This window comes from Triturus cristatus, chromosome 11 (genome assembly GCF_964204655.1).
Source record: "Triturus cristatus chromosome 11, aTriCri1.1, whole genome shotgun sequence".
Classification (NCBI taxonomy): Eukaryota; Metazoa; Chordata; class Amphibia; order Caudata; family Salamandridae; genus Triturus; species Triturus cristatus.
In genome coordinates, this window is record NC_140594.1 from 501,764,653 (window position 1) to 501,836,741 (window position 72,089).

At 44.4% G+C, this 72,089-nt stretch overlaps 1 protein-coding gene across 1 annotated transcript; it reads right to left on the reverse strand.

The window, feature by feature from the left end:
• Positions 1–18,267: 18,267 nt before the first annotated feature.
• Positions 18,268–41,106, reverse strand: NKX2-6 (NK2 homeobox 6). Its single transcript, XM_085633311.1, has 2 exons — positions 40,212–41,106; positions 18,268–22,024 (listed from the first exon to the last, which is right to left on the reverse strand). Exons 1-2 carry the CDS (start codon positions 40,498–40,500, stop codon positions 21,444–21,446), a joined length of 870 nt encoding a protein of 289 aa, XP_085489437.1. The 5' UTR covers positions 40,501–41,106; the 3' UTR covers positions 18,268–21,443.
• Positions 41,107–72,089: the final 30,983 nt, after the last annotated feature.

Consider the following 72,089-nt stretch of genomic DNA (forward strand, 5'->3'; position numbering starts at 1 on the left):
CTCCCATTGTTAACACAGGTAAGTAATGTTTTGAGCAGGTGTTAGATTCTGGCGATAATCGCGCTTAGCGCAACTTTTTGTATCGCACAGCCTGCGTTGATAATAGGCGACAGCTGTGTTAGCGACTGCTTTCAGTCGCTAACAGTTTGGGTACGCCCACTTTGCATGTCATTAGCGATAAATATCGCTGACATGCAAAGCGGACCCCAAACTGGTCGCTATCGCCTGAAAGATGTCGCTAACTGCTGTTAGCGACAGCTTGCTAATAGGGAGATACAAAATTCGCCGCTTTAGCATCAAAAAGTGCCGCTAAAGCGACGATGAAGCCCTTGCTAACATGCCCCGTAATCTTTCCACCAAAAGTGAAATAACAACTCCAACATTCATTGCTTTGAGTTGCTTCTTTGCACAATATTTTTATGCACATATTTCAGGCTGGAAGTAAGCGTCACATAATATGACAATGAGAACATTTAATTCAGCCAAAACACACTGCAGACGTTGTCCTTGTAATGTGACATCTCCTCTGCTAAGAAAAGATACAACAGACCAGCAAGCTAGGCAGATAAAAACGAATTTGTGATATTTTGCCGAAAAAACACATGCATATTTATTTGTTGTGCACATTTTTAAAGCCTACAGTGTTCACAACTATAAAATGATGCCTAATACATTTCTAATTTGTTAATTAGCTTCCCTGCTACGAAACCTCTGAATGATGTCTGTTAAGGTTATGAAATTAATAGGACCTGTACATGTTATCAGAAGTGCAAATAAAAGCATTGGCAAAGCAACTGAAAGTTATTCTTTGATGATCGGTGAGTTTATAAATAATACTGTATTGACTAGGAGTCATGATTAAGGTCACAATGTCATGGAACACCCATTTAGAGAATGTTTCTGATATAGCACTTCTAGCGATTGCTGTTTTCGTTTGATTTTGTTTGCTTCAATTAAACAATAGGTTGGGAAGCACGTCCTTCAGACCTTTGATTAAAGTTTTTTCCAAAAGGCTTTATACATTTTTTTATCAGGATCACCAGCCTTTGCCTTAGAAGACCCAATATTAAAAGAATTCATGTTATGCTGGAAAGTGATTCTGTAGCTCTGGCTATGGGACTATTTTTATATTTGTAATGCACTAAATAATCTGTTTTAATTCATGGTAATTAATGATTTTATTGGTTTTCGTGTTAAGATTTTAAAATATGAGTTGTATTTTATGTAAAACTAGTGTCTATCTTTTGTAATGATGTTTAAAAACAATTGTGCATTTAAAAAAATGGATTGGTTGACCATCTTTTAAAAGTCCTGGCTGCATAACATATTTTCACTTTAAACTATTATAAGAGGTGCTTTGGTATTAGCTGATGCACACCATGAATCACAGCCTCTAATATAGAAAATCAAGGATGTGTAGTAATAACTACAATTCATAATGCAAAAACACACCATGCACTCATGGGTGTGTACACTAGAGCACCAGCCCTACACACTTTAATTTAACTATGATAGTTTGTGGTATCCCCCCACCACACACAAAATGCAATCGTAACTTTTCCAGTGGAAAGGCATTCTTTTTTATTTGCCAATAGCTTTGGCCACCATTGATGGAGCTGCACCAATTTGGCATTCATTTAGCATAGTCAGCTAAGGTCTTACATGACAAACCTCTGTACAGGGAAAAGAAAAGTTAAGGGTGGGGTAAAAGAGTGTGTATTTTCCCATTTTTGTTCCTGTAAGAGGTTTGTCTCACACCTACAGCCAAAATCACTGAAAGAATTGACGTTAAGCCTAGTCAAAATTCTAGTTACTTTGTGTAATTTTGCAAACCAAAATGTACATGTAAATACTGAGATTACGCCATTATGTAACATGGCTTTACGAGAATTCTCTTTACATAAAAATCCTAACGCAAGAAGCACAAAAACAACATGATTGGAACAAACTAGAGCAGCGTTTTTCAAACACCAGGAGTATTTTCTTAATGCATGCGGTCAACATGCATTTCAGATTGATTTTTAACTGAAAGGACCTTTCAGGTAAGTTTTTTTTGCACAAAACTACAGTTCCAAAGCAGTGTTCCGAATGCAAACATCAGTTCTTAAAAAGTGGAAATGTGAAAATGAACTTGAACCTGCATTTTTTGTCATAATTTTTACCACAGTAGACTGTCTGGATAATTTCTTCAGAGTCAACTGCTTTTAAAAAGAAAATTGAAACAGGGGTAACTTCCTCTTCCGGTCCTGAATTCTCCTCCCTTTCCTTAGTACAGCACTTGTTCGTTTTGAGTTTGGATTTTGGAGGGAAAGCATTACTCGTTTTGTCTGCAACCTCTGATTCATCCACACCTTTAGAATGTTTGCCTTTTTGGGAAAATTCAACTAAGTTCAATGCAGTACTTTGCAAAATGTTTGTTGTTTGAGGTAGGGCAGGCATCACTATTTGTGTTAATTTTTTTGCTTTATGTTTGTTTATTGTTAGATGGACTGGAGTCTGGAGTAGGCGTCCTTTTGGCATTACATTTTTTTAGGGATATAATTTTCACATTCTTTGGATGGTGGAGGCCTGGTATCATAATAAACATTTTCAACATTTCCCTGTTGTTTTTTTTAAATGTTGTACAGATTACTTTACTCATTTTACTGGGTTGCTGTTTTTACTGTTTAGAGTCTGGTCTCTCCTGTAATAAGCCTTGGATGTATATTTACTATATTTTGTCACATTCTCACCACTGCTGAGCTATAGGTATTTAAAAAAAAAATTATAGTATTATAGATGGCTTTCTATTCGTGCAAAATGAAGGTTGTTTTTTTGTCTTCATGTGCCTTTCGGCGGCTAGGATCGGCTTGGCTCTCTCTCTGGCCATGTAGCCAGACATTTATTTCCCAATGTTCTGGGGTGCCGTCTTTGGGAGGGAAGTCTGCAATTTAGATGACAGCGACTCCAGAGTCCTCTGCTAAGTTCCTCTGATTGTGGTAAATTCTTATCCACAGAGAAAAACTGAAGAAGCTGCACCCAAAAGAAGGTGGTTTCTGTCAAGAAAGTAACCAATGAGGAGAAAACAGCATCTTTTTCCTGTGCCACCCCTGGCATCAATCTCTCCTCATGTATCTAGAAATGTGACATTTCTGCTGTACCTTCCTCTGGGCAGGAAGGGGCTGAAAGGAGGATTTCCCCTGGATCAATGGCACCACACAAAAAACAAAGCCAATGTCATGGAGAATAGCAGTGATTCTGAAATTGATTTGTTTCAGCAGCAAACAAAACCTTTACGGGTTAGACAAAAACAAGAGCCACCAGCAGCAATGCCTGATCTTCAAGAAGTAGGAGCAGAGCAGAAATTTACCCTGTGCTGAGCAATATGGTGTTGTGAATGCTCTTCCTTTGGCACATCAGTGTCACACCTCTTGCAAGGAAAAGAAAGAGCACTCCCCCTTCTTCTCCAAGATCTTCTTCTAATGATAATGAAATGGTTTGGATCCCAACCGAGACCTGCTATGAGAGACTAGAGAAAAGAACGTTTCTTGTTAGCCTTGGAAGCAAGGAAAGCAATGGTGAGACGGTGGTAGTTAGTAGAAACAGTGTCACAAAGGAAGAACAGCTCATGTCCATTTGACACTGTTCTGAGTCATGTAGCTTTCATCAAGAAGACCTCAAACTCATGCAGCAACCACCACCCTTTGTTTCATTCTTATGCTGGGCTGCCAGTGAAAATTCTAAAGATTGCACTACTTGTATGTATTGTGAAACACTTCTATGGGAAAGAGAGGCACATATGTATATGGACACCACACTAGGCACAGGTAACTTAAATTTATAAATACCATATGAAGATGTATTTTGTGATTTTTGGGAGGGTCTTTACAGATAAACTAAACTTGATATGTAATGTTTGGGTGATCATTTTGAATAAATTATTACCTTCTTTTTGATACTGAGGTTGCTACTGTACTTGATTGTCTTTCGTTAGCATAAATCAAGTCCACCATCTCTAGGTTCTTCTCAGACCACCTAGTTTTCAAAGCCGGTGCAGGTGAGAGCTGTGGCACAGGGGTGAGTGGAGGGAGTTGACAGACAACAATGAGTAAAAATAAACCTTTTTAAAAAGTAAAACACTTACCTTGCGCATTGCCAAGTCGGTGATACAATGAGCGCAAAGTAATTGGTTTTCTTTTTTTCTTTTGTTTTCCTTCATCGTCATCTGTAGACTCCCACCCCACCCCTCCACCCCAGCTCTTACCTACACCAGCGGCAGCTGAGCTTCCCTATACTGGACTAATGCCCCATTTCTTTTTATTTTCATATTCAACAGGTCAATCTCTTTTTGGATAAATCTTCAAGCACCATTTACAACAGACTAAAGAAAGACCAATGCCTGTCTACTTATATGGGAAATTGAGTGGCTGTAGTCTGGACATGTTACATGATGGGCAAAGCTAAATGTTTTTATTGTTTGAATAATCACCCAGGTACATGTAGATAATTGTGTCGTTGTCTAGGATTGCTCCGAAATTGGTTCTTAGTTAAAGGCACACCACTGCGCCCACCTATGCTCCCCTTCTGACGCCTCATGCACCATACTTACCTTAACTCTCCACTATTGTGATTTTCTTTTTGAATTCCACAGGCTTTCTGTTTTGCAGGAAAGTGCCATTGTGATTCTGCTACGTGATGTAGCCCTGCACCCAGGGCAGACAGTGTCAGAAGAATGCAGTTGCACCATCCATTTGTATAATGTACAATTTTGGTTTTCTTGACACTATTTTGTTTAACTGTGTAGTTCCTCCATATTTTGCATTATTCAAACCTAGATAATTTAATTAGCTAATTTAGGAATCTATGGGCTGAAATTATGTTTGAATTTGATACATGAACTGTCATCATCCTACTATGACAGATAAGATGTGCTCAGGGACTTAATGAATGTTATTTTTATCTGTTTCTCACCTTTTCCTAATTCTCCCTAACCATCCATTCAATATATCCCTAACACTTTTCCCCAAGTTGTAAGTTCTGTTGTGATGTTATTTTTCACCATCAACAGATCTCACACTTGGCGGCCTGATGTGATTAAATCTATACCAAGTTTTACAGGATGAGGTTAACAAAAATTGCAAAATGCCGCTGCTCATTGACAGTGAGCCACTGTCTGTACTTTAAAGGGTTGTCGTGTCAGCCATGTGAGATTTAAACACTACCTCTCTAACACACAGGGACCCTAGGGCAACCTCTATACTCCCTCTTAGACCTGGCATCCTTGGCGTGGTTTCCCCTGACTTTTTGCCTCTACCTCATGTATTTTTGATGCTGTGCTGGATTTTGCTTTTCTGGCTTAGATGCTTTGGGCACTTTGCCACTGCTTATCAGTGTCAAGGTGCAAGTGCTCACTCTGTAAATTGTTATTATTAATGGTTCTCCCTGATTGGCATATTTAATTTACTAGTAGGTCCCTAGTAAGGTGCACTAAGTGTGCCAGTGCCGGTAAATCAAATGCTACTAGTGGGCCTGCAGCACTGATTGTGCCATCCACATGAGTAACCCTGAAAAGGTGTCTCAGGCCTGCCACTGCAGTGCTTGCGTGCGGATTGTTAACTGCCATGTCGGCCGGGCAAGTGCACCCACTTGCTAGACCCTAACCTAACCTTCCCTTTTCTTACATGTTAGTCATCCCTGATGTAGGCACAAGGTACCCCTGTGGGAAGAGTGCAGTCTATGAGAATGGTAGGACATGCCCTAGTGTGGGTTGCATGTCCTGATAGTGAAATACTGCCAATGTCGTTTTTCACTATTGCAAGGCTACCTGTACCCATAGGATAGAATAGGGAGCGTGTTTATAAAATCTTATAAACTTAACTACCCCTGGGAACAAGGTAGGAAAATAAAGTTTAGTATGCCTGAACTCAGAACGCTAAAATGCATCTTTTAGTGAGGATGATTTTTACATTCTGTGTTTGAAAATACCACTTTTAGAAAGTAGGTATTTTCCTGCTTAGCCATCCAATCTGCCTGTGCTAGGATGTGTACTGACTGTCTAGCTTTGGAGTGACAGTGGCTTAGGATGTGCAGTGGCTCCAGGGAGTCTGGATGAGTCAGGGCTGGGCTGAATAGACCTGGGCTGCCTTTAGCCTTGTGGAAGGCCTGGTCTGCCTTCCACAATGCCGTCTCCACCTCCTGCCAGGAAGCTGCACCAGAGAGGACACAACTGGTTTTGACCGAGCACAGGGCTTTTCTGCCACCGGAGAACAACGGATTTTGCTGTATAAATATTGGGGCCCAGAACTTTAGATCATCCCTGAAATTCAAGAGGACCCTTTGCCAAGGAGAAGAGTGGGAGAGGCTGAGGAGGAGTACTGCTCCTTTGCTGTGTGCTGTGTGGGGTTGAACTGCAGTTGCTGTTTTTGCCAAGGAAAGGAGATGGACTTTGGTGTGTGCTGTGTCCCCTGCTTGAAGGAGATCTCAAAGGGCCTGTTTCTGCTGTCCTCCTGTTCTGAAGTCTCAGGGACACAAAAGGTCTTCACCCCCAGCTCCCCTGAACTTTGCTGCTGTGATTTCTGACCTGCCAAGAGGTGCCTGTGCCAGTTTTGGACCTCTGGATGTTGTTGTTGCTGTTTGGGAGCTGGAAGCAAGAAGAAACTTGAAGAACTGCAAACATCAACGCGTCGCTCTTCTTGCTGCTGTTTTTCGACACATTTCCACGGCAAGAGAAGAATTTCCACGCTTTGCCATGCCGCTGTAAAAACCAAACAGCACCTGTCGCTGCTGCAAGAACGATGCATCGAGGGATCGCGGTTGAAGAAAACCGATACAGCGCCGCTCGACGCCACCGCATCGATCACTGACGCATCCCGGATTTCCGCACATCGCACCTGTGTGGCAAGTTTTCCTGACGCATCATCTGCAGACCTGAACCATCACAAAGAATCAACACCTCACTCCCCATACAGACCGGAATAAACACAACCAATCCTCTGCGTGCAGCCGGACTGTCTCATTGCCTCCCCAAGTTCACAGGAGTTGACGCAGCTCTTGATTTCCGACTCTGCGGCTGTTTGGCCTTGTGTATTTTGACACAACTACAGGCACCTTGTCTAAAAGTCACGCATCCATAGTTTTCTATGGTACATGTTCTTGAAACTTTTTGAAAGTTATGTTTTTAACTATGTATGTTGAATTTTTGTTGTTTTGGTCTTGTTAAGTTTAGATAAAGATATTATATTTTTCTAACCTGGTGTGGTGTCCATTTGTGGTATTTTCACTGTATTACTGTGAGTGTTGGTACAAATACTTTACACATTGCCTTTGGGATAAGCATGTCTGCTCATGCCAAGCTACCAAGGGGGTCAGCAGGGGTTATCTAAAGTGTGTATCCCCCTTAACCTGACTAGAAGCAAGGGTCCCTATTTGGACAAAGGTAACTACCTCTGCCAATTAGAGACTTCCATTTCTATCACTGCCCCTGAACTAAATGGGGTGACCTATTTCCCCAACGCTATATTGGCAATTCCTACGGTTGGCCCACCAGTGGGGTGGGGCTGATTGTGTATGGAGCATATGGCACCTCCTTTCTTGTGCGCTGAATGGAAACAGTCATATCACCAGGATTGGTAAGGACCCATGGTTTTCTTCACACTCAACTCCCCTTCCCTTAGGGTAAGAAGAGAAATTGGACTCCCTTCCCTAGAAGCTATTTTGGGGGACTCCTTTTAGTTTTCCCTATTCCTCCGTCCTTCTGTTGGACGGGACCTATCTCCCCTTCTTGTGCCCCTTCACCCTCCACCCCAGGTACATTCCTAGATACTCTGGTTCTGAACCAAAAGTCAATCTCTTTCCCAAGCTCTCTGGGTACAGCTAGCTTGGAATGAATTAGGTGCCGGTGCATCTCTGTAAAGCAATTACTCAGTTTGTACTCCTTCATCATTTAATTATAAAGCCCATAATATTAATTTATTTTGCTGCCCATCATCCACCTATCCAGTGCCATACTTTATGAGCCCACAAAATCCACCCTTGACTGATTTGACTGCTTCTGGCTATCCCCCAAATTCAGGTGATACTTCTCGGAGGTCATTACAAACTTAGTGATAAGGTATTCTATCATAGGGTACATCTCTTCTGGTCAATTATCTCTAAGGCCAATAGAATATCACTCACCAGCAATTGGCATGTACTTCCACAAACTAGCAACTCTGTCCTCCTCTAGGACTCTATGCATAAGCCGGGCCACCTCATATTCTGCAAACCACTTATCAATGTCATACTGACACACAGATAGGCACCACGTTTTTGGAAAAGTTGACTCTTTAACTTCTTCTAGATGTTTTAGTATTACTGTCACCATCATCACTGAACTCGGAGGTTCTCTTTGCCTTCAGGTCCAGTTCTTTCTGGCTTATTTAATGAGCCAGCAGGGCCATTTTCTCATCCAAGACCAAGGTTAATTTCTTCTCCTCCAGTTGTATTTTCTTTGTTTTCCAGGATAAAGGTAATCAGATGTAGCTTTAGGTTTCTCTCTGCTGGTCTGTCCTCTACCTCTGACTTGGTCAGACTGTGGAAGGGCACATAGCTCCCTTCTCTGGACAAGCCAAGTGTACTGGAATATGTGAGTACCTCATTCTCTGGCACTGAGGCCTCTACCAGTCTATTCTCCTCCCTTTCTCCATCTCTCTCGTATCCTCATCCTCACCATTGTCTTGCTCCTGTGTGGTGGGCTTTAAAAGGTGGATATTTTCACATGCTCTGGTGGTTATCTGGTAGCCCCCTTACTGGGACTGCTTTGCCATATTCAGCAAGATTTAACCCTCTCTCTTTTCACAACTTCTGCCATGCTGAAGCTCTCGTTTTTGCTCACATCCACATTGACATTAACAGGTGCAAAAACTTGGAGTATATGAATGATATTTAGTAAAAATCAAAAATGGTCAATTAAAAATCAAAAGTCAATTGAAAAAATGAAAGTTGATTTTGATGTCAGATTACAAAAGGGATTTTTGATTTTACCTATCACTGAGGGGTGCTGCAAAACACAAGTCCTGCATCCCCTCACTGAACACTAATGTAAGAAATGTGGGTATTGGTTTAGAGAGTTGAATACCCACCTCAGGTAATACCACAACCCTTGTATGGTTGAGTCACTAAAGTCATTAACTTTGAGACACTGTGTAAAGTATTTATGTAGTACCAAAACAGTAATAAAGTCAAAACATAACACAAGTAAAACCCGAAAACAATGTAGAAAAATAGAGTAAATTGTAATAAATAAAGTGACACCAAAATGACAATTATCCAATAAGGAAAACTGGAGTTTTAATTTTTTTTTTATTTTAAATGTAAAAATAGTGCCCAAAACTGTCATGTGCCAACCATGGTCATCTGGTTGCTGTTAGTCAGTATCTCGGTGCTCATTAAGGCCAACTGCGATAGAGCATCGTTCAGGTACAGAAACCAGGTTCGACCCGGTCACAAGTCTTACCTTCAGACTTAGTTTCTGAAATGGGGGTAAGGCAGCAGGCAGTGGCTGAAGAAGGATTCATAATGTCAGCTGGCCACTGGACATAGTCCCAGTGAAGCTGTTGACATTTGGCAGGAAAGTTCTGAGTAGGAGGAATTTGAATTTCACGCCCAGAGAAGGTCCTTGTAAGCCGAAAAATGTTGATGAAAATGTTACCCTCGGACTTAGTCACTTTGTTAGATCTCAGATTCTTCAAGTGGGCAAGGCTGTGGGCTCTAGCTGAAGAGGACTCCACAAGTCCGGATACCTTCTCCACGAGGTCCAGCTGAATTGGATTTGCTGCTATGGAAAAGCTCTGAATGAGAGTAATGTAAATCTTTGTCCTTGCGGCCATCCTTATTCTTGGGATTGGCTTGGCAGTGTGGTCACTGTTGTCTGGAGATCTTTGGAGCCAAAAAGTTTGTACACCCCAGGTTTTAGGAAATGTTAGGAGAAGTACACTTTGACACCAGCCCAGGGTCCAGGACAGCACTTGGGAGTCAAGACTCACTCCATAAGAGGCTAGCAGCAGGGTCCAGGGCAGGACCAGTTAGAACTGGTCAACTGGGCAGATCAGGAAAGGCCTCTTGTAGCTAACTGTGTCCCTGTAGCTTGAAAAAGATGTCCACCTTATGAAACCAACAATCAACGTATTGGTCCTACGTACAAGAGGGAGAGCAGGTCCAGTCTTCTATGCACTTCCCAAGTCACAGACAGTAGGTTCAGGCCTCTTCTTTTCCTCCACATGTCCAGAAAGTGATCTGAGAAGGGTAAAGGGGATGCCAAAATTATGCCTAGCACCTGCCTGTGGGTGGGGGTAATGCCTGGCTCATTCTTAACCAAGGTTTAAAAGTTTCCAGGATAACCATACTACATTTTGCAGCATTTCCCGTGTGTACTACTGAAAACAAAACAAAGTGCCCCTCTCTACCTGAAACCAAGAAAGTAGAACCTTTTCCTCCTTCTAGGATTGGTGCCTACCTGGTTAGGGAGACAAAGTAAATGGGCAGGTCTGGAGTAATCCAATCTTTGCTCATGACAGTGGAGGCCCCATTGAAGTTAGTTAAGCTCCTGAGCTCAGCCCATAGGTCAACCTGTCAAGAAGGCATAACACTTACCTACACCCAAGGCCTTTTCGCCATGCCATAGGATCAAGTTCACATCCCATCAATGGGCAATTCCCCTGAAAAAATGTAACTTTCTAAAAGTGTCTTTTCCAAAATATTCATTGAAAATCCCTCTTTCACTAGAGAATTGGGCTTGTAATAAATATTTCAAAATGTCCAAGAATTACATTTGTAGTTATTTCCTAGCGTCCTAGCCAGAGATAACATTATTGAATTTAATATTGCACCCTATTGATTTTCTATAGAACAATCAGCACTGTTTTAGGGCCTTTTCACTATAAAAACATGTTTAATGTTAAACGTTTACATGTCCTACTAATAAATACCATGCACCCTGACAGTGAGGCCTACTATGGAGTGACATAATATGTAAAAGGGAGATTTAGGCCTATTAAAAGGGGTTCTTTTAACAGGTTGAGTTTGCAATTAAAAACTGCACATTCAGGAAACAGAGGGTAGGCCTCTAGTCATGTTTATAGTGTCACTATAGTGGATGGCACATTGGGTGCTGTAGTACACTTAATTTACAGGCCATGGGTAAACGTTTCTACCATAAACTAGGGTCATATGGCTAAGTTAAACATGCCAATTAGTGGTATGCCAATTCCATCATGCTGAAAGGGGGAGCACAGGCACTTTACATCTGGTTAGCAGGGGTAAGGTGCACAGATTTCTACGGCCACTAAAAACAGTCAAGGCAAAAACCTGGTTTTATACAAGGCAAAAGAGGAAATTACCTGTTTTCTTTTGCTTCCAGCACTTAATGGCAGTGTATGTGTTTTGTGAGTTCTCTCCCCCTTAAGTAACCCCAACCCCCTCATTCCCTTTTCCTGTGCTCTCTGTGCTCAAATATCTAGAAACGAATGTTGGGAACACAGTTTTCCTATTGTACCCAGAAATGTAAAATAAGGGAGGTAAGTACTCATAAACTTCTAAAAACCTTTGAAAATAAATGTATTATGTGGAGGTGTGAAGCCATCCTGCATTTTCACCCTGAAGCGCTGAACCATTATCACTTATTTGGAGAATAACACATGGAAAAGAACGACACAACAGTGAAATAAGCAACAAGCATTGAAAATGCAATAGGCCTCGCCTTTTATTAAGTTAAAGCCATTTGCTTTGCTAGATAATACCATTAGCAAAGCAAATGGCTTTAACTTAATAAAAGGCGAGGCCTATTGCATTTTCAATGCTTTTTTTTGTTGTTGTTTTTTGGGGGGTGGGAGGAATGTTTTGCGGGCAGGGTGGGGTTCAAAAATGCTCCTGGGTACTTAGGGCACGAGGCTCCGCCCCATCAAGGCCCCGCCCCTCCTCACACTGTGATTGTTCTTCAAGTTGGCAGGTATGACGAAATTATTAATATTTTTTAAGCCTCTATGGGTGATACCTGCAAAAAAAAAAAAAAAAAACAGGCACAGGGTCAAGACTGATTTGCATATGGCCATGTCTAAACTGGGGTGGTGTAGTGGGCAAAAGAACGATGGATTTAACCCAGATCTCTTGACTGGGGGAGAATGTATGCATTGTCAGCATTCCGTCCATCATTTGTTTGTTGTAACGCTTTTCACCCTAAGTGGGATGGGTATTCCCAGACATGGGACCCGTGCTCACTACGCCACTGGAGTCAAGCTATCCTGGCTGATGACGGCTGATAGCCAGAAACCGGTCCTAGGATGCTTGATTCCGGTCCAGGGAAGACATGGCTTGGCAGTTCGGGCTGGACTGTTCCCTTGAGGCACAGGGTCAAGACTGATTTGCATATGGCCATGTCTAAACTGGGGTGGTGTAGTGGGCAAAAGAACGATGGATTTAACCCAGATCTCTTGACTGGGGGAGAATGTATGCATTGTCAGCATTCCGTCCATCATTTGTTTGTTGTAACGCTTTTCGCCCTAAGTGGGATGGGTATTCCCAGACGTGGGACCCGTGCTCACTACGCCACTGGAGTCAAGCTATCCTGGCTGATGACGGCTGATAGCCAGAAACCGGTCCTAGGATGCTTGATTCCGGTCCAGGGAAGACATGGCTAGGCAGTTTGGGCTGGACTGTTCCCATGAGGCACAGGGTCAAGACTGATTTGCATATGGCCATGTCTAAACTGGGGTGGTGTAGTGGGCAAAAGAACGATGGATTTAACCCAGATCTCTTGACTGGGGGAGAATGTATGCATTGTCAGCATTCCGTCCATCATTTGTTTGTTGTAACGCTTTTCGCCCTAAGTGGGATGGGTATTCCCAGACGTGGGACCCGTGCTCACTACGCCACTGGAGTCAAGCTATCCTGGCTGATGACGGTTGATAGCCAGAAACCGGTCCTAGGATGCTTGATTCCGGTCCAGGGAAGACATGGCTTGGCAGTTCGGGCTGGACTGTTCCCATGAGGCACAGGGTCAAGACTGATTTGCATATGGCCATGTCTAAAATGGGGTGGCGTAGTGGGCAAAAGAACCATGGATTTAACCCAGATCTCTTGACTGGGGGAGAATGTATGCATTGTCAGCATTCCGTCCATCACTTGTTTGTTGTAACGCTTTTCGCCCTAAGTGGGATGGGTATTCCCAGACGTGGGACCCTTGCTGACTACGCCAATGGAGTCAAGCTATCCTGGCTGATGACGGCTGATAGCCAGAAACCGGTCCTAGGATGCTTGATTCCGGTCCAGGGAAGACATGGCTTGGCAGTTCGGGCTGGACTGTTCCCATGAGGCACAGGGTCAAGACTGATTTGCATATGGCCATGTCTAAACTGGGGTGGCGTAGTGGGCATAAGAACGATGGATTTAACCTAGATCTCTTGACTGGGGGAGAATGTATGCATTGTCAGCATTCCGTCCATCATTTGTTTGTTGTAACGTCTATGGGTGATACCGGCAGCTCTGTGGATAGCACTCTTGGTTCGTCAGAATGAGCAAAAACCCCTGGGATATTAGAAAACCTAGCAATTAAAGCTCTTTAAGAGCACGTGGAAGATGGGCAAGTGATGATGGCTAGCACTGGGGGTGGCTTGACATTTTCTTTGCCTTCCTAGGTGTGATTTTATGTGCAAATTCCGATGTGTTTTGTTTTTAAAACTGAACTATTTCGATACTGAAATAGTATATGATTAGTCACAAGCTAGTTCGTTTTGTTGCGAGCCGATCCATTTTTTTTTACCACTTGTAGACATGTTTAACAATTGTTGACGTGCAAAAGTTATAAGGGCTATAGGAGTGATTTGTTTTCCTTCTGTTGGGGAAACGTGAAGTTGCCTAAACGCCAGCGGTGCATTGCTCTGACATATAAAACATGTTCAGCAGTTAATATGCATTAGTCACAAGGGAGGGTGTGCCAAGGTGAGTATTTTTTTCATGCAACTAGCATGGTCATTTTGCGAAATGTTTCCTAATTTTATGCAATTTCGTGAAAGTGCGGTTTTAATATTAAAGGTGGTTATGAAGTATCTCAGTACACGTTGTTTTCACGTGGGGGCACACCAGCGGACAAGTGGTAGGCACAAAAAAATATCTCTCAAGGGAGACATTTTCTGCGCGAACCAACGTCACTGAAGTGAAAATGACTCAAAAAAAACGAAATATAGGAAATTCTTTAAAAAGCCCCCAATTGCCCTGTAATTTGAATTTCAGGCTTTTTTTTTTACAATTTCCGACTATTAATTAAAGTTCAACCAGGCCTCAGATTTACTCTGAGTTGCAGTTGACATTATGGGCGCTCAGGTCGACCATGTTGCACGTGCCCGCGTGAGGTAATGATAACAATGGACGTTGCACTTTTCCTTCAACCCCCTCCCGCCAGTCCCGGGGCCAGGGCCGGGGTGCGCGAGATGGAGCTGATCTCGCAGCGTTCCCAGGGCCGGAAGGCCTGAAGGATGGGTCTGCGGGGAGCCAGGATGTCTGGCTCTCTATTTACCTACAGTAGCGACCTGTCCGAGGACCCGGGGAAGTGGGCAGCCCCTGCCACTCGGAGACCCTCTTTGTTTTGGTTAGAGGCCAATTACTTCCCATTGGAGGACCTGTGAACATTAAGACCTGAATAGACGCTGATGGGGTAAGCAGGATTACAGAGATAAACGTCTAATTGGCTCCAGAATCTTATCTCCTTTCCCCCTGCAAATGCTCTTACAAGGATATGGGATTGTTACAAAAAGGCCCGGAGACAAAATTCTGCGTGGGTTGGAGGGTGAGACAGACACCCCCGCCCCCCCCACCACACACGCTCACTTCTTCACCGTGTGGCCATGGCTTTAAGTGGGCCAGGTCTCCCCGGGTCTGAGCACCGGCAGTTTTTTAAAGGGGGCCTCGAAACGGGTCTCTATCGGCTCTGTTTTGTGCCCTGTCACAGGCGGCCCGTTTTTTATTCCGAACTGCAGTGACTGCACTGCTCACTAGTGTAGAGTTACAACGTGACGTCATGCCAGGTGAGCGTTGTAGGGGAAGGGAAATCCTTTAAAGAGACATTTTCTCTCTGGATTTCCCTTTTCGTTTTTTAAACTCGGGAGCTGCAACATTATGGTGGTGACACCAGGGCTTTAGGGGGAAGCTATTTCAATAACATTAAAGTCATATTTGCTGCTTATTTATCTTATGCAATTAACAACTATCGACAAAGCCAACAGTCCTCACTTGTAGATATGATGGTACTTGTATGATATATCTAGGTGTGATGACAGAAACAGCAAAATACAAGTCGGGCTGCACACTATGCTAAGCACAGATTTTTAGTTTGCGTGTTTTTAAGCCACGCTCTTAACTACATTGGCCACGCCCCTTTGAGAGACCTCCCAGTTTTTTCATCTTACTTAAAGCCCTACATGTGGCCCTTCTACACCATCCTAAATTTGGCATCTTGTTCATGCTAGTTTAACAGCCACCAAGCTTGCCCTACCCTTTTCAGGTCCAAAATGCCATGTCATGCTTAGTTATTTACATATGGCGCCCAGAGAGGGCTCGGTGTATCTGCTGGCGGTCTATGCATTGCTGTATAAGTAGATTAAAGTAATACACATATCAGCTGCTTGCAGTACACCCTTGATAATCGATCAGCAGTTCAATGTTACCTGTTATTATTACACAACCCTGTGGTACTCCCTCCATCCGATTTATGAAAAGCTGCCGCAGTTCTAACAGGAATTCCACCTGCAGAGTGCGTACGCTTTTCTGTAACAAAACACGCAACCCACTGCGCTATCTCACTACCTATATAACTTCTCTTATATTCGTTGATCGTGCACTATACCGCACCACCTCTTCATTTCCATTGCTCTGCCAATAAAAGGTTTGGCATCACAGAGACTGGATTTCCATTTTTTCCTGGAACACATTTGATTTACTGGTGATTTCTTGGGTGCTTATTGCTGCTGTATGGCACTAGATAGGGTACCACGGGGGTGGACGGTGTCCCCCCACTTATTTGACCGGGAGCTCGATAACTGGAGAAAATGGAGCCACACATCCACTCTTTGGCCTCTATGGGGCAAGATCGGAGCTCATTCAGAACGCTGCTCACGCGCTGGCTTCTCTGATGCAATCGCATCTAAGGGGTGACTGAGGGGAGGCAATGAGTCTGATGGTGCAAGCCACATTTTGTGACGTCACTTACTGTTATGACGTCAGCGTCCCCCACTTCTTTTTTTTAGGACTTGTGCTCTGGATATAGCCCTTAAACAATCCCTTTTTCATAGATGAATTACATGGATGTTGGCCCTCTTGTGTTATGTGCAGTTTTTTGTCCCAAGATGCATACATATGTTGAGCGTGGGCCCCTACAAAAGGACGCATAATTAACCATCTGTCCATATGTTCCCTTTGACAGGTAAGGTGTGAGGGAAACGTCAATGATCCCCACTGCTGGGCCATACGTGACGTCATTTATGGTGCAATGCGAGATGAAATTGGCTTTGCCTTCATCGATGTCATATGCGATGCCGAATTTGATAGGCTGTAGCTACTGGCTGCTTCCTGTCCCCTTGCTATTAGATAAGCGCTTAGAAGCAGGCAAACGTGAGTGTGAGCAAACCTTCGTAATTGATATACGTCAATGGAAGTGTCTTTTCCACGATGGTCATTCTTGCTAAGGTTGCAACTGTAGTATTTCTTTCTCTTTTTAAAAAGAAAACATCCGTCCAGAAAATATTGATTTCGCGTTATGATTTCAGAAGTTCCAGCTTTATTTTTTTCCGAGATAGATGGGAGTCGGCAAATCCTACACTTTGGATTGTAGCACATTGTAAAACGGAGAACAGGGGCCAGAAGCGCCTTTACCTTTTAAACCTCCCACAAAGCGACGGAGACCATTCAGAAGGATAACGAACGCTGCTTGATTGCTTCCTAATTTTCCCATGGTGGGAGGGCTGCCTCAAACCCCTTGATCCGTCCGGTAGTGGGCAGGCCTTTCAAGCGTGGTTTCCAGGGATATGTATCACTTAGCCAGTTCTCAGCCCCTGCTGACCAGCTCACCTTCTTCCTAAATAAAAATATATTAACGTTTCATATAGCGCTTTGTACGTGTACTTTTGACGGTCTGGACGCTGTAAATAGTATGTGCTATTTATTACAGCCTAAAGAAATACGATTACATTTTCTCGCCCACACTTGAAGCGAAATTATTTGTCTCGTGAGACTTGACACCTTTAACCGTTGCCAACCCCTCGCCCCCCGAATAATAAAGGTAATAATAGTGTCTTCCTGCAGCGGTTAATTTAGTAAATAACATGCTATAACCGAATACTTTTTTATTTTCTTGTCAACCAAAGGCCAGCTGATTTTATTTTTAACCTGTGAGAGAAAATAATTTTGACGTGCTTTTCTCGTTTTACGTCTTTTTTCTGTTTAGTTCGAACGCCATTTTGTGGATCTGTTTTTGCTGATATCTCTTTTACAAACCCCTTTACACCTCTCAAGAGCTGTTTGAATAGTTGTGGGGTTAAAGCTGTGTGTGGAGGGGGGCGGTTCTACAACCGTGTGGGGGTTCTCAGCAAATATCACTCACTGGGGCAGCTGGGAGTTCAGAGTCCCTCATGGGTCCCTGGAGTGGCTCCCCGGCTCCCTCGGGTGCTCCCGTGGAAGGTTCACGGGAAGCCCCGGCGCTGGGTGTGCGCCAGTCTCGCGAGGGGCAGAGCGGTGTCTGCGCCTCCTCAGAGACCTGGCACCAGGGAGATGCAGCGCCAGATAACCGCGCACTGTAAACACACGGCCAGGGGGCGCTGCTTTCGTTAAATGCACCCGCTGTTTTTTGTAATCTTATTCTATATTGTTAACACTCGTTTATCCTGCTTGACAACGAATTACAATTACCAACTTAACAGCGACAGTTCGCCCAAAGTGTTGGTTATTCTAACATGGGCGGTTGCACGAAAAACGCAGCGTTTGTCGGTAACCCCCATTCAACACGGCGGTGGATCGCTCCAGTACAGTGGTCCCAATGGCATCTAGTTTTATGAATGGAAGACTCCACTCTGCTGCGCCTACGCCTTTTCTGACGAGAAGTGGCGCAGCACATTCATGCGGCGTCAGAGGAGGCGATGGTCTCTCTGCCTTACCTGAAGACCAGAGGGGCTCAGAAAATAAAAAGGGACACTTTTAATCAAACAGTACTGCAGAAACATGCAAAGAATGAATCGACAGGGCGAAAGAAACCGAATAAAGAAGACTCAATTCACATAATACTTTTAATATACAAAAAACTCCAAACGAAAAGAATGATGTTGTTTATTGCTCTCTGTTATGATGCGAATGCAGTGCATGTGTCTTCTATCAATCTCGCTAAATTGTCGATAACATGTACTACATCTTGAGACCACTGGATGTGCGTAAATGTGTGTTTCTATGTTTTTGTATGTGTAAGTGATATGTGGTGTTTGTATGGTGTATAAGTGGTGTCATTGTGCGTCACTGCTTTGCGAGTAAGGTGTATGTGTGTTTTGTGCATTGTTACATACATATGGCTTTGTATTTATTTTTGTGCAGCTTTGCGTGTTGGAGAATCTGTGTTATGTTATGCATTTCTGTGTGTAATAGGAGTAGTAGTCTTGCAAACACGTAGAACACAGACTTGTGGGATTCAGGGAACCACATCTACAGGGAAATCCGCAAAACACGCTGTCTGAAGTGTATACATTTATTTATGAATTCAATAACTCAGAGCTCAAATACAAATATCCAGGTCACGAGACTCGAAAATGCAGCCAGGATCACTACATATTGTGGGTGGAGAAACAAAATGCCAGTTTCACGCAGGTTATATGTAAATGAATAACGCAGGGTACATATCTTACATGAATTAGAGTATTACAACTGGATTATAAATCCATGATCTCAAACAGATACGCCTTCTGGGACTCTCTTATGCGCAAACATCTCTACCAAGGGCACGCGCTGCAGCCGTTTTGTAAAAATCGCAGGAATTTCGCCCACTTTCCTAACCTCGGGAGCCTGAGCATAATGCAGTTTTACCATAACTATGCTGACTCTTTAAAAAGGCCCGGTTGCATAGGAGCCGAGTTTTCACGCAATTCTAAAATTAAGAAGTATTATGTAGTGCTTTAATTTGTAAAACAATGAATGTCGGTGCCCAAAGTTTTGCCGAAAAAAAACACGACCGGCTAGACAAACATCGGGGATGTAGCATGGGTACTCTTAATCTTGAATCCACCTCATGCCTTTTTCAGGCACCCCTCCCCTCTTTCTTTTAATATTGCTGGTTATTTTTAATCTCTGGTTTCTCTCTTTGTTTCTGTTTTCTGTTTTTCTCTCCCTCATTCCATCCCTTTTTTATTTTTCTGTTCCTTACTCTAAGTGAAGATCCGATTACAAAAAATAAGTGCCAGTCCCTAAAAAATGAGTGTCAGTGGGCCGCACCTGCTACCACCGGCTCAATTTAAGCACGGCTGTAATGAGAGACAGCGACTCGCTCTACAACAGGTTGCACCGCCGAGTACAAAGAGAGGTTTTTTAAAAATGTATTATATTGGCACTGTTTCTCTAAATCGTCTTAAATCCTTTTTGATTCACATGCAAGGGATGTTACATTCCTCTTTTTTACTACTGCTTTCCTCTTATATGCCGATTGACTATATACACACACACACAGTTTTTCTATAAAAATGCGCCCTACAACAGAAACCAGGCGCTATAAATCCGATTCAGTGTGCTTTAAGGCACCCGTATTAATTAAAAATAAAAACAAAGATGGCATTATCCTTGCCTACTCTCCATTCTGCATCCCCCAATGATGAAATGCCTACAGCATGAATCGCTGTCTGCAGCAGTTTGTAACATATGCAGATTTCACATTTTCTGGTCTGTTCCTGAATGAATAAACACAAATAGACATTCGCAACATGCTTGCAAATTCAACATAGCTATATATAGACCAGCCATTTTATAATATATTCACCCAATCTGTACATTCAGACCATAGTCTTTTGTTCATTGCAGCGGTGCTGCAGTCAGACATCCGGGTAATTGTTTCAAAGGGCCCGATGAAGTGCATTTGATCGGAGGCAGCTACCGACTAGTTAGGAAGCACATTTCCGATGATGTCCGACCTTGAACCAACACAGGCCGCATACGTCTTCCAATCTCATATTTAAAGGGGGGTAAAGAAAAATCGTTTGTTGGAATAGAAGAAAAGCCACTGGAGTCTCCATTTTGAAGTGAAGTGAGTTCGAGTGTGAGGTTTCCTTGAAGTGCATTCACTTAGTCTACTTCCATTCGGCTCAAGACTAGGAGTAAATGGATGGCCGTGCCTGCGTGATACATACACGGCATGCGTGAGATAAGAGGACGTGAAACATACTTAATAGCATGCAATAGACGACGGGACACGCACCAGGTCCAGGCTGCACACATCTTTGCTTCTCCTCCAGATGCTGTGTACCATGCTTTGGGGCAATCACAGGGCCAACTAGCAGGAGCAGGCTTCACAGACCGCGCGGTTGTACTAATCACTGGACCCAGGGGAATACTTGAGGGTCTTTTTTGGGTGACGCGTCACCACAGAATGAGGTACATCATATACTTCTGCATCCCTCCCACACTGCACAGCTCGCGGGGCTTCGAGTTGCCGGTGTGAGCCTATGTGTGAAAGCCTCTGGTGAGGAAGTACAGGGCCGCTCACATCTCTGCACTCGTTGCACACAGCTCACTGCATTAGCGTGGCCACTTTTGTGAGAGTTGCAATGCCATGAGGCACGTAGAATACACGCATACCTTGAGACAGCATCGCCAGCACGTGTTAGTGTCGACGGTGTGGCCATGTTATTTTTCAGAAGTCAGACGCGTGCCCGCACCTTTCCGCCCTGCACAGCTCGCATGCTTTAGATTCGCCAGTGTGGACCTTGCTCCTGGGCAGAAGTCTCGGGCGGGAGGCAGGAGTGGGACATGCCACATATACCCCTGGAGGCTCCCGAGACTTTGTGTTGTTAGAATGGACCATCGTCTTGTTTGGAAGTCACACCCGTGCCCGCACCTCTCCGCCCTGCACAGCTCGCATGCTTTAGATTCGCCAGTGTGGACCTTGCTCCTGGGTTGAAGTCTCGGGCGGGAGGCAGGAGTGAGACATGCCACATATAGTACCCCTGTAGGCTCGCGAGATTTTGTGTTGTTAGAGTGGACCGTCGTCTTGTGTGGAAGTCCCACGCCTGCCCGCACCTCTCCGCCCTGCACAGCTCGCATGCTTTAGATTCGCCAGTGTGGACCTTGCTCCTGGGTGGAAGTGTCGGGCGGGAGGCAGTGTTGGACGTGCCACACATAGTACCCCTGTAGCCTCGCGAGACTTTGTGTTAGAGTGGACCGTCGTCTTGTGTGGAAGTCACAGGCAGTTGCACAGTTCACCAGGCTCGGATGCCCTGCAAGTGTCCCTGTTGCCCCTGGGCCGCGGTGGCAACCCCAATGTTCACGAGCTGGCTGCCGGAGGGGGCGCCAGTGGGTACCGAGGGCGCCCCCACGTAGTTACAGCCGTAGCTGGCGTTGTAGGGCCCGGGCGCGTAGCTGCCGTAGTATGTGTTGTAGGAGTAGGGGCTGACGGTGACGTTGTAGGGGCCGCTGTAGGCCTGGGAGCCCCCCAAGCAGGGCTTGCCGTCGCGCACCAGCACGGGCACGGCCACCCTGCGCGGGGGCGGCGGGGGCCCGGCCAGCTCCAGGCTCCGGTCCTGCCGCTGCCGCTTGCACTTGTAGCGCCGGTTCTGGAACCAGATCTTGACCTGGGTGGAGGTGAGCTTCAGCAGGCTGGCCAGGTGCTCGCGCTCGGGCGCCGACAGGTAGCGCTGCGCCTTGAACCTGCGCTCCAGCTCGAAGACCTGCGCCTGCGAGAAGAGCACGCGGGGCTTGCGCCTCTGCCGCTGCTTGGGCCGCTCGGGGCTGCCCGCCGGGTCCTCCTCCTGCAGCAGACCCTCCTCGCCGACACACGTGCCTGAAACACAAAGCAGCGAGGCAACTGGTTAATCAATGCACCGATACATCGTCAAACAAATGCGATAATCAATAAACAAATGTATACATCAATCAGGGAATCTTTACATCAATCAAATGAAAAGGTACAAATCATTAAATACACAGGTGTAGCGTGGTCGGTAAAATTGAGAGGGGGGCTCGGGTTTCCCAACAATCACGCTGGTTAAAATACATTATACGACAAGCAGGGCAGGAGGGGAGCCTTAAAGAGCAGTGGGAAGGGGGAGGAGTGCGGACTGTGAGGGGTTCTTATAACTCAATATTTTACAAAATGATTTTTTAAGACCTTTAAAACAGAGACTAGAGTAAGTGTGTGTGTGTGTTTTTGTCAGAATTTATATGTAAAATTCCCAAGTGAAATCCCCAAAACACCACAACAACCCATCTTAAAGCACCTGTCCAAACTATTTACGCCAGAATAAATATATTAGGGGGTGTAGCACCCCAAACACCTTCGCTGAAGCTATGCCCCTGCAAATACATGCATTAGTCAAGTAAAGCAATGATAGTTTACTGAGGCATTACATCAATAAACATGTATCAATCTAAACAAGCCCACGTCAAATGAAGTAATGTCCAAATCAACAAAAAATCCATAGGTCCATCAATATATATCAAGTAAAAGCAATGGTATATCATTAACACAATAAACAAGCAGATAAATCAATGCCAAATCATACATGCAATTACATTCATCTATTCCGAATGTAAAACACAGTATTGCAGTAAGGTTCTAAATCAAATTTAGGGGCATATTATCAAGCCAGGCGATAAAATTAAGACGGCGATAATGGGCTTGATAATATGCTCTATGGAATTCCAGTTGAAGCCCATGTTAAACGTCCTTCACATTTAACATGGGCTTCAATTGGAATTCCATAGAGGATATTATCAAGCCCATTATCGCCGTTTTGGCGGCAGTTTTCTGCCGCTAAAGCGGCGATAATTTTATCGCCTGGCTTGATAATATGCCCCTTAGTCATTTAACCAACACATAAACCGTCTCTATCTCACCAGTCACAAAACCAACCGAAAGTACAACGGATTAGCCAATTTCACGACAATTCAATAAAGCGTAAAATAATCATATCAAAGTAAGGGATATATAAACACCACACCGATCACCCAAAAATATAACTTAATATGTCAGCCAATAACTTAATATGTCAACCAATAGAAACATCCAGCAGTCAAGTCAAACTGTGAACGAATAGAACAGTTCACCAATAACCAGCACACGGACAAAAGAAGCAAAAAGCAAACACTAAATAAGAAAAAGAGACTACCAAAGAGAGAACTTAATAAAGAAATTCATCTAGCAATAAATAGACCAATAAAACAACGAGAGGATGAATACATCCCTAAACAGATTAACTCAAAAGCCAATTAATAAATCAGTATATTTTTCTGGCAAAATTAAAATTAAAACGATAAAGATTGATATTAACAATAAGTATTTCATTTAGTTTCTGATGACACCGTTGTTTTGTTGCCTGGCAGTGCTGCAGGAAACAGGGGATACCATTAACCCGCATTGTTCCAGGATTGCTCCCTACATTCAGAGAGGGCAGGTATATTGCAAAGCTCTCTATGGGTGTAATTTTAGCAAGAAAACAAGCGAAATCCCTTTTTGTTGTAAATTTCGTCTATACTACATATATATATATATATATAACATACATTTATGAACGTATATTTCCGAAGAACGTGAATTTTGCTAAAATGTGCAAATCGAGTTTTTCTAACCTAAACATTGCCTTTAGTATTTCTCATGAAATGCATTCACTTCCAATATCAACTGTAAGCAGAGCAGTATTTACAACTTCATAAAACACTTTGTACATAACTAAATCTAAGCATCTTACAAAGAGGCGCTACCTCGTCATGCTAAATTCCTGTATAATGTAATATTTGTTAAAAATATATACATAACTGCATAGTTTGGGCCGGCCATGGACAACTTAAACAAATGCTTTGGATCTTGCCATGAAACACGCAAGGAGCATCAACATAATAATGTCCGTTAATGTTATTTAAAAAAAAAAAATGGTTTCCTCAAAACCCCGCAACAAAAATACAAACACCCTTTCCTAAAGAATTAGCAAGCGCCAAAAATTAAATAACTTATTTTTATTACACAAAAAAGTGTGTGCATTTTAAAACCAACTCCTTCATTACAAAGAGAAAATAAAGTAATCTTTTAAATATAAGAATGCACAAACCTCATACCCGCAAAACGGCATAACTCTTTTTTATTACCAGAGATATGGAAAGTATAATGAAGACGAATGACCTCTCGAGCAAAAAATAAATAAATAAATAAATAAATGCACACATTTTAACTGACTTGGACCTTATTGAAGAAAAACGATAACTGCGCCTTGAACCTGCGTAGGTGGAGAACACGAGTTAGTCGCCCGGCAAAGACGTTTCAGCCTTTCATGCTTTTTGGGGCAATATCTGAGTAATATTGTATCTTTACATATCTTTACAATAAAGTTAAAGTACTTCGAGGAAAAAGAGATGGTTGGCACTCTAAAACGATGTATTATTCATGTAAAAATTGGTAATTTATGTGAGTAAGTTTGATGATAGGAAACGTCCCTGCTGTCTGCACCCAGAATGAATGCCTATTTGCCTGACTCCATCTTTTTCCATGATTTGGCCTGTACCTGCCTTAATGGCCCATCATTTCGGGAGGGTGCGTGCTCTAACTCACAGGTGTTTGAGTTAATTTAACCACAGATTATCTACAGTCAAAACCTCAGTATGCTTTTAATCGCTTTTAATTGCATCCGGTGAAATTTGTTTTTTCACGATTAACAGATTAACATAAACCTCACATAACGTGCAGGTGAAATCTCCGTTGCATGCGCGCGCTGGAGGCGGGCAGCGGAAGCACTGCACCGGCAGGCGCGAGCCCTGTGTGCACGCGAGCCCCACCGTGGCACCCCCGACTCACTTTGTGGCGCATTCTGTTTGTTGGGTGGGACTTTTGGTCTTTTAAGGGCTAGAAAAGAACGCTCCTGGTACAGAAATAAATACGATGCACCACTCCTGAGCACGCAGCCACGAGTGACAGATGAGAGATGCACCATTCCTCCACAGCCGGGCTCACCCTCATGGATAATTGGCTTAAATATCTATTCTCAAGGTTTGCTTAATATTGGACGATAGTTGGTGATCATATACATTATGACGACGACTTTAAAACGCTCCCCATAATTGGACGAGACCTGTATATTTAGTAACATATTCGCATTTATATATGTGCCTGTGCCAAAAATACTTCTTTAATTGTGGTATAAACCAACGAACATTCTCTGCACACCGTAGGATTGCAGTGTAGTGATATTCACGTAGCGCTGCCTACCTCTGCCGAGGTTCTGAGGCGCTAATTTTAAAAACAACGGTTTTGTCTGAAGGTTCGTCGAGAAGAATGCTCGCGCATTTTAACTGTAAACGTTGTAATGAATATCTATGCATCGATGTAAACTTATATATCCAATGCAATATTTCCTCAGGCAGCCTTGCGGCCACACACCGACCCAGCAATACACACCTTTGATTTCAGTGTGCTGTTTTGTGTTCAGTATTCCTCGGGGAAGCCAAATAAACGCAAATAGAAGACCAAGGTGTTGTAAAGTTGACACGAAAACCCATTGACTTCTCACATTTTCATAATGATATTGTTTTGACAAACGATCAGTAAACAACTTGCAGAGTATCGACTCTGAAGCAGTCCCGGGGTTCCTTTCTAAGGGTATGTATTGATTCCGGGTCTCACTGTGTCACACTTAACCGTAGTGTTTACACAGTGACTGACACATTTACACTTCCCATCTGGAGTGCAATAGCACACAATATTCAGTGCTTGAAAATTCTTGGAACGAGTATGCTCTGCTAATTTATTCAGTGGCAAGGGGCAGCGCGCGACGCAACGCAAAGGCTGAAACAAACAACATAGAGAAAGGACACAGAAGATTACTGTGAGGGAGAAGAATGGGGGAAGACGAGTGGGATATATAGTATCTTACCCTTCAGGCTAATGTTATAGATAGAACACTTAAAACAATAGTTTCAAAATGCATAAATCACAGGAATGGCAGAAAATGATGTCATACTCATTTCTGTTATATTTCACCTCATTGAATAATTGTATGTACTTATAACCTACAATATAAACATACATGGTGGCTAACCAAAAAGTATGGCCTTCTAATGCCATCTCCATGTGCTGGTAGCAGTTATAAAGTCTGGGTGGTTTGTAAATGTCACCAGTACCCTGAGATGGCCATATAGGATACCGGCTCTTATGTAAACCTCTCAGAAACCCATTTGGGGGATCACAGCAAATGCAATGCTTATGACCTCACAAAATGTATACAAACAAACAATACAGAAGCTCAAAATGAAATGAAACAAGACATAAATTCACCAACAGACAAGGGTACATTCACAGTCGTCTCTGTCGAACTGGTCAAGGTACTGTAATATGGCACCATGTCTGTAGGATGAGTTGCAATATCTGTCTTGCATCTCTTTCATTAAGGGTGGGGCCCTTAGCATTGCATTTGGTGTTAGAGTTATGGTGGGCATGTCTTTTGTGCGGTTATTAGTCGTGGCCGTAAGCATAACTTGCAAATTTCAATGGCATGGTGCTACCACTGCCTTCCTCAACAGTGGTAATAAATAGCATACGATTGTGCACATATGCTAATATGGTTTATGACGTGCTGTTTTTAATTTGCATTAGTTATAAAGCTAGATGCTTAACCAGATCCAGAGCACAGTCTTATTTTTGCATAGATCTATTGTGTGAATTAGTGTTTGGTATGATCTAAGTCCAGAAGGCCCAGCTGAAGCAGCTCTACTATGCCAAACATGGGAAATCACTATTGCACTGGAGCCACACATGTATGACTCTGTCTTTATTACTACACTTGCTCCAGATGACGCCTTTTATTAGACACATATATTTTGAATGAGATAAGTAGCATATATTAACGTAGACATAGTGTAATATAATATACATGACCAACATTGAGTGTGATAAAACTAAATATAACTGGCGGTGGCCAGGTTTATTTTCGGGCATTTAGCTTCAAAAACATGCATTTTTTCAAAATCGAACCGTTTATGGAAAATAGTAGCGGGTTACAGGACTGTCTTTGGTTGTCTGAAGATAAAAGACAAGAAAAGTATTTAATTATGCAATGCAGAATTTTAGAAAAAACACCCCAAGCTTTGTAAAAAACCCACATTCTGTTCACAGAAATGAGAGTTTTGAAGCCGGTTTTCTGCAAGGTACAGATAACTATGGGCATGGATTAGATTGAAAAATGCCCCGCCTGATTTTGTTTCATGAATTGATTAGAATATTTATCAACCAATGGACATGTGCAAGCCTGCTGAGAGTGCGTTGTGGCTTTTACTATGGTGAGGAAACTCGCCTTTCATATAGATCCCTGAAATATTTATATTTTTATAGGGGTCTTTGAAATATTTTCCATGTCTCATGGGTTCCTACAATATATGGGATATTATACAATTGGACATAGTTAACATTGATAGGAGTTCCTTGTACTCTGAAACTTGGGCAAAGATTAGCCAGGGCATGAATTAGGGCCCAACTCCAACAATACCAACAGGATCAGTCCTAAAACAAGGGTGTGTTCTTGCCCCAACCTTGTTTAATCTTTTTATTTCAGATCTGAGCATAGCTCTGGATGAGGTGAACTCACCCCCACCCCCCAAAATTGAGACAGCAACCACTGACATCACTTCACTGCAAAGGCGAGTGCTCATGGATTTAACTCCCATTGTCCTTCAAAACTTGCTTGCCACATGGACTCTTTACTGTGCAACAAACCGGATGAGAGTTAATTTAGAGGAAACTAAAATAGTCATCTTTGGGAATGGCCATAAAAAGAAGGGCAATTGGTATGGGGGGAAGTAGCTCGGGCAGAAGGAGTCCCAGCTATGAATACCTTGGGGTTGGCTTCGCGAGCACCCCTGTCCCAGGCCTCTCCTAAATTCCCTAAAGCCTTGCCTTGCTTCACTCATCTCCGCCTTTCAAGCCCTGCATAGTAAACTCCCTGTGCCAACTTGGAAGCCAACTCTGGCAGCAATCAAAGCAACACTGATCCCAATGCTGTCTTACGGATCAGCAGCCTTCCCGGGAGAGCTAAGCCTATTTCTGAACAATGCCAGAGTAAATTCTTCCGCCTGCCATTCCATTTCCCACAATATACGTCACCTGCACAAATTCGTTCAGAATTTGGACTTCACGAGCAAGGACTAGTACAGGAAAGCGCCCTCCTTGAGTACCTGTCACCCTTAAGAATAAGCCCTCCGAATACACTCAAAGCACCAACCTGGAAAGAGATTCAGGATAACAGCCAAAGGAACTGTTGGGCCCAGGTGAGAAGTGCGGCCTTAGAAGTGACGGCCTCCCAACATCTGTAGGAAGCACACTTCCCACATCATTCCTTTAAACTCGCAGTGAACAAACAAATGAAGCGATTTTCCTGGACACAAGATCAGGAACGCTTCCACAAGCATAAACACTCGAAGCTGTGTATCAATACATATAAATCATCCACACCACAGAGCTATCTTTTTGAAACCATCAAAGGCTCTTACAAATCTATATTTCTAGCGCTAAGACGCGGCCTTTTACCATAAAAGGATGCAAAGCCACCATGGGCCCCAGAACCGATTTCTCTGTCATGCAGGCTGTGTCAGGGGCTGCACAAATCTTTTTGCACATATTGTGCATATGCCCCATCTTGCAACCTGTTGACAGAAAGATATTACACATCCTTTTTAAGGCTAACTAACAGAGTAAGAACATGCCGTCAAGCCTTGCTGTTCTGCTTGCAAGGTCAGAGTTACCAAGTACTAGTTGCAAAATGTATTATCATTGTGGAGCAACTATTAAAAGTGGTTGCACAACCAAACTGAGGAACTATTTGCTAAAGGTTTTTCCCTTTCATCAGCACTTTCCGCCTCTGGCCCTTTACCATGCGTACGTCTGGCTCAATTAAGAAGACACACTGAAGAGTCCGCTATTGTTTAGTACGCAAGTGTATCTTTCAACCGTTTTAGACTAGTAATACGCACCACATTCTTCAGTTTTATCTGCTGCACACTAACTTTTTCAGTAGCATTAACCGCTTCGGTGCTCATGACGAGCCCAGCTCGTCATAACCGTCGCAGCCCGCCCATGCGCGGTTGATTCCCCGCCTGTGCGGGAGAATCAATCAGTGGGCGGGGTCGTGACGAGCTCAGCTCGTCATGAGCACAGCTCCACTGTGCCTCATGACGAGCTGGGCTCGTCACGAGCATAGCGCCACCGCCGCCACCCCCCCGCACCGCGGGGGAATTACCCCCGCGTGGAAGGAGTTAAGAACAATTATTGAAGAGACCACGCACTAGCACTTTACCTTGAGTATGTTTTGATTTATATGGTCAATTACAAAGGAGACCTCACATTTCAGCACGTTATTGTTCTTTTTAATTGATAGTATACTGGTATTTTCCATCCCTATGCTTCATTCTTATCTACGAAACACCAGCTCTGGAAGGATCCTCGTGCTTAGCGTTTGTAATAGTACTTTTTACAATATTTTTTGATCGTGCTAAGGTTTTATTTAACTATATCACGATTAATCAATTGATAGGAGTTCTATGACACCAGTAATGACATTAACAAAACAGATAGTCTAAAAAGACTACAAATTTACAAGACAACTTGAAAACCTTTCTCAGCCATGTAATTCGAATAACAGAGTGAGTGTGTGAGTGATAGTCTGAGAGTTTGAGTGACTGAGAGACTAAGGGGAATTTTCACAAGGACTTATCTCCGATTTATCTCCACCTTAACGCATCAAAAGTGGAGATAGATCTAACCCCCCATTCACAAGCTGGTGCAAACTGCAGATATCACCAGTATTCCCGCGATAACTACCCCAAAAGTTATCTCCACGGTAGACACCACCACCTAACCCTAAGGAGGTGCAGAGTAGGCGTTCCCGTGCAAAAACACACGAAAAAACCACAACACCACTTTCACAACAAACTGCCAGATCCATGATGCGAGTCAAAAACACGTGATAAGCCGCTGTAGCCGCAAGTATTTAACACCTGCCTCAAGCAGGTGTAAAGACGGATGACTAACCGCAGTAGGCAATGGGGCCGCGCACACAGCCACACCTGAAGAACAAACGACGCTATGAAGCTAATTATCACACCTCGGAGCCCCAACAAGGCCACAACACCCACCGCCACCACCCCCAGGACCCAGGCCCGTCCCCCCCGGACCACCACAGAGGCATCGCAGAGTAAGACAGCGGACCTACCGAAAATGCACCACTCTCACAGACCTAACGCCCGAGGAAGTCATTGCCCACTACAGGCTCAAAAAGACAACCATCCTCCGCATCATGACACACATCGCCCACAGGCTGACGGTCCCAACACAGCGGAGAACCAACATCCCTCCGCAGACAAGGCTACTGGCTGTGCTGAACCTGTTAGCATCTGGTACCTTCCAACCAACAACTGCTGAGTCGAAGGTGTCTCACAGCCAGCCCTATCAAAGTTCATCACACCTGTCCTGGATGCCATCCTCAGCTTCATACCCCAGTACCTTCACTTCCCCAACACTGCACAGGAACAGCTGGAGACAAATCAAGGCTTCTACGCCATAGCCGGATTGCCGGCCGTGTTGGGGGAAATCGACTGCACACATATCCCACTTGTGTCCCCTGCGGATACTGCACAACACTACTGCAACAGAAAGCACACACATTCTATCAATGTGCAGGCAATAGTGGACCACCGGGGACTCTTCACCAATGTCGTCGCCAACTACCTAGGCAGTGTGCATAATTTCTTCATCTTTCAACAGTCCATCATCAACCAGCACTTCCAGGATTGCACCTATGGAACGGGGTTGCTCGTTGGTAAGTGCCAAATCAACACATCACACACCCCAAAGCCACCAATACACAACGCACAACTGTGGGAATGCACACGTGACCAAACCACATACAACATGTCAAACAACACGACCACCTACCAGACACGACAACACCACTCCATGGTCATCCTGGGCTACCCCTGCAGACAATACAGACATATCATGGCACCACAGCCACACAACAGCTGAACGTGTGGAGATGCGGAATGCAGCCATGTGCGTGGGATGCAAGTGACCCGTGAATGGGAATGGACACAATGACAAGTGAGGCGTGGATGTGCAGGACAGACATGGGTATGCAAACCACAGACATGTCCATGCAGACCACAACTGCTGGTGACTGGAGAGTAGTGAGCAGTAGACGCAACCATGGTCAGATAGCAGAAGTGTCACACGCTGCGTCCCCCCTGTGTGCGTGAGCATAGTGGGTTGGCCCTGAATACACCAGGGCTTGTCAGGGGTGTGGTCAAAAACCCCATTGCGCAGAGCGTGGTTCACTCCCGGGAGGGCCAACGTAACTGACAGTGCGATGCCTCGCGGCCTGCCACGAGGCCGACGCCATGAGCAGTGGGACCTGCGACCCTGTGCACCTGCTGCACCCCAGGAAGCTGATGCACAGACCAGGCCTGCCTGCCCCAGCTCACCAGGGCTGCACTGCTCACCTGCCGACACTGTTGTGTGTCAAAGAGGGCTCACCACGTGTCGGTGCAAGCTCCAAGCCCCAGTCCCGCGACCTCTGCAGCCTGCGCAGATCATCGCTGCCCCCCCCACGCTGGCCCACATCACTCCTTTCTTATTAACATACTCCTCCGGCATCCACTTCGGCCCAGTAGGTCCCACATGTGGAACTGCATCCTGAGTCCTGAATGGCAGTGACGCCAAGTCTGTGGCAGCGGCCACAGCACCAGACTCCCTTCGATCAGTGAGGCATAATTCCATGTCGCAGGCCTGCGACACGTGGTGCCCCTAACCCTGTTCAATGCAAGCCGGCGACACATGGTGCCACTTACCCTGTTCAGCGCAAACCAGCGACATGTGGTGCCACTAACCCTGTTTAACGCAAGCCGGCGACACGTGGTGCTACTGACCCTGTTCAATGCAAGCCAGCGACACGTGGTGCCACTGACCCTGTTCAATGCAAGCCGGCGACACGTGGTGCCACTAACCCTATTCATTGCAAGCTGGCCACACGTGGTGCCACTAACCCTGTTCGACGCGTGCCGGCAACACGTGGTGCCACTAATCCTGTTCAACGCAAGCCGGCGACACTTGGTGCCACTGATCCTGGCGCCATGAGTGATCGTCATCCTCCGGCAGAACATCGATGGTGTCTGAGCCTGGGGGTTGTCATCAGCAATGGGCAGGAATGGACTTGTTGTCTGGCATGGGTCTGTGGCATTCATATCCGCCATGTTTCCGGACACAGCTGGCATGTGCCCTCTGCATCATGCTCTGAGGGTAGACCTCCCATTCTCCCCGTGACACTCCGCAGAAGGCACCTATGACACATGCGAGGCCCTGCTCTGCCCTCATGACCCTACCCCAGTCTCCCACAGGTCAGTGTCCTGTGGCGGTGGGCCCGTGTCGGCCGCTGTGCATCCGAGTCCACTAGCCCTGTGCGACTCGAGTCATTCTGCCTTGTTGTTCTGACATTGCATTTCTGAGTGCCTGATGACTGTTGGAGTTGTTGCCAGCACCAGCTACTCCCTGAGGGCTGGCTTACACTCACCCCACACATTGCCAGCACAGGCGTCACTGGATTAGTGGATCTGCCCTCACATTCTGCCGAACCAAGTATTGGCTGTTTTCTCCCTGCACTGTCACAGTTGATCAAGGATATGCACTCTGCCCTTGGATTATAACACCCCTCCGAGACCCAGACACACCCTCCCAGAGGCAGTACAATGTGGCCCACATATGCACCAGGGGCATCGTTGAACGCACATTTGGCGTGTTGGAGTCACGTTTCAGGTGCCTGGACGGCACAGGTGGATAGCTCCTGTACAGTTCGAACATGGTGTGCAAGATGATCGTTGCATGTTGTGTGTTGCACATCTGTGTTTGCACCAATGACCCATAGATCCCAGTTCCAGAGGTACCGGACAATGATGGTGACGATGGGGCAGGTGACCCACATCCCACTGCAGCTGCGGCAGGAATGGCCCATAGGAACACCATCATTGACACTTCCTTCTCATGAGCATGTCACATTGTGGCCATCCAGGGCAATCATGGGACAATACAAGATGTCCACTTGCACAGCCTGTGTGATTAAAATATATTTGCAGGTTACGGGTTAAACTTGTACATTGTCATGTTATATTTTCCTGTGGTTTCAGATGTGATTTGCCATGTTGTGCACATTTGCGGAACAAGTTGTGTCCTGTGTTCTGTTGTGGAGGTGTTGCTGTTTGTACCGGGATGTTGTCAATGTCAAGGTGCACTTATGCTTATATGCGTGTGCTGCACGTGGGTGAATCGCTCCTGCGGCTCTGATTTGTCTGCCAGTGGCCTCTTTCATGCGGTGTGCTTGTTGGTTCTCTTCTTCCACAGTGCTTGGATATTGTGGGGTACATTTTGTCCTCTGCAGTTGGTCAGGGTGCATCAGTGGTACTCTGCAGTTGATGTATTTTTTTCTGTGGCATTTTACGTATGCTGTTCTTGTGCTTTTCCCCGCATTACGCGTGAGGATTGCTGCCCTTGCGCTGGTTGTCACTGTTTTCTTATTGCGCTTTGGCCCATCGCAGGTTTTTTTGTGTTGTGGTTTGTGGTTTTATCTCCATCGAGGTGGTTGTTTCGCGGACATTGTTCGCGGTGTCGGCAGACTATCGCATGGTACCGCCTTGCTGTGAATTCCACGTTGACACATGGTTATTTTCCCGCGATAGGCTGCGATGTGTAAAGTTGCGTTAACATTTTTTGGTGATTTTTATCACATGCTCTTGTGAATATACCCCTAAGAGTAGTGACTAAGATATTAAGCCAATCAGTAATTGCACAAATGTTTGTTCATCGCTGCAAGTATTCTTAGCTATTTAAAGTATGTGAGATTGTGGAAAAGGGGCGTGAGCTACCTAATATACTGAACACATGCTATCCAACATCATTAAAGTATAATAATTCCTTAGTTCTTAAATGACACTTTATGATTAAGGTTTAATGTTATATTGTGTTGGTCCTCTAGATTAAAGTGTGATTCCACCCTATGGGCAATCTGCATCCACCAGCCCACCTGCACATAGACATTGGATGTGAGTAGCAGGATGTTGGTCTCAGGGCCTGGCCAGAGGCCAGGCTCTGCACCCAGCCCCACTTAGAGCTGACACCCTCTGCTGCTCATGGCTGTGAGCAGTGGAGGGGTTGGCGGCAGGGACTCGCCCGTGGCCAGGCCCTCCTACCATCCCTACCACATACTGCAAAGCCCCTGCTGTTCATGGCTTTTGGCTGTGTGCAGGGGGGATATTTGCTGTAAGTTGCCCTAGAGTGTTGGATTTATGCCCAAGTTTGAAAATGATCATAAAACCCCAGAAATTCAAGAGAAAAAACAAAGGTTAAAGTGATATTATGATTAGGTATGATAATATGATCTTGACTTCCATTACAAAACCAAGTAATTTACTGAAAAAAGGTTAAAGTGATGTTATATTTATGTTTTGAAATGAGATAGATAAAAATGAACATTGAAAAAAAAACCAAAGAAACCCAAAACATTCCGGCCAGGCCTTGTGCCTAGCCCACCTGCGGGTGGCCAACCCTCCAAGGACTTTCAACCCACATTTTCTTCTCCTTTTGAATTTTGTTTGAGTACCACAGTACTCCTGAAGTACCAAACATGCAAGCTTCAACTAGCGGTGGGCGGAGTTTACTACACAGAATTTAGTGAAGTTACATGAAAACTGAGTCAGATTCCGCAGAGTTCTGCGTACGTGCGAAATTAGGCATGTTGCGCTACTCATACTGATTTATCGCACCAGGAGTTCGTTCTGTGTTAAAAAATCTGCATACCTGGCACCAGGTGGTGTGCCAAAGGGTGATGCTTCTCAAGTTTATTTTGCACACGCTCAAGTAGATTTTCTGCATGAGCGGCAGCTTTCTGACCGTAAACAGTTGCGACCGCCGTTGTTAGGGAAATCTTGCTGGGTGCCCGCTTAGCGACCGAAAATCATGCTAGGGGATGCCAAATCTCGCTTGCCAATTTACTGTTCAGAAGCCGCGCGTGAGCAAAAACTCCACCAGACGGTAGTTGGTGGGATTTGCCCAGAACTTCGTGTTACATATGTAACGCGGAGTGGCCAGAACTCTGCCAACCTCGCTGGGGGAGTGGAATTTATTGCCCACCCCTAGCTTCAACCCCATGGTGCCATCCCCCAATGTAGCCTGCACAACTTCACAGCACCATGGAAGCCAAGCTTCTGAAATGGGTCACACAGAGGCACCATACTATGTCATTAGAGGAATGCATTAGGCCCAATTTTTTGGCCCCTAGGAGGGACCAAATGGGTCTCCTCACAAATACCTGGCAGTCAGGTAGTCCCTACCCTGCTCCATTATCCCCTTTATGTCCGCCCCTTACACCCTTTTTATGCAAGTGCCTGAGTCCTGTAATGGCAGCCACAAAATGTTCTTTCAAGTTGTGGCTGGCTGATCAGATCATGCGGTCCTACGAAATCAGTACTCAGCCTGCAGCACTGAAATAACTGACAGGAGAAAAAGCTCCTTCAGTCAATCAGAAGACCTTATATTTTACAATTTTCGGCACCATGGAATTTCCGCGGGACCAACCATCCAGCTATATGCCTAACTTTTTAATTTCTTCATACCCAGCCCAAGCCCCTCTTTAAATGCAAATTTTCCAAAAAAGCTGAACAGATTTAAACCAAATCACAAAAAGCACTCTTTCTGAGTATAGTTTTAACTTTCTGGCAAATTTGTTGCAATTCCATTTTGGCTGTGTTTTATTTGTATCGGAGAGCAAAATTTCCCATGACAATTAACACTGGAAATTAATAGTTTAGGTTCACACCCCTTAATATGTGCTCTGCTTGAAGGATCAACACAGATTTTTCCATGAAGGAGCAGAGGTGGATAAACTGTTTTTGGAAAGTTTGATACAGATTTGTCCAATTGTGTCAACGTTATTAGCGGAAAAAAATATCTTTCTTTGGAACCTTTGATCGAACTATAACTACACAGGCCCAGCAGCCAACCCCCCACCAAGCAAGGCCAAAGGCTGTGCACAGCAGGGGGTTGATCACCAGCAGATTTAATGGTTGTAGTACCAGGCACCAACACCCTGCTGGACTAGGCTGTGCACAGCAGAAGAGGTGACTAAATAGGATTTTTTTTTTTTTAAAGTAATTCAATGAAAAAAACTAAGGTTAAAGTGACATTACAGTTAGGTATGGTAATAAGATCTTAGCTTACATAAAATAACTAGATATTCACTGTAAAAAAGAAGGTTAAAGTGACATTATAGTTAGCTGTTGAAATAACATAAAAACTAACATTTAAAAACAACAACAAAAAAAACCTTAAACTCACTAGTAAAAGGTTACCAAACTAGCTATAACCACCGCCACTGGAATTATGCGATTGCGTAGCAGCAGCGATTTTCACATGATTGTAGATTTTTCACATTTGCCAAATAATCCATCAAATGCTGCATACTCTGCAGATTTTAACAAAGAAAAGTGTGTTTCTAGTTCAAATGGTTTGAAAGTTAGTAAAAATGCAGCAATACATGTTGTCACGTAGTGAAAGGCCCTTCAAAGGGTGACTGGTCAGCTTTCTGTAACGTATTGCTATATTTGTGTGTTTAACTGATACTAATGGCATACAACTAATGCCCATACAGTGTTAACAAGCTAACAAATTACAAAATAATTAAGTAATATTATCCCAAAATGTGCCACATAATGCCGTATAATTTGCCTTTTCTTGCCAAGTAATTTACTCAACCCTGCCTTACAATTTGACCCACCCCTGCCGCATAATTCCAGTGGCCCTGACTATAGCTTGAACCCTTGTCTTTCACTGCTTATCACCTCACATCTTATATCACTCATGACACGTCATTGGTGACATCATTGATGACAGCATCCAGTTATTGTTGCAGCTTACTATAGGGTTTGTGGGCTTGAAGTAATTCAACATGCTACAACTGTGCTCAATATTCTATTAATTTAATGGGATTATCCTCTGAAACACTTCACATGACCTGCAAATTTAGGTAGAGAGGTTGACAGGTTTGCATTGACCACTGAAAAGACAGCTTGTTGCCCAGGCTCTATGGACAACACTTGGTAGTTTGGTAGAATATGCTACAAAAAGTCCTGAGCTGGACAAAATAGCATACAACCTTACAGCCATGCTTACATTCCTAGTTTGGGATAAACCACCTCTAACTGGGACGCAGGAGTGCTTTGCCAACAAAAAGGCACGTGTGTGCCATTTAGGAATTTGCCAGAATGCCAGCAATTATGTTTTTTCCCAACAATTATATTTTTATTGTGCCACCAATATTGATAGTTTGTTACGTTATGGTGGTCAAATGAGCGTTAGGGGTGGGGGAGGGGGGGGGGGGGGGGGGCAAGGGGAACCACAATGGATGCGGGGGTGATAAAGAAAAAGAGAATACTATGGAGATTGGCTGGTTGTCTGTGGTAGAATATTTAAAGGGTAGGGTGTCAGTTACTTTCTAAGTGACTAAATTAATATCATCAGTGCATGATGTTCAAGGAACGTTTGCTCAAGTAAACAATCTCTTTAAATCCTTATACCTTTAACCGAAAGAAGACACCTGAATGGGATTGTATGATGCACTCACTCGGTTCCTGTGTTAAGGCAGCTGCCCAATGAGTTACCTAGAAGCCCTGGTACTGGTGTCTAGGGTGCGTGAAGATTCCATGTTTAATTCTGCAACCTTCTTGAAAGTCTATTGACATCTTTAAAACCTTTCACCGTTTCCAAAATATTTTGCAACTGGTCATCCAGATGAAAACAGTGACTTTTGCAACAAGTTATGACACAAACATCTTGGTTAACACAAAAATTGAAATCATGCGGCAATCGGTTCATTTTCTTTTCCTCTGTAATGCCGGTGTGAGTGAGAAAGAAAGATTCGGCATACATTTTCCAGCATGCAATTATGTTACAAAGATGCACACAGTGTGAATCGCAGTTTAGGAGAAATAATTGGCGGGCTTAATGGTAATTGCATGAAAATAATCTCGTCACCCAGTAGAAAAAAAAAGGCTTGCAGGAGAAAAGGAAAACTGGGAAAATGTTTCCGAATGGGATAAATTATGACCTTCACAAACTTCAAGGGTAAAAAAATGCACACCTCTACCTGTGACTGTAGTGATAGGTTTCATGGACTGAAAAACAGAACCTCCGTTTCACCAATCCAATCTCTCAAAAAGTGGAGTATCTGTAGTGCTTATAATTAATCTGAAACACTTTCTCTTTCAATAATTCAAAGTTATTTGATGCTTTGCAAAAGCAGGAAAACAGGAGGGTCATTCATTTAAAATGTTGCAATTCTAAAATTGTGAACCCCATAGAACAGATATAATAATTGGCATGTTGCACTTTCCATAGGTTTTGGTTCCAACTCTGTAAATTTTTGACCAGAGGCTTCAGAATCTGGGACACTTTGGTATTATGTTTCCCCCAGCATTTTAAAAAATCTCATAGTTTCGATCATAATGTGTAGGGCCCTTTTAGATGCTTTTCGAGCATAAGTTCCTGGATAGAACACATACAAATGAAGTAGCTTAAGTTGTCCACATCAAAGTTACCCTACAAGTGATTCATATTGTCTAGTCATTTTATTCAAAAAGGAGTTTAAACAAGGTATTTATTTAGCTATGTTTTGGGCATGAGTAGAATGGACATGTTAGATGAGTAAACAGAAAACATGGCAAGATTCCGTGCTGACGTTGCCATTATAGACACGTTCGGATACTATCCAGACATGTTACTAGAACAAACACGAAGCACGCTTTGTTACCACTTGGAACTCAGCCCAGACAAACATGCATCCACTTTAACTTTATGCATTTGGACAAACAAATCCGGCTTCATTGTGCATTCAGGTATACGAATACATAGGGATGCTATTGAATGTGAATTTATGGGTAATGTGCATTCGGTACAATTTATTTAAATGAGTGCACATTTGAGGCAACGACCTAGTGAACGTACATTCAGAGACACCAATGCACATTTAAGCACACGTGTTTACAGAATCCACACAACAGCACATTCACAGTGCTCAAGTAAACATATACAAAGAGGAGAAACCGTAAAATATACTGCCTGTTTTGGAAAAACACAACAGTACCGATGTGCAGCACTAATCAAATGTGAATGAAATACACATTCAGTGCCTTTACTCATTTAGTTAATGCATAGGCTTAACTGGGAGTTATGGTTGAAATCGGTATCTAGGGCTTATTATCGACTATTTAAATCGCCGTCTTCTCTTGGCATGATAATAAACCATATGATTGGTAGTTGATGGCTGCTTGAATTGTTGGATCCAACCACAACCCCTTTGAATTACTGAGGCACTGTTCCTATGACACCCGTTTCCATTGACATGTAAAGTTTTTTTTTTAAGCCTAGGTTTTCAATAAATTGTAATCTGTTCTTACCGGGAATGGTATCATTTTGGTGAATTATGGGTTCTGAAACCACCGCAGTTTGCAAAAATAAGAGTCAAATGTCCGATTTGTACGTGCATTAGATACGTTCGTTGAGCTGCATAAATATGTTGGTTGGTTAGTATCTGTATCGCTAGCCACAAATATTTCTACACATAAACTTAAGTGCATGCTTATATTTATTTAATTATGAATGTAAACGTATTTATTCGAACAATGTATGCCTAGAAGGGCTGATATATCTTTAAATTAGAAAAAAACATATGTGCTGGCATTTCAATGTATGTGTTCATACACCCGCACTTGTTTATTTACGTGTGTGTGTGCTTTTCTCACTTGAGCTCATAATTCCGTGTATGTTTGCTAACGCTATTGTTAATTATGGTGGTATGTGGCACACTGATGCCTAGAGCGTGTATTTGCATCATATCTCATGTCTTCCGCACCCCTCAGAAGCCGTGTACTTTTCTAGTGATCCGTGGTGCTTAACCTACTTCGTCTGTGCTCGGCCGCCTCCATCTCCTCGTCCAGGGGGGATTCACAGGAACCTCTCAGGAGATCATAGTCCGCTCCAGCCCCGCACCTTCCACCCTCCACCTTGAAGGGGAGGCTCCTGTCCCCGCTGGGTGTCCGGCCGGAACTCTTTGAGGGGCTGTGCATGCAGGAGTTGCCCCCCCTGGCAGGGGGCTCCCCGGAGCCGTGCTGTCCCACAGCCCTGGCGCTCTGTCGCCTCTGTTGCTCCAGCTGCAGGATGTCCTTCACGGAGAATGGGGTGGGCAGCATCCCGGGGCTGTGCCAGGGGAGGATGGGCTAATGGAGCGGTGCGGACCCCGTCCAGTGTGCAGCCGGGTCCTATTAGGTTGCGGGCAGTGGGGCAGAGTTTCGTTAACCTGCAAGCGGGTCTAGCGTCTCCAGGCAGGCTGGGTCCACTGCGGGCTATGTGCCTGTAGCAGGTCTCCTTACATTCCGGGTCTGGTACAGATGGGGTGTGTGCCTGTGCTCGCAGCAGCAGGCCCCTTCACAGGAAGGGTCCGCGGGATATGCGCGTGCATGTGGCTTCAGTAGGACAGGTTCCAGGTGAGCTGTGTCCTGCGGTTGCCTTAGGTCTCGTGGCAATGGGAGACACCCGAAGGTCTCCTGTCCAGCAGCAGCTGTCCCTGCACTGCAGGGTCCCTCGGAACTCTGCCCCTTTATCAGCAGACCGTCTCCAGTCAGGTCAGGGGTCCGTGGAAACGCGCGGCTGTGGCTCCAGCAGCTAATCTGACAGGGTCCCCGGGTGCAGTGTGCATGTCGCTCCCGGCAGGGCGGACTATGAGGCGCCCAGAGCCCGCAGCACAGTCACAGCGCCGCCTCTGACGTGTTTAATGAGCTTTACTACACTCTGAGAAGTTGTGAATGAGCGGAGCCCTTCTCTGGCGTCCATTGGCTGCCCTGTGTGTCAACAACACCCTCAGACGCGCGGCTTATTTTGCAGTCGGTGGCCACGTGCTGCTTGCACACCTGGAGGCGGCAGCACTGGAAGAGTGGGAAATAATTACGCACTGAACGCTCTATCTATTCGATTCCAGGGAAGTGAGGCAGGAGCCTGCAGTCCCTGCATCGCAGGTGTGGGGAGGGGATGCACATTCCAGTGCCCCCCGTAAACGTAAGACTTATGAATTTCTCTGCGTTCTGGGAATCCCAAGTATTCCTCACCTCTTTCTGCAGGGAGCCCCATCATTTTACCTTACACCACTGTTCGAGTCAATAGGCAGGATGCATGGTGTACCCCATTAACACCCCCTCTCTCTCTCTCTTTCTGTCTTTATCTTCTCGAACACTCTTACGAGTTCGCTCCCCTTGTGTTTTATCACTTGTGATCTCACAACAGGGAGCTCACTGAAGGCCAGCAAACGCATTTATTTTTTGCTTTAAAAAAAAGAACCAAAAAACATCTAAATGTCACTTCTCAGCATCCTGCATTTTATACAACTATTCTCAGTGGTAAAGAAATAATTTTCTTTCTGACTTTGGACTCAAAATCATAGGGGTTCACAAGAAAGCTGTGTTTTCCCTCTCACTGGAAGGCAGCAAACATTTTTATGCAAAATGAACAGATGATGGACGGAATGGGGAACAAAACAAACATCTCACCGCAGTCACAGATCTGGGTTTAATCCATAGTTTTTTTGCTCAAAGCGCCACCTCAGTTTTGACCCAACCATATGCAAATCAGCCTCGACCCTGCTTCCCATGGGAACAGTACAGCCTGAACTGCCAGGCAAGGTCCACCCTGGATTGGAACAAAGCATCCTGGGACCGGTTTCAGTGTATCACCCCTCATCAGCCAGGCTAGCTTGAATCCAGTGGCACAGTAAACACAGGGCCAACATCTGGGTATACCCTTCCAATTTAGGGCAACAAAAGCAAAAAGATCAGATGATTGGCTGAACGCCGAACAAGCCAAACACTCACCCCGTCACAGTTCGTTTATGAGCATCAGGATCCGCCTGCCTGCCTGCCTGCCTGCCTGTCTATCTATGTACTGTGTATCCTGTATCGTGGCACAGATGTACTCTTGGCAGGACAGAATCTCTTTTGCAGCCTCTGAATAGCATGCAAACAAATGATTAGGCTGTTCACCAGTGCTTGATTTGTGCCAGTGGTTTCCAGTGCTGAGCACCGGCACTTAATAGTGAACACCGGCTCTTATGGCAGTCAGCCAGTTGGGGCGCTGTTGGCTACTTTTGAAATGAGCACAACAGTTATTCAATATTAATTTAAAATGACAAATACCTGCTGCCAAGGCCATTTCTATAGCTTTTAGTGGCCTGGAATAGTCTCTAATGTCACACTTTTAGGAGTGAGATCTTTAGTGGTTGCGCTGACACAGTCATTAGCAGTGCTGGCAGGGGCAATGGACAATGCAAGCTGCTTTAGCCTCCAGTCACGGGCCAGGCACTTTGTTTTTATTTTACAATGAAGCACTGCTGTTCACCAAAGCAGCTGATTCTTTATTGACACTGCCAAATGCTTGTTACATCTTTTGCAAATGTTCCTATGGCAGGCTCAACAATGAAATTGCTCGGCTCATTGTACTCTCTTCCTAGCTGACTTCCTTAGTTGTAATCTCAAAAAGGATTGGCATTTGGATCAGGCACTCCACTGGCCCCCATCTGCCCACCTTCACAGGCATGGCTTTGCCAGCTGCATCCCACCTCCTTTGAATCACATAATCATCGATATGCCTGTGCCATTCAGAAAGGTGTTGCAGCATGTAACAGGCTGAGTTCCAACATGTTGGCGCCTCCTGAATGAGGGCTTTTATAGTTACTTTATTAGTCTGATGAATGATCCTATGTGCTTGCGGGCTTCGAACAAATGACTAAAACATGTGTAAATACTTTGAAAGATGCTGTTGAGATGCTCCTGTTTAATGAGGTTTATGCAATGCATTAAACAAAGGACATTGAAGTGTCATTCATCAGCCATGGCTTTGAAAATATTACTGCCACTGTCTATGACAATGACCCCAGTGCAATTTGTTTTTTACAATAATCATGCAAAATATTGACAACATTATAAGAAATTATGCACAATGTAAATTCGTAATTTCATGCTGTATTCTAGCATAAAATGCATTGTCTCATCAATTTTGCACAAGGGCACATTTAAACAAAGCACCACGAACAACAGCTGATCGAGTTCTCCTATTCCAATGCAATTTACCATGAAAGGTGCCATTCATGATACCTTTTTACTGGGAATGGCCTGTAATTACACGTTGTAATAGCTTAATTTGGGGAATTTCACATAACAAGTATAGCACAAAAGTCCTGAAATCATGCAAATTATGCCTGCATAATTTAAATTTCACCCAAGTCTACAACAAAGGAAGCATGAGAACAAAGAACATGATTGCCTCATCCTGCGATGAGCACCCAACAAAATCTTGTGGCATTGCAAGGAAAGGATTGCATAGCTACATATCTAGCTAAAATGTGTCTGTGCTCACACACAGGAGTGTCCTGTACCCAACACCAGTAAAGCAGCAAGGTCAGAAACGAAATTAAATACACTTTAAAAATTCCCCAATCACAAACAGCCCATGGCAGCATCCATTACCCCACCAAAATACTTTTAAAGTTGCAAAAAAAGTAAAACACAATATCACAATATCAAACATGTCATTTTAATACAAAAGCATAAAATGGTGGGCAAATGCACGGAGACAAATGTAGCTGACAACCAGAGAGCATGTCTGGCTACATTGGCCTGGACTCCAGAAGCCACCCCAACTCTAGCCACCAACAGGCACATGCAGATAAATAATAAGTTATGTTTTGCATTTAATACAGGGCCACCTACAGACCCTTACAATAATTAAAACATGTGCCTCCCCCCTAAAAACAAAAACATAGTAAAATGGTTTATAGATCTGTGAAAAAATCACAAAAAGAACATAAGGAATGGAGTAAATTAATATTACAATCTCAAGCCTCCACCATCCCAAAAATGTTGAAATTATATCCCTTAAAAAACTTGTTCCTACAATGACCCCTACTCCTAATTCCAGGCCATCCAACAACAAAAAAGGGTAAAAAACCAGAAAAAGAACACAAATGGTGGTGCTTGCCCTACTTAAAAAAATCAACTAATTACGAAGCAATGTTTTGAACTTACTTGCTTTTTCCCCCAAAAGTGAAATTTCCAATGGTGTGGATGCAACAGAGATTTCGGACAAAAAGAGAGCGATACTATCCTTCTTAAATGAAAATGTTCAAGGGCTGATCAAAGCAGAGAGGGATTCTTTGGACAGGAATACGAAGCTGCGACTGTACGTACAGAAGAATCCCTGACTCTATGGCACTTTCTTCCTGTTAAAACAAGAATTGGCATAGCCAATAGGTCTCGCCTTTGGGACCTTAGAAGTGTTTAGCCATGCAACACTTGATGTTGTTGCACCAAGGATATTGTACTGGATAACGAAACACTTATGAGGTCCCAAATGGGAAACCTATTGCCTATGCCAATGCTTTTTTATTTTTTAAAGGACAAGCAGTGCTATCAGGCTCCGGCTGCCACTTAGTACACCAAATCTCACATAGACGCTGCAACCATCTTCGAGAGAGGTAGAGAGGGAGAGAGAGGTAGAGAGAGAGGTAGAGAGAGGTAGAGAGAGAGAGAGGTAGAGAGAGGTAGAGAGAGAGAGGTAGAGAGAGAGGTAGAGACGTAGAGAGAGGTAGAGAGGTAGAGAGAGGTAGAGAGGTAGAGAGAGGTAGAGCGGTATAGAGATGGAGAGAGGTAGAGAGAGAGGTAGAGAAGAAGAGAGAGGTAGAGAGAGAGGTAGAGAGAGGTAGAGAGGTAGAGAGAGGTAGAGAGAGGTAAAGAGAGGTAGAGTGGTAGAGGTAGAGAGGTAGAGAGAGGTAGAGAGAGGTCGAGGTAGAGAGGTGTAGAGAGGTATTGAGGTAGAGAGGTAGAGAGAGGTAGAGAGAGGTAGAGAGAGGTAGAGAGAGAGGTAGAGAGAGAGGTAGAGAGAAGTAGAGAGGTAGAGGTAGCGAGGTAGAGAGGTATAGAGAGGTAGAGAGAGGTAGAGGTAGAAAGGTAGAGAGAGGTTGAGAGGTAGAGAGGTAGAGAGGTAGACAAAGAGAAGTAGAGAGAGGGAGAGAGAGGTTGAGAGGTAGCGAGATGTAGAGAGAGGTAGAGAGGTGTAGAGAGGTAGAGAGGTAGAGAGGTAGAGGTAGAGAGAGAGGTAGAGAGGTTTAGAGAGAGAAAGAGAGAGAGAGAGGTAGAGAGATAAAGAGGTAGAGAGAGAGGTAGAGAGGTAGAGAGAGAGAGGTAGAGGGAGAGGTAGAGAGAGAGAGGTAGAGAGAGAGGTAGAGAGAGAGAGGTAGAGAGTGAGAGAGGTAGAGAGGTAGAGAGGTAGAGAGCAATAGGTAGAGAGAGGTATAGAGGTAGAAAGAGAGAGAAAAAGAGAGAGAGGTAGAGAGGTAGAGGTAGAGGTAGAGGTAGAGAGAGGTAGAGAGAGAGAGGTAGAGAGGTAGAGAGAGGTAGAGAGAGGTAGAGAGAAGTAGAGAGAGGTAGAGAGGTAGAGAGAGAGAGAGGTAGAGCGAGGTAGAGAGGTAGGGAGGTAGAGAGAGAGAGAGAGAGAGAGAGAGAGAGAGAGAGGTAGACAGGTAGAGAAAGAGGTAGAGAGGTAGAGAGAGAGCTAGAGAGGCGGAGAGAGAGAGAGGTAGAGAGAGCGGTAGAGGTAGAGAGAGAGCGGTAGAGAGAGAGGTAGAGCGAGAGAGGTAGAGAGGTGGAGAGATAGGTTGAGAGAGAGAGAGAGGTAGAGAGAGAGAGAGGTAGAGGTAGAGAGAGGTAGAGAGTTAGAAAGAGAGAGGTATAGAGAGAGAGGTAGTGAGAGAGAGAGAGAGAGAGAGAGGTAGAGAGGCAGAGAGACCTAGAGAGAGGTAGAGAGAGGTACAAAAAGGTAGAGAGGCAGAGAGAGAGAAGTAGAGAGGTAGAGAGAGGTAGAGTGGTAGAGAGGTAGTTAGATAGAGAGGTAGAGGGAGAGAGGTAGAGAGGTAGAGAGAGAGAGAGGTAGAGAGAGAGGCGCCGTAAAATTCGAGTACAATTTTATTTAAAAAAAAGAATGCCGGCATCACAAGTGCGCATGGGAAATGAAACACTCAGAGAGGTGTAGAGAGGTAGAGAGGTAGAGAGGTAGAGAGAGGTAGAGAGAGGTAGAGGGGTAGAGGTAGAGAGGTAGAGAGAGGTAGAGAGAGGTCGAGAGGTAGAGAGGTAGAGGCAGAGAGGTAGAGAGAGATAGAGAGAGGCAGAGAGAGGTAGAGAGGTAGATAGAGGTAGAGAGAGGTAGAGAGGTGTAGAGAGGTAGAGAGGTAGAGGTAGAGAGAGAGGTAGAGAGGTTTAGAGAGAGAGAGCGAGAGAGAGAGAGGTAGAGAGGTAGAGAAAGATGTAGAAAGGTAGAGTGGTAGAGAGAGAGGTAGAGAGGTAGAGAGAGAGAGGTAGAGAGAGAGGTAGAGAGAGAGGTAGAGAGAGAGAGGTAGAGAGAGAGAGGTAGAGAGGGAGAGAGAGAGGTAGAGAGGTAGAAAGAGAGAGAAAGAGAGAGAGAGAGGTAGAGAGGTAGAGGTAGAGGTAGAGAGAGGTAGAGAGGTAGAGAGAGAGAGGTAGAGAGGTAGAGAGAGGTAGAGAGAGGTAGAGAGAAGTAGAGAGAGGTAGAGAGAGAGGTAGAGAGAGAGGGAGGTAGAGAGAGGTAGAGAGGTAGAGAGGTAGGGAGGTAGAGAGAGAGAGAGAGCGAGAGAGAGAGAGGTAGACAGGTAGAGAAAGAGGTAGAGAGGTAGAGAGAGAGCTAGAGAGGTGAAGAGAGAGAGGTAGAGAGAGCGGTAGAGGTAGAGAGAGAGCGGTAGAGAGAGAGGTAGAGCGATAGAGAGGTAGAGAGAGAGAGGTAGAGAGGTGGAGAGAGAGGTTGAGAGAGAGAGAGGTAGAGAGAGAGAGGTAGAGGTAGAGAGAGGTAGAGAGTTAGAAAGAGAGAGGTATAGAGAGAGAGGTAGAGAGGTAGAGAGAGAGAGGTAGAGAGGTAGAGGGACTTAGAGAGAGGTAGAGAGAGGTAGAGAGAAGTACAGGAAGGTAGAGAGGCAGAGAGAGAGAGAAGTAGAGAGGTAGAGAGAGGTAGAGCGGTAGAGAGGTAGAGAGGTAGAGAGGTAGAGGGAAAGAGGTAGAGAGGTAGAGAGAGAGAGAGGTAGAGAGAGAGGCGCCGTGGAATTCGAGTACAATTTTATTTTAAAAAGGGAATGCCGGCATCACAAGTGCGCATAGGGAATGAAACACTCAGAGAGGTGTAGAGAGGTAGAGAGGTAGAGAGGTGTAGAGCGGTAGAGAGGTAGAGAGAGGTAGAGGGGTAGAGGTAGAGAGGTAGAGAGAGGTAGAGAGAGGTCCAGAGGTAGAGAGGCAGAGAGAGGTAGAGAGGTAGCGAGAGGTAGAGAGAGGTAGAGAGGTGTAGAGAGGTAGAGAGGTAGAGGTAGAGAGAGAGGTAGAGAGGTTTAGAGAGAGAGAGAGAGAGAGAGTGAGAGAGAGGTAGAGAGGCAGAGAGACCTAGAGAGAGGTAGAGAGAGGTACAAAAAGGTAGAGAGGCAGAGAGAGAGAAGTAGAGAGGTAGAGAGAGGTAGAGTGGTAGAGAGGTAGTTAGATAGAGAGGTAGAGGGAGAGAGGTAGAGAGGTAGAGAGAGAGAGAGGTAGAGAGAGAGGCGCCGTGAAATTCGAGTACAATTTTATTTTAAAAAAAGAATGCCGGCATCACAAGTGCGCATGGGGAATGAAACACTCAGAGAGGTGTAGAGAGGTAGAGAGGTAGAGAGGTAGAGAGAGGTAGAGAGAGGTAGAGGGGTAGAGGTAGAGATGTAGAGAGAGGTAGAGAGAGGTCGAGAGGTAGAGAGGTAGAGGCAGAGAGGTAGAGAGAGATAGAGAGAGGCAGAGAGAGGTAGAGAGGTAGATAGAGCTAGAGAGAGGTAGAGAGGTGTAGAGAGGTAGAGAGGTAGAGGTAGAGAGAGAGGTAGAGAGGTTTAGAGAGAGAGAGCGAGAGAGAGAGAGGTAGAGAAAGATGTAGAAAGGTAGAGTGGTAGAGAGAGAGGTAGAGAGGTAGAGAGAGAGAGGTAGAGAGAGAGGTAGAGAGAGAGGTAGAGAGAGAGGTAGATAGAGAGAGGTAGAGAGAGAGAGGTAGAGAGGGAGAGAGAGAGGTAGAGAGGTAGAAAGAGAGAGAGAGAGAGAGAGGTAGAGAGGTAGAGGTAGAGGTAGAGAGAGGTAGAGAGGTAGAGAGAGAGAGGTAGAGAGGTAGAGAGAGGTAGAGAGAAGTAGAGTGAGGTAGAGAGAGAGGTAGAGAGAGAGAGAGGTAGAGAGAGTTAGAGAGGTAGAGAGGTAGGGAGGTAGAGAGAGAGAGAGAGCGAGTGAGAGAGAGGTAGACAGGTAGAGAAAGAGGTAGAGAGGTAGAGAGAGAGCTAGAGAGGTGGAGAGAGAGAGGTAGAGAGAGCGGTAGAGGTAGAGAGAGAGCGGTAGAGAGAGAGGTAGAGCGATAGAGAGGTAGAGAGAGAGAGGTAGAGAGGTGGAGAGAGGTTGCGAGAGAGAGAGGTAGAGAGAGAGGTAGAGGTAGAGAGAGGTAGAGAGTTAGAAAGAGAGAGGTATAGAGAGAGAGGTAGAGAGGTAGAGAGAGAGAGGTAGAGAGACGTAGAGAGAGGTAGAGAGAGGTAGAGAGAAGTACAGAAAGGTAGAGAGAGAGAGAGAGAGAAGTAGAGAGGTAGAGAGAGGTAGAGCGGTAGAGAGGTAGAGAGGTAGAGAGGTAGAGGGAAAGAGGTAGAGAGGTAGAGAGAGAGAGAGGTAGAGAGAGAGGCGCCGTGGAATTCGAGTACAATTTTATTTTAAAAAGGGAATGCCGGCATCACAAGTGCGCATAGGGAATGAAACACTCAGAGAGGTGTAGAGAGGTAGAGAGGTAGAGAGGTGTAGAGCGGTAGAGAGGTAGAGAGAGGTAGAGGGGTAGAGGTAGAGAGGTAGAGAAAGGTAGAGAGAGGTCCAGAGGTAGAGAGGCAGAGAGAGGTAGAGAGGTAGCGAGAGGTAGAGAGAGGTAGAGAGGTGTAGAGAGGTAGAGAGGTAGAGGTAGAGAGAGAGGTAGAGAGGTTCAGAGAGAGAGAGAGAGAGAGAGGTAGAGAGGTAGAGAGGTAGAGAGAGAGGTAGAGAGGTAGAGAGAGAGAGTTAGAGAGAGAGGTAGAGAGAGAGGTAGAGAGAGATAGGTAGAGAGAGAGAGGTAGAGAGGTAGAGAGGGAGAGAGAGAGGTAGAGAGACAGAGGTAGAGAAAGGATACAATCCAATTATGAATTAAACATACATTAAATACAGATTACACCAAAAGCAAACAAGCGTGTGCCTCGCGCTGAAATGAAAAAATAAAAGCATCAAAGAAAGAAACGGGCGGGAGGGTTGTGAGAGAGAGGGGAGTAATAGCAGCTGTTTTCAAGCACACTCGTGCTTGTGGTGCCATATGCCTTGCGGGAGCGAGCAACAGCCAATTAGAATGCGCGCCGCTGCTCGCTCCCGCAAGGTGGATGCCGCCACAAGCACGAGTATGTGCTTCAAAAAAGAGCAGAGCAATGGCTAAAGGTCCTCCTAACAGCGCATGCGCGCTGAGTAGGCGAGACCTAAAAAGCAATAATATGTCTTGCCAAATGGTATGTTTGTGTACAAATTCAACTCAAAAATGTATTTTCGAGTTAATTTCCTGGTAGGTCGCATCAAAAAACTTCTGCTCATATTTGGAATTGTATTTGTAAGCTCAAAATATTGAATGATCGACCCCCTCGGATGAAAAATCAGCTTCAAATTTTGTTGGCCAGCCATGTTAAAGAATTGTAGCTTTTGTTGGGAAGATGGCTCTCAAATTATTGCTAATCGCGCTGTTTAAGTGCTTCTCGAGTTGCGATTTTACAATTTCATGTGACATGGCTTATATGACCCGGAGCTCCCCAAAACGGATGGCACCCCCTCTCAAAATCCAAATAGTCAATGATAGACAAATAGCTGCTTTTGAGAAGAGAGTCATGTTTAATACAGAAAAACACTCAAACCATGACAACTTAGTATTCTTATCCTATTTTTAAATAACAGACACAGCACAGAACTAAAAAATTTGACAGCTTGGTCAAGAAACACACATTTACACTTGAAATGAGAATAGAATAGCAAATTGTTAAAATCTGTCAACTTCATGCTAAAATCATTGATATTATCTAGTTTGTCATATTGGAGCCTCCATCAAATAATCATTCAACACTAAGGTCTAGTCGACCTTCATCCCAAGGAGAACCACACAGGTGGACTCCTCCTGCTTCCACGAGGGGTAGTCTCCACTCCCAGTAATCTTGTCTGCAACCTCAGGGGCCCATCCCTCCAGCACCTTGGTATCTGCGGACAGTAGCACTCGTGGAGGGAGTGCCGTGGGGCGGTGGGGCGGGGCAGGGGAGGGGCAGGGTGGGGGTAGTAAACTCTGGCTCACGGCCGACCGGAGTTTACTACCCCCCACCTTGCCCTTCCTCAGCTCACCGCTCCGCAGCACTCCCTCCACAAGCCGCTACTGTCTGCGGAGCTCCTAGAGTGTAACCAGGGGCTGGTACCCCATGGCCTACAATGTGTAACCATATGCCCTTGCCCCTGTGGTAAATATTTCATTACCGGTACTATTTTTTATGCGGTAAAGTCTAGTAAGAATAACTCAGTAAATATAAGAGGCAGAATCCGTGGTATTAGAGGTTCTAAAAGGCTTTATTCCTCTACAAAGGAATTACAGTTCGAACTGCAGGCTTCAAATTCCATCACCATGAAGGTTCAGGAAGGAAGGCAATACATTATTGACAAGTAATGGTATTTATATGGAAAGCATTACATTAAGACAGATGCAAGAGGCGTAACAGCTGATAATACAGATATAATACACATACGTAATGAAAAAAAAGGAGTAAACATAGGCGTAACTAGAAACGTCATTAAACATGATGTCACAAGTGGGTGGATCCATGAGAGAATCCTGCAATGTCAGCAGAAATACTTGGCAGAGATGCGCGCGCAGCCGCATGACGTGTGATTGACGTGCAACTAGAGGGTGAAGGGGACTTGACATTTAGCTCTACATGTGGAGACAGAAGTCTGGGGGGTCATGTCAACCTAATCCCAAATCATATCTGATATCTTATGTTTAAAGAACTGTATTATCCAAAAGGAAATGTCTCTCGGACGGAATCTATTCTATACTGACTGTTTAGTGCGTGTACAAGCGTCTAAGTGTCTACATGAGATGCGAGGGGGCAGGAATCTTCCATGGTAACAGGGGCTATGAATTACTTGCATGAGGACAGTGAGGCCTGGCCCTTTGCACGGTAGCTGGAAGAATGTTTACCTAAACTACTAGACAGGAATGCATCGGATGAGGAGCGGAGCAGATAATCTTGAAGGTGAAATACAGTTTTTGGCAGGCAACAGGCTGGATCAGGCACCGTTAGCCGCGCAGGGAGTAGGACAAAGTTCATGGATACAGATGCAGGCTCGGACTGGAGCTTTCAGAGGCAGAAGGCAGGAAAAGGCTTGATGGCAGAATTCAGGGCCTACTCGCCTGAGTCTGTAAAATGTGGAAAGTGAACCACATAGAGTCGGTGGCCTTTCATACTTGGGAATGGAATATCTGACCCATTCATGGCGTATCTGAAAGCGGACATGTTGACGGTGGACGCACATGTATTTGCGTCTTCATGACTGGAACTGGAGGGAACATACATGTACTTATAGCATGCACATGGAGCCGTTGGGGTCTACGATAGGGGACATAACTGATCACAAAATTCATATTTCCTCATTCCCTCCTTGTCCCCTACGGACCCTCAGGAGATATCGATCTTCATCAATCCATCGATCTGTTCATATAGCATCATTTGTTCTTCTTTCTTCTTCCGGGATCTTGAATGAAAACTTGGATGCGGGATACACGATGTGGCACACAGACCACAAATCGCTGGCCCACATTGTAGACATAGGCAGCAACTGAATAGTATGAGAAAGCCAATACCTAGGAAGGATAGGATCCTCCATCCCCAGGCTGACAACACGCTCCAGAACCAACCGGACCAAGTCCAGGTGCCTGGACTCTGATGTATCTGGCTTATAATCTTATGAAGGCGAGTTATGGCTTTATATACTGACGGCGAGTTTTCTGGTATGAAAACACAGCAACTTGATCCGATGACCCTACAAGCTCCGCCCCTATCGGCCAGGATGACGTCAAGGACAAGACGATTTTGAAGCACAACAATCCGCATAGCAGACTGCTCTTCTGTTAAATTGCCTAAGGCGGAAGTAGTCTCGTTCACTACTGCTTCAAGGGTTCTAGTTAATCTACGTATCAGCTTACTATTAGTGACTGTACCTATATAGGGAAAGAAACCTTTATTGAAATCTGTGTATTGCTCCCATGCCGTTTCAGTGTAATCGACAATCGGGAGATCTCTCTGCTGTCTATTGTGTACTAAATGGGTATTTCTGTGATAGTCAGGAGGGGCTAGGAAAACAGGTGGCAGAAGGAATGCTATGTAACAGGTACCATCCCAGTCTAGAGGTAGACGTATATATGCGGTCTGGCCACATATGAAGTAAGAATGACGGGAAGCTCTAAATGTAGACTTGCCTTGATCACTGAATCTTATTACAGTGGTACATTTACTATGGCCCATGTGTATGGAACCATTCTTTCTTACACATAATTCCCCTTTAACTGGGAATACTGACATAACGGATAAGATTGGTGTGGCTTCGGATTCAACATTCAGAATCAGGAGGTTAAGTGTAAAATTACCTAATCCATATACTTCATTTTCTAGATCAGTTCCTGTTCTTTTGGGAAGTCCCTCCTTGTTAGGGTAGCAGACTTTAAGCAAAACTAGGTTCAGGTTTCCCCATACCCAGTTGTCTTGATAAACTACGGGATTTGAATCTAGGGAATTAATCAAACTAAACCATGCTCCACAGGAGCCATTGTGTGTGAACGGATACGGAAAGAGGGGCAAAACTCCCTTATAGTTCTGATAGGGAGGGAGTCGGCCACATATCCAACAATTGGTAGCATTGCTGGTTTGATGGGAATGATGTAACATACTAATGAAAGTGTTGTTGCGCAGCGCAAATCTATAAGACAACTCATGCGGAGGTAATTCGCTAAAAGAATGTTCTGCGGTAACATTGTAAGCACGTTTAGAAATAGGGTAATACATATGCAGCAATATACTAGAAATGATGATCAGAAGACTTAGAAAAAACAAAATTAATAATGTTACTGTGCAGTGACTACGAAGTGATTTACAATACGCATGCTTTTTAAGCTGCATCTGTCGATTTTTCTCTCTATTTCGGTCTAGAGGATACATGTCAGAGACAAATTCAACCTATTCACCTTGGAGAGGACTTAAACAATCAAATTGTCTGACTTGCTAGACCTTAATTTCAGTTTGTAAAGTTCCGTTTCCGTGGGTTCAACCAAGGGGAGCTTTGAGTCTATCTGTGAGGGAATGCAGGGCTGAATGTTCACATCGGACGGTAGTCCATAAAATTTCTTGATATGACTCGAATGTAACCACCCTTTACGTCCCTCGATCTTCACGGCTGTCCTTGTTGTTAGTAGAACGAGTTTAGGCGATTTCCACCCAGGCTCCAGTTGGGTCTTCCGGTCGAAATTCCGCACCAGAACCAGGTCACCTGGAACCACGTCATGGGGCTTCACCTCAGTGTTATCGGGAAAAGCTGCAGCTACCTGTGAACGACAAGATTGTAGTGCAGACATCAAGGAAGCCAGGTAATCTGTCAGCATATTACAGTCAACATCAGTGATTTTACGAGGTATAGGCGTCCCCCACATATTTGGTGGTCTACCGAAGATCACCTCGTACGGGGATAGCCCTGTTCGAGAATGTGTTACCATTCTCATGTAAAAGAGCGCAACTGGTAAAGCTACTATCCAATCGACACCTTTTTCTCTACATATTTTGGACAATCTGATTTTCAGGGTTTGATTATGACGTTCCACAAGACCTGCTGCCTCGGGATGTCGAACACAGTGGAATTTCCATTGGTAACCTAACAGAAGTGAAACGTGTTTCATTAGTTCGGATGAGAATGGCTGGCCGTTATCTGAGTATACAACACGTGGTAAACCGAATCGTGGGAAGAATTCTCGAACTAGCTGTTTGGCAGTAGTCGGGGCAGGGTAATCTGAAACCGGGTAGGCTTCTGTCCAACGGGAAAGAGCACAAACAACTACGAGAACATATTTGAATCCTCGACATCGTTCCATCTGGATATAATCCATCTGGAGGACTTCAAAAGCATGATCGGGAGGTTGAAATCCACCCTGCTCTACGGGGATGCTTTTACCTGGATTAAACTGACAACATATCATACAGGTACGTACTTTCTGTTTGGCTGCTGCTCGCAAGTGTTTGTTGAACCAAATGTGTTGAATGCTGTCTAGCATAGCTTTTTCTCCTAAGTGCGCTGGACTATGTATTGTGTTAATGATGACTTGAACCATGGAGTCGGGAAGAAACCATATAGATTTTTCCTTCGTCATCCATCCTTGATCCGTTTGGATCCCTCCTAATTCAGTCCATTTCTTTATTTCTTCTGGTGTAGCATGTGTCTGTATGTCAATTATATCAAGGGCGGGATCCTTAACTGTCATGCAATGTGTTGGTGTCGAAACTATTGTCTTTGTCGTGTCAGTTTTATGAGTCTGGTTCTGAGCAGTCTGTTTAGCTGTTCTGTCAGCTAGGTCATTACCCTGAGAAATGATATCGGTAACTTTTGTATGAGCTTTGCATTTCATAATCGATATTGCAGTAGGTAGATGAATCGCGTCTAATAGAGCTTGAATGAGGGGTCCGTGTTGGATGTGGGCACCGTGAGAAGTTAAATAACCTCTCTCTCGCCATAGTACGCCGAAGTCATGGACGACTCCGAATGCATAACGTGAATCTGTGTATATGTTGACTTTCTTATTTTTGGCTTGAATACAGGCTTGTGTCAGAGCGATGAGCTCTGCTGCTTGAGCTGACAAAGTGTTGATACAATTTGTTTCAATGACTTCAGTGTCTGTTGTGACTGCGTAAGCGGCCACTAACTCTCCTGTACTTGTTCTCATACATGAACCATCTACATACAATGTCAAGTCTGGATCTAATAAAGGGATATCTGTCAAGTCTTGTCTGGGTTTTGTCGTGATAGTAATGACTTCAATACAATCATGTGCTAATGGATCTGTTCCATTTACGGGCAAAAGTGTGGCAGGATTTAACGTATTACAACGTCTGATTTCTATATGTGGCTGAAACAATGTTAATTCATAACCGGTGAGTCTCGCTATAGTCAAGTGTTGTGTTTGTGTGCGGTTCAAGAGAACCTCTACTGCGTGTGGTACTTGTACTGTCAATTGATGTCCTAACACTATGGCATCGCTTTGTCTGATTGCTAAAGCTGTTGCTGCCACCGATTTCAGGCACGCAGGAAGAGCCTGAGCTACTGGATCTAATGTACTAGAGAAATAAGCACATGGTTTGTGTGATCCTGCTTGTTCCTGAGTGAGTACTGACAAGGCAGTACCTTCTCGTTCTGTAACAAAGAGTGTAAACTGTTTACTGTAACATGGTGTTGCTAAAACAGGTGCTTGGCATAAAGCTTTCTTTAAGCTTTCAAAGGCATGTGTATGTTCTTGAGTCCAAGGGAGAACAGTCGATGTGGCTGCCTCCTGTGTTGTCAACTGGATGAGTGGTTTTGCTAGAAATGCATATTGAGGGATCCACTGCCTACAGTATGAAGTGAGACCTATAAAAGCCCGCACCTCCTTTTGTGTCTTGGGTGGTGGCATGTTAGCGATTAACTGGATGCGATCAGGTGTAAGCTGTCTTCCCTCCTTGGACAGCGAGTGCCCAAGGTAAACAACTTGCTGGACACAGAATTGCAGCTTAGAAGGGGACACCTTGTGCCCCTTGTCGGCCAGAAATCTTAAAACCGTCAGTGACGCTTTTTCACATTCCGATTCGCTTCGGGCGGTGATCAGCAGATCATCGACATATTGAAGCAAGGCAGTGTTAATTGGCATGTGGATACTGTCAAGTTCTCGTTTCAGTGCTTGGCTATAGATGCTGGGGCTTTCTGTAAATCCTTGAGGTGCGCGTGTGAATTTAAAACTACGTCCATTTAAACTGAATCCGAACAGATATTGACTTTCCGGATCTATTGGGACGCTAAAGAAAGCATTCTTGAGATCAATTACAGTGAAGAACGTTGCTTCTGAGTCAATAGCTGTTAGTAATGAAGAGATATCTGGGACCACAGGATATTGTGGTACAATGCATTTATTTAATTCGCGCAGATCAATAACTAATCGATATACTGGTGGTGCTTTTGGATCCGTTCTTTTAAGAATCGGAATTATCGGGGAATTACATACATTGGAGTCGGTTTCTACAACCACTCCTTGTGCAATGAGCTCGTCAATGATTTGTAGCAAAGCCACAACAGCATCTGGTGGTAACTTGTATTGTCGCATTCGTGGTAGTACTACTCCTGTTTTTAGTGTGACTCGATATGGTGTAATGTTCATGCAACCAACATCAGTCGGGCCTTGTGCCCATAAATGTGTAGGTAAATTCTGCAGCCGTTGATCCATGTCTCTAGACACGTAGTGACCTTTGAAATCACGTAAAAATAATCGTACTCCTTCCGGAGAACAACATATTATAGCTCCTAGAGCTTTCAATGTTTTTATACCTAACAAGTTTTCTGGACATGATTTAGTAAGCAATAAATCTGTAGTACGTGTTAATGGACCAACCGTAAGTGGAAGGGGTTGCGTTACTTCATTAATGATAGGCTTTCCAGAGAATCCAAGGGAAATATTCTGTGAGCCTGAGAGGGGTGCCCCTGGAACTTCACTGCGTCGTATAGTTGTTCTGCTTGCCCCTGTATCAAGTAAAAACTTTCTGTCTTCCCCTAATAGTTCACTATGTACATAAGGTCCCTCTTGATCTACAGGAACCTCGATAAGGGGTAAGCCAACTTCCCTCTCTAGGCTATTTCATGTGTATCGCTGATAATCGGGATAGTCATTTTGTGCATATTGGTACATCTGTTGCGTTGTTGCTTGTGTGGCAGCAATAGGCTGCGTTTGTGGTGGTGCTACGGTCTGTTGTAGAGCTGCCTGTTGCGGAGCTAGTTGTTGCGGAGCTGACCTAGATTGTGCATGCTGAGGGATTTGTTGTTGATTCTGATCCTGTCTAGGTGGACGTGGTCTTTCCTGGGTTCTACCTGTGGCAATATTATGTTTCAAGACTGGGCAATCGTGTATATAATGACCTTGTTGTTTACAATAGTTGCATGTCCCTTTCGTCGGACCTGCGGAATCACCTTTTTTATGACCATCAGCTGGAACTGACTGAGCAACAAGCATTTTCATTTTCGTATCTTTCATACGCCTTTGTTCATGTTCTTGTTCTTCTCTAATTCTATTGTGGTGATATTGTAACATCTGTAACATCTGTGACGGGGTGTTACCTTGCCAGGTACTCTCAAATTTCAATACTCTATTCTTAACTTGCGGCAGGGAATTTTCAACTAATTTTGTCACAAATAGATGTGGATATGACTCGCTACTTGCTTTTATGCCACTATTGATACCAAAACATTTTTCAAATCGGGAATAGAAATCACTAGTGTCTTCATCTTGCTTTTGTTTACAGGCTGAGATTGCACCCCAGTCCTCCTTTTTCGTAGTTAATAAACGTGGCAGTACCTGTACTAGTAGTCCTGGTAGTGCTGTAGTCTTTTCCCCAAGCCCTGATCCTGCAGCTCGGGCCTTTTCTTCGTTTTCTAATGCTGTCCAGTCTATCTTTTGGTCTCCCACCTCCCATTCCTTTTCTTTGAGTTTCTCGTAAACACCGGCAGGCATTAACACTTTCAATATTTTCATGATGTCGGGGTAGGTATACTCTCCCCTGAGTAACATGTCTTTTATCTCACGGTGGAAACCTGCTGGATCCTTGTCATGGCTGGGTACTACTTTCTTCATCTCTAATAATTCAATTTTAGTTATAGGCGTGTACACAAACACGCGTGTAAAGTTATTATCTTCACCTCTGATTGGGTGTACTTCGCGTAACGGGTTCTGTCTATCTATGTGATATATTTTTCTTCCCATAGTGGGAATTGGAACGTGTTCTGGGTATGCGAAAACTATATACTGGTTTCGAAATTCTAGAATTTCTTTAATTAGATCAGTACCTGAACCTCTCCATTTATTCGTGAGTAATTCGGTCAATATGTCAGGTAAGGGTCCAGGATCGGAGTGTTGACTTTTATATAATATAAGGAGGTGTTGAATCATGTATATACTAGCTAAACGCTGTTCGTATGGGGTAAGATTCAGAAATGTGTGTGCTAATGCCTCTTCACTGTATTTGTCGGGACAGTCGGCCCATTGTACTGCTGACCTGGCTAATTCTTGTTCATCCATGGAATCGAGCATATGGTACCCCCTTCGATCTCGGAGTAATTTATCAGCGGCTTGGAATAGGTGTTCAGGGGACCTTGTATTTAACATAGGGGTTTGAAAATGTCTGTTACATTCTGGACGTATCGGACGTATCGGATCATTAAAGCCTCTAGTATTATTATGAGGTCTTCCTCTACCTACGTAAGCTATCGTATCTAATTGTTCTGATTCTTGCTCCTCCTCTCCCTCTGATTCAATTCTGTCTGCTTCTCGTCTTTCTTTATGTATTCGTTCTACTTCTTTGCGGATCTTTCGGCACATAACTACTATGCATGACTGTTTATCATGTTTCTCGTCTGATATGTTCTGACCCCATTTGGCAAGTTTTTGCATGGTATCATGATCTGCCTCAGGCCTGTCTTGGTTCCTGATCACGCAGTTTATGAAAAAACGTAGTAGTTGTCTTTGTACATCCACTTTCTGGTATTCTATAGCTTCGTTAATACTTTCTGGGCCTCGCCCTGTTTGGACAAAGTGATATATATTGTCTAGGTGTTCAACCATTCCTGGTATCGTCATTAAATACAATGTAGCTCGTCGTATACGTAGTGATGATAGTAGCAATCTGTCCTGTTTACCTGGCACTGGATCGTATCTACAATCCACAAGATGTTCTTTAAACATGTCGGATGTCGCTAGTTGGGGTGTACGTTGGAGTGCTAAATCTCTAAGGGTCTGTTTATTTCGTGGCGGGGTGGCAAACATGTCTGTCGTACCTCCTGTAGCACCATCTGAGGTGCTGGGCAAGAAAGGATTCGTTGGACGTAAGATAGAAATTGTAGATGCGGGAAAAACAGTAGAAACGGACGGACCTGTGGGAATGTGCGTAGGAGTTTGTTGTTGCGGGGATACAGACGGATGATCTTGGCGTTGAACACCATCAGCAAGCGGTGTGTGTGGTATGGTATTAGCATACTCGGGAGCTACGTCATCTAAATAGGAGGAAAGGAAAACGTCTTTTGCTGTTTTAGGATGTGCTTTTATCGGGAGTAATGGGGGTGTCAAGTTTTTCGGTATTTCCGGGGTGGCCTGAGGTAACCCTTCGGCCAAAAGAGGATACATACCATTCATAAGGGTATTTCTTTGTCTATCTACTTGTTCTGATTTTACTCGGGTACCTTCCTCAATTAATAGATTTTCTCGGGCTTTATTTGAATTCTCCCTACCTTTCTCTTCCTGTCTGAGCGCTTTTTCTGTACGTCTATATGATTCTTTACGCCATAATTCAATGGCATCTTTCTGTGACTGTCTGGCTTTCTTTTTCCATAATCCTTCTTCTACTCTCATGATGCAATCTGCATCCCAGGTCCCCGCTGCGGGCCACCTCTGACTTTCTGGCAACTCTTTGGTGTAGTCCACCCATAAATCAAGAAATAACACGGCATCTAGGCCATGCTTATGATACATAAAGTACCCTGGAGTGTCCCTAGGTGGGATGGGAACAGCTTCTTCGAGTACACCTTTTCTGGTTTTGATCTGTCTTAATTTCGAAAAGAGCGGCATTTTTAGACCTTATTACTTGAACACACTTAATACAATAAACACAATAATGAACAATCATTCACACCACAATATGTAGAACGTATTAAAACATTTAACATTTAACAGTTTAACGAACGATGATAACTAATAGAAAACTAGTTACTGACATAATACTAACACTAAATAATACTTAATTATATGCAAGACATACTAGATATACTGCTAAACAGTACAGATACACTGCTGAAACAGTGCAGACCGGATTTGTGTACCCAAACCCGTCTTGACCGGCACAGACTATGTGCACGTTTAAATGCCTCCCCGACAATGGTACTGACCAGGTAGCGCGGAACGGAAGGCCTCGGAACTGAACTGAAACTGGACCGGACTGGACTCGACTCGACTGGACTCCGAACTTCGGAATCTGGTGGGCCTCTGTATACCTCGGATCTTGCTCTCTCAGCTAGGCTCTGGTCGGGATACTTCGCACTTCTCACCGCCTCGTCTGGGTGTTGATCGCAGCCTCAGTTGCCCCCGCTTGGCCGGAGGGAGATACAGGAAATTCTGCAGGTACGCGTTTTTGTCCGTTCAGCTGTGGCAGGAGACCGGGCCTGCAACGCACCTCCGGCGCGTGAGATGAGAAAGTGTCCCTATTCGGGCGCCAATTTATGTGGTAAATATTTCATTACCGGTACTATTTTTTATGCGGTAAAGTCTAGTAAGAATAACTCAGTAAATATAAGAGGCAGAATCCGTGGTATTAGAGGTTCTAAAAGGCTTTATTCCTCTACAAAGGAATTACAGTTCGAACTGCAGGCTTCAAATTCCATCACCATGAAGGTTCAGGAAGGAAGGCAATACATTATTGACAAGTAATGGTATTTATATGGAAAGCATTACATTAAGACAGATGCAAGAGGCGTAACAGCTGATAATACAGATATAATACACATACGTAATGAAAAAAAAGGAGTAAACATAGGCGTAACTAGAAACGTCATTAAACATGATGTCACAAGTGGGTGGATCCATGAGAGAATCCTGCAATGTCAGCAGAAATACTTGGCAGAGATGCGCGCGCAGCCGCATGACGTGTGATTGACGTGCAACTAGAGGGTGAAGGGGACTTGACATTTAGCTCTACATGTGGAGACAGAAGTCTGGGGGGTCATGTCAACCTAATCCCAAATCATATCTGATATCTTATGTTTAAAGAACTGTATTATCCAAAAGGAAATGTCTCTCGGACGGAATCTATTCTATACTGACTGTTTAGTGCGTGTACAAGCGTCTAAGTGTCTACATGAGATGCGAGGGGGCAGGAATCTTCCATGGTAACAGGGGCTATGAATTACTTGCATGAGGACAGTGAGGCCTGGCCCCTTGCACGGTAGCTGGAAGAATGTTTACCTAAACTACTAGACAGGAATGCATCGGATGAGGAGCGGAGCAGATAATCTTGAAGGTGAAATACAGTTTTTGGCAGGCAACAGGCTGGATCAGGCACCGTTAGCCGCGCAGGGAGTAGGACAAAGTTCATGGATACAGATGCAGGCTCGGACTGGAGCTTTCAGAGGCAGAAGGCAGGAAAAGGCTTGATGGCAGAATTCAGGGCCTACTCGCCTGAGTCTGTAAAATGTGGAAAGTGAACCACATAGAGTCGGTGGCCTTTCATACTTGGGAATGGAATATCTGACCCATTCATGGCGTATCTGAAAGCGGACATGTTGACTGTGGACGCACATGTATTTGCGTCTTCATGACTGGAACTGGAGGGAACATACATGTACTTATAGCATGCACATGGAGCCGTTGGGGTCTACGATAGGGGACATAACTGATCACAAAATTCATATTTCCTCACCCCAGGCAGGTGTGAACATTCTTCTTCAGGACTCAGATTGCTATCTCCACCCTGAGTGCTGTCCTAGGAAATGAGTTGGAGAACTCCCCCGCTGTTGTAAAGTGATCTTGGGGTTCACTTTCTCACCATGAGTGCGACTAGGGCCAACCGGTCCTTCGCCCTCCCAAACAAAGAACAAGTTCTGCATAAAGGCACACTGCTGAAAATTGATATACCATGACAGGTCCTCACCATTGGACAGGTCGAACAGTGCTGGAGCTAGTACATTAGGCCGAACCAAGATATATGCCCTTGTGCGTGCACAGGACAAATAACAGACCCATGAGCTGCCCTGAGCTCTAATATAGCTCCTTTTCGCACTGGATCAGTCTTGGACTTTCTGAGCTAAATAGCAAGTCTGTCGAGATGTAATTGGGTGTCTACCAATTGTAGGCCACCTAATAAGTCAGCCTTTCATGTTCCAACTAACTCATCCACCCTAAAGGCCCCACAAAGCCACCTCATAAGAGGAACTGCACACTACATGGAGATTGGCCAGGATAGCGCCCAGTACCTGCGCATCTAGCGGTCTCCTCCTATCCTTGACCATGCCCTTCAATCTGGCCCAACTCGCTAGTGTCTTCCTTATTAGGAAACAATTACCCACATCATACTTGCCCTTTAGCTTGGCAAAGAAGCCGATGGCCCCCAAATGAGCCCTCGCATTAGAATCTGGGCTGCCCTGAAACATCAAAGCCCCAAGGAAGAGACAAACAGCACCGGATGCAAATATCTCAGACATGCCCTGCCCCAGCAAAAAGGCCTATAGCTCTTAAATTACTTCTTATAAGTTCCATGCATGCCCTTGGCCAAGGAAGCTGCTACTAAATCCGATATGGCGAGACGCCAATGTTCCGCAGATATGTTGGTAACTCCGTCATTCACTCTACTGCTTGTGGGTGATACTCCTGGAAATCCTGCAACTTGGAGTGAGCTAAAGTATCAGCCACCTTTTATGAACACCAGGGACATGCTTGGCCCTCAACATAACATTTAGCTTCAAGCAAAGTAAGACAAGGTGCTTCAACAGCCTCAGAACCTGTCTACAGGAGCCCACCTGTTTGTTAATGGTCTCTACCATGGCCACATTGTCTGACCAGAAAACCGCAGTCCGGATCTCCAAAGACGAGGGTCTTTAGAAGCCGTCTTCAGTACACAGGTATGATTTGGACTTTTGCTTCTGCAGCAGTTGGTCTAGCAGTTCCGCGGAAGTAAGCAGGTTGTGTATTTTCTTCTTATTGTATTTTTGCTTCCTCTTTCTTTCTTTTTCAGAAGTATTTAAGTGTTAGTACATAGATCCACTTGGGAGTCCTGGGTCCAGTTCCCTCGTGCCCCCTCTGCTTGGTGGAAGTTGCGGTCTACTTGGAGACCTGATTTTTGTCTATTTATCTGGCAGGTATTTATTTTGAAGATACCATTGATTTCTCTGGTACTCATACCTATCGATGTACATAGGGGCTTAATCGTAGTTTTTTCGTCTTCATTTTTTCAGATTTCTCTTCTCTGATATTATACATTCATTTTCATGTGCTGGTGATTCAATCCCAATAGTCTGTAGGGACTGGCCCTGCCATGTGGTGTGAGTTAGATACTTTTGTAGTAGATCCGTTTTCTTGATGTCTATTTTAACTTTAATTTTATCTGTGTTTTCCTTACTTGGTGTGGATTCTATCCATTGAGGCACTTTTTTAGTATCGATGCACAATTCGGTGTCTTGCTTTTAAAATGGAAGAAATAGGTTGTGATCACCCGTATGTCCAGGCCTTAACGCACAATTTGGTATTTTTCCCTCATTTTATACAAGGTGGTTCTGAGCATGCCTCTTCACCTAATCTTAGTACACTTTATATCTTTTGATATATAAATGAGTTATGGTATAAGCAAATGACTTGAGTATAATCTTATAGCATATATTATTTTATAGGTTGTATTTTCCTTTTACCCATGTCCTGATAAAGCCTGAATTTGTGGGCCAAAACACTTCGATCATACAAACTAGAGGAGTCCGACAGAATATCAGCACCGTAAAAAGAAATTGGATACACACTCGCATGGACTGTGCGGAGGGTTGACCTATCCTCTTTTGTGTGTCTTGGAATACCTCGATGTTGGATTGCTCAAAAATATGCAGCAACCATTCTGTTGAATATACAATGAGTTAGAAGGAATTGTGATTGTATTGTATTGATTGATTTATTTATCTTTTTTACGATTTCCTATTTAAGAAATATAAAGAATTATTCTGATCTCGTTTTTGATGTGGTATGTGATAAATTGAAAGAAGTGTTTTTAATACAAAGGGAATAAGCACCTATAAGTAGGAATTAATTTGTATGGCCAATGGCAGGCAGGAAGTGCAGGGGAAAATAGAATAATCCTTAAAAATATAATTACTGGTTTGGGAATATGAGATGTCGGTGGCAGGCCGGGGGTGCAGTGGGATAATGGAATATTCCTCTATAAAATGATTGCTGCTGTGTGCCTATGAGACACCTGTGGCAGGCAGGCAGTGGGCTCGTTCCTCTATATAATTAAGTAGCTCCTCAGTGACTTGCAAGATCCTGATAATATACCGCAGGAGGTACTTTATCCCATATATAGTAGAACCAAATAATATTTGGAGACTCCAAAAATAACCTTGTCAAAACAATGTGATATACAAAAATAAAGCCATCTTGCTTAGCTACTTTATGATTAGGGCTCCCGGTTTTCCGTTTTTACGGATTTTTACATATAAATACAGACGGAAATCGATATTTCCTTTGTCTGTATTTATATGTAGAAACGGCAAAACACTAGTAAATGTTGCCGCGCTGCCGCTGCATCGGTTTCCTTTCCACGCCCCTGAAAATTTATTGAAAACCCTTCCAATCAGGGTCTTTTAGCGCCCTCATGTGGGCCTATTGGCTCAGGGTCTTTCAGTGACGCCCGTTCCCCTGAGCCAATCATCGTGGGATGGTAGCGTCAGTGTGTGGGCGTGCCAACATCTCCGGCCTCGCCCTCATAACTTTTGCCCTTTATTTTGGGCGCCTACCTGACTGTGTTCCTTCTTTCCCTGCACTACGGACCATCAGGCTTCCTGTTTGCCACCATCAGCTTTTGTTCCTGCATCGGCCCTTCTCTTGAGTTCTCCGCCGCTCCCGATCTCCAGGGCTCCACCGCTCGTGATATCCAGGGCTCCGCCGCTCGTGATCTCCAGGGCTCCGCCGCTCGTGCCCTGCTCTGCGCCAGCCTGCCACCGTAAGGTAAGTGAATTTCCCCTGCCCCCCACCCCCTATGCTCCGGCAGCACTAGGGGATCGGAAAGGTCTTGAACGAACTATGAAAATGCCCCCTGCAGTCCTAGCCGCTATGGGCCGTTCCCCCCTCGTACTGCCCCCGCCAGGAGGCAATCTTAGTACACGGGCACCGGAGGAGGGAGAGTCGATGCATTCATGTGTATGTAGTGCTGGAAACTTAGAACCAGCTAAGGGAGGGGGGAAGGGTAGCAAAGGGCCGTTCAGTGACGACGCTCTGAGGCCATTCAGTGCGCCTGTAGAGCTCTGGGCAGGAACACTCCGAATTGATCAATGCAAATGTGCCAGATTTTGTGTCGATCACTAAACATTTCACCGTTATATACATAAAGCAAATGTCTCTTCTCTGTGATCGGGGGGAGGGGACATATGTTTACTGTACAAATGGATGGATGGAAGTTGGAATTATGGGTGCTGTATGGCTGCTCGTGGCGTTCAGACCGTGTGCCAATCTAATTTATTTCTGCATGTGATTACATTTAATTGATAATTGATAATGATGGTTACTGCCACAGAGGGCTCTCCCCATAGACCTCTGACTTGAGGAATGCTCACATGAGGGCGGAGATGCCCGCCCACATGCTGCTTATTTATACTTTGCAATTTAACATTTTGGATGCAAATCAGGAGATTGCTTTTCACAGCCTGTGTCGCTTTTGAAGCACCTGCTGCAGCATTTCTTTCCGCCGGCAATTACCAGGCCTCACATAAATGTCAAGAAAACTCGTGTGATTAATTATCTTCCTGGAGAGAGATCAGCATTTTGTATAGTTGAGGTTTTGACTTAGGTGAAGTTAGTGCAGAGGGTTAATATGCCTGCTGCAAAGAACGTGTACCAAGAGTGCATATGATGTAAACAGATCAGCAGGTTACTGCCTTCAAAAGAGACATCCTTTTGTTACTTGCAATTTATAACTTAAAGTCCTAATATAGAATAGTGTCAAAGTTTTCAGCTGAATGTATTGTGTTGACCAATAACAACCGGGCGCAGGCGTGCCTTGTCAATGTAAATAAATGTGGAAAAATACTAGCTGTAGCGTTGCCTTTTGCTTGTGGCAAAAATAAATATGGATAAATACAGAAAAAAAGCCCAAAAAATAAATATGGATAAATACAGACGGAAATGGCAAAAAACATAAATACCATAAAACCGGGAGCCCTATTTATGATGCATTTAGTTTTTTATAATGCCTTGTCTGAAAAACCTCTTTCAATAATTTGAATGTAAAATGGAGTGTATTTGTTATAAAAAATTGAGGCTACCTATACTGAAAATGGAGTCTACTTGTAATGCCCTTGAAAAAAAACCTGGTGATGAGAATCACAATGAAGATGTTGATAATAATAATAATGATAATAATAATATGTGACAGAAGCAATAATCATCATTAGGCTCAACATCATGATCCTACAACCGTGTTTATAAAATAGTGATTTGCAATGTTTATGCACTGTTAAATAAAAGGTGTCTGTCACCCTGTTACCGATGGACAATCGCTGTGCAGTATGGAAACCAATGCAATCTTTGGGATCACTTCATAATTTGAATACACGAACACTTAAGGTGTATCTCACTAACTTTTAATCTCGATTTACATGTTTTGCTTTAAGTGCAAATCCAAAGCAATTGAGACACCTACTGGGGAGGGGGACTTCCATCCCCCCTCGCTGCTGTTTGTCAGCTCTCCTGGCTTGCTCTGTGTTTCAACTTGGTCAATGTTTGTTTGGCTTATCAGCTGCTCTTGCTAGCTGACAGACTACTAGACTAAAGTGGCTGGTCTGTCTCCTGCCTCTCCTCCTCCTTCGGCCCCCTTCCTTTTTTGTGTTTTATTTCTCCTCTCCTCTCCTCTCCTCTCCTCTCCTCTCCTCTCCTCTCCTCTCCTCTCCTCTCCTCTCCTCTCCTCTCCACTTCCTTCCTTCCATTCCCTTCCTTTACTTCCTCCAACCATAATGTACCCATCTCCACTTTATCCCCTTCTTCTCTCACTTCCGCCCTGACCCATTAAGTGTCCCATCTCGACCTTATCTCCTCCTTCCTCACTAACTTCCATCATTTTTGCTCGTCCCCTTAATGGCGTCTGCCCCATCCCTTTAATGTGCCACTGGTATTCCTTGCTCCTTATCCTTGACGGTAAGTACTGCTGCCGACTGCTGTGACAGCAGACTAGGGGCCAGGAAACTGCATTACTAGGGGAAATCGGAAGGATGTCACTTGCAATTAAATTGATCTAATCTCCCCAAACTCCATTAAAGTGACGTTAGTGATTGCATTGGGGTGATTAGGGCAGATATGGCTAGAGCCTTGCAAGCCACACCCCCCTCACTCCAAATGCGTACATAGTTCCCCATCAGCCACAGCTCCAGTAGTGTAGACAGCGCACGGTGGCAATCATTTCCCAAAACTTTTAAACACATAAGGGAGCGTCTGTTTTTTCTTCTTTGTGAATTTTGCTTCCCCTCCTATGTTCAGATCATGTGCACTGCTGCCCTTCAGTCAGAGGCCTGCAGCGGCACTCTGCATGCTCCTGCGGTGCTCATCGCAACCAACGATGGCCCAGCAGCTGATGAGGCAGGGGGGAAACTGGGGCGACAGTATCCAGCAGTTACTGTGGGATTCAAAGGGCTGTGGGGCTAGTGGGAGTTGGGGCTGGCTGGAGGAGGCTGGGGTGATAGTTACCAACCTAGCAGAGACAGCACAGACTGACCAGAGACACGTCAATCTACCAGACAGACGAGGGGTAGCGAGGCTGCTGGGATGGACTTTTAAATATTGAGAGAAACTGCCCAAAAGGGACTACCCAGTAAGGACTGGCACTGACTGGAAACGGTGTACCTGTTGAATGACTGATTGGGGACAGCAAGGGCTTTAAATGAGATGAAAAAACTGGGGGATCTCAAAGGGGCGTGGCCAATGTAAATAATTGTGTGGCTTTGAAACATCTAAGCTAAAAATCTGTGTTTCACATAGTGTGCCGTCTAACTACTATTTTGCTGTTTCTGTCATTGCATGCAGATATGTAATAGAACAAGTAATGTTACACCTACAACAAGCCACGATTATTGGCTTTGTCAATGGTTGTTAGTTGCATCAGATAAATGAGCATCAACTATGGCTTTGTTGTATATTATATTGAAAATGCTTCAGTTCTGAAATTAAAAGAACTATAACTAGTATCTTTGAAGTGACATCAAAGGCAGTAGTGGTACTGCCGCAGAGTTAAGATATTTTTTTTCACCCTGAGGATGAAGGCAAAACTGGAGTGCCATATACAGACCCGTCTCAGCACCTGCTTTTTAGAACTGCCGGTGCTGAGTACCGACAGGACCCAGCTCACTTAAAGCCCTGGGGTCAGCTGTTGCAGGTTGGATCCCACAGTGTTTGCCACTGATTATGATTTAGTACTCAAGTGTGGACGGTCCGTGCACAGCTGGGTTGATTGTGATTTAGTGCACAGCTGGGCCGTCAGTGCACCCCATGGCTGATTGTGATTTCCTGCATGAGTGTGGGTGGTCAGTGCACACCAAGGCAGCACGGGCTGGCAGGAACAGGGCAGCTGGTAGCCTGGTGCAGCCTGTGACCCACTGGTAGGGCCTGGCCATGGGTGGGAAGCAGTAGGAGGGTCTGAGCGGGAGGGAACTCACACTGAGAAGGGGGGGCTGTTTGGGAATAAGCCACCATTGATCTCTTGGGACCCATTCACAATGTATATGGAGTCAAGGGGTATGTGACCCGCCTGCACACCAAGGCAGTATGCAAGTGATCTCTTCGGATGGCTAGCTGGAAGTAACTGGCATTTACGTGAAGGATTACAAGGCTCGGACACCAGACTGGACCAACCACGAGAGACTGGGAACAGCGCTAGAACTCGCAGGCAAGAATGCTCCACTTCTCTACTGGGCGTCCTTTGTGGCACTGAAAGAACTGTGACCACCAAGCAGGGTGACTAATGTGATTTGACAACCCAGTGTGCAGCCCATGTTTTACAACAGCATCATAGTTTAGCCATCCAGACTTATAAAGTTCTTGATGATTAATAGTGTACAATCCATAATAATGCAGACTACTTATGGCTGATAAAGTACTTGTGCCCGAAATAAAGTGAAATGTCAGGCAGTGTTATAATCACTCCAGATGCCGAAGGTAAATGTAAAGTACTTTTTCAACATCTGCATTTCAGAATGTTTTACTGACATGAACGAGGAAGATGTTAGATTTAAAGACCACTAACAATAGTTTGTATGTCAAAAAGAAACCCTTTATATTGTTGCTTCACTGCAGTCTCCTCGGTAGGAAATGCTTTGTCTTACAGGGTCGATTACCTCAAGATGGCGTTCAGCATGCCACACTTTTGATATAAATGCAGACTGTTATGCTCTATTTTTTCATTAGAACACTGTAGAACGCTGCAGAAGAAAACTGAAGAATCAATTGACACACTGCTGCCACTTTATTCTAATTCATTTTCGGGAAGCTATTGTAAGGCTGCAATGACAACATTAACTAAACAAAAAAAATGTTCCACCAATGGAAACCCTGACGTAAAACACCCTCTCTCTCCCGCTCCCTCTCTCTCTCAATCTCTTTTTCTCTCTATCTACACATGGAGAATGTGGTCCACTGAAATTAGTGGGGCAGGTCAGGGAGGTTGATGGGCAGTGGATGTCAGTTTCACTTTGTCTTTTTGTCTTCATGTGTTCGTCTCTTCAATAGAGCATGAACCAAGTGCTGATTACTTTATTTGCAAGAAGTATTGACTTAGTCAATGTGTTTTAGCTATGTTTTACAACAGTACAGCTGCAATGTAGCATGGTTGAAAGTAAAAATTATTATTCCTTTGTCAATTGCATCAACATGGACGCCAAATTTCTTTCTGCCTAGGGCGCTATCCAAGCAAAAGCCAGCTTTGCTGCCAAATATACGTCAGACAGATATCTTGTAACCTCTGAATATCAGCCTGGGGGTAGTAAGTGGAAGCATGAGAAATAGATTTAAAATCTTTTGTAACACAATCATTCTCACCACTGCCATTCTTCCAACTCACTAGATATGAAAGATTACGCCAGTTGAACAGTGCCACCTAAATCAAAAACTGCTTCGTGTTGGCTTTCCCCCACAATGCATTTTTTGTATTTTGTATTTATTTCATTTAGCACAGTTACTTAAAACCATTGCTACAAAATATCTCATTACATTTTATCAATTTTTAAAGTAATAAAACCAGATTGCTAAAAATCAATTAAAATCAGTGCAAACTAATTGATCTTTGCAATACATTGGTAAAATAAGCATTTTTTAGCAGCGTCCAACTTTTGCTTTTTAGCTATATTGATGTTCTAGCCAGAAATCAGTATCTCTGTATTGTGGCATTTTCTTCTCCACTTGTTTCAAACATTTTACAAAGTGGCAGTTAAGCTGCATGTCCTCAGGTGCAAAGCACGCCAGCACAGCCTGCCTCCGTGTGCGAATACCCCTCTGATTAAAAAGTGGTTTGAAAAGCTGTTTCCTTTCCTGTGTTAGTTCTTTACACATACTGAGAAGGTGCAGCATATCTTCTTGCGCTGCACTAAATAGGCGACTGATGGAATCGGATTGGTTTTTCAGCCAGTGCGGAAAGTGCTTTGTGCATGGCAGCAGGATAAATCTGTATTCTAAGAATTTTAGTGGATTTGGCAAACCCCAGGGCTAGATATTTTTGTGCAGCGAGGGAGGAATAGGAGCTCAGGATCATCCAGCGGTGACCTTCTAGATAGAGCTGCCTTGCCTTCAATCCAGGATTGATTCTTTACTGTTCTCTTCGTTACTTTTTTTTGAGAAGGCAATGACTTGTAGATGTTTTCCAAAGGTCGGTGAGACCTAAGGTGGTCAGACTAGTTGCAAAGTATTTTGCCGCTGCTGATGATTCTTTCTGTTGTAATTCTGACCACAAATGCCAATTTAGGGTACCTGGTTTGGATTTCCTTACTTTATCCCAAAAGATGACAATCACACATTTTCTTGCAAAAGTCTGTTTTTGAATACCAAACTCGAGCCTAATCTGTGCTGGAGGGACTCTTGTTGGTAGACCAAAAATTATTCTATACACTTTTGCGACCACAGCATCCAGGAGCTTCGAATCCCTTCCCATCTGTGACTCGCTCCCGTAAGTTATTGTAGGTAGAAGTTGTGCCTGTATAACTTTAATCAATGGGGCTAGTGAGGGGCCGTTCAGTTTAGAATTGAGATTTCTAATTGAGGCAGCTAGAGCTGTTCCCTTCCTTTTGATTGTGTCCCTTTGGGGTACAAAGTACCCACCTTTGTGGATAATCACCCCCAGATATTTATATTCTGTTGCTGAGTCTATGCGGGTCTTGCCCCAAAACCAGACCAGAATTTTCTTAAAGTTTCCTTTTTATTGTCATGGTTTTGTCCAAGTTAATATTTAGATTATTTGCGTTGGAGTACTCAAATGTAACATCAAGAAGGCGCTGTAGACCCACCTTCGTTTTGCTGATCAAAACTAAGATGTCAGGGTAAAGTAAGCATGGTAGTACTAGGTTGCCGATCTTCAGAGAATGTGAATTACTGGCATTTAGTAGCAGCATCA

Excerpts from the sequence above, each read along its gene's own strand:
- NKX2-6 (XM_085633311.1), bottom strand. The coding sequence starts at position 40,500 with ATGCTGCCCACCCCATTCTCCGTGAAGGACATCCTGCAGCTGGAGCAA. Across the intron at positions 22,025-40,211 it reads GGCGGCCGAGCACAGACGAA|GCACGTGTGTCGGCGAGGAG; the intron begins GTAGGTTAAGCA and ends TTTGTGTTTCAG.